At 26.8% G+C, this 54,210-nt stretch overlaps 1 protein-coding gene and 2 pseudogenes across 3 annotated transcripts; 2 read left to right on the top strand and 1 right to left on the bottom strand.

Moving 5' to 3' along the window:
* The first annotated feature begins 23,685 nt into the window (after positions 1-23,685).
* On the top strand, positions 23,686-27,522 carry LOC111277443 (putative folate-biopterin transporter 7). The gene is made up of 2 exons (XM_022863890.2): positions 23,686-24,283; positions 25,732-27,522. Exons 1-2 carry the CDS (start codon positions 24,115-24,117, stop codon positions 26,769-26,771), a joined length of 1,209 nt encoding a protein of 402 aa, XP_022719625.2. The 5' UTR covers positions 23,686-24,114; the 3' UTR covers positions 26,772-27,522.
* Positions 27,083-27,920, bottom strand: LOC111276933 (uncharacterized; annotated as a pseudogene). Its single transcript, XR_016343588.1, has 2 exons — positions 27,559-27,920; positions 27,083-27,469 (listed from the first exon to the last, which is right to left on the bottom strand). The product of XR_016343588.1 is annotated as an uncharacterized LOC111276933 (transcript).
* Positions 27,921-28,823: 903 nt separating this feature from the next.
* LOC111277756 (cytochrome P450 89A2 pseudogene) lies at positions 28,824-30,567 on the top strand (annotated as a pseudogene). Its single transcript, XR_016343809.1, has one exon. The product of XR_016343809.1 is annotated as a cytochrome P450 89A2 pseudogene (transcript).
* The last annotated feature ends 23,643 nt before the right edge of the window (positions 30,568-54,210 follow it).

Genomic DNA, 54,210 nt, shown 5'->3' with positions numbered 1-54,210 from the left:
TTGAGGATGGATTAGATAGCTAGTTAGGTAGTTCGGGTTCTTTCTTTTGTCACGAGTTCTGTTAAAGATCTTGCCTAAGATCATTTTCTTAGTATATAAAACAACAAGGTAGTTCTTATGAATTTGTAATATGATAATTGTATTTGCATTTTCTTGCATTGTCCTTACAAGTGGGCAACAATTAATTTCTAATTCTTAACTCATCCGCCTCTAAAGTATTACTTCTATTCACTGGCTCCATGTATGCATGGTGTGCACTTGTTATACAGTCCTTTAGCTATCCTCATTTCTGGGGTTACTTCTGCTCAAGTTTTATTTATTTTCAGGGCCGATCCATAGCTTAAATTAGGGTGTTCATAAACATCCTAAAATTGGAAAATAAAAAATTTTGAAGAAATATTTTTTCTGGACATTTCTAAATTTTTTCTCTAGACACATTTTTTATCGACAAAATTGGTAAATCCATTGGAATAAAATTTTTTATTCTTAGTTGAAAGATTGTTTAATTATACATATATTGAGAAAGATGTTTTTGATAGAATTAATAATGATACAATTATATTTTTTTAAAATATAAGAATTTCTTGTGGACAATTGTAATAATATAACAATATATCAATTTTTTGTTTAAAATTTTTTATATATTATAAAATAGACATCCTGAAAAAAAAAATCCGTCACTATTTTTTTGTATGTTTTTGTTTTTCAAACAGTTTCATGTTAGACGTTATTAACTCAGTTTTTATTGAAGTTGATAGAGGTAAATCGAACTTGTTAAGTAACAAAGTTTTTCTCATGCTATTCAAGTTTAGTTATTTTTAAGATTGATTTCTATATGATTCTTTTGAATTTGAAATTGCCCAAGTAGGGTAAGTGGTCAAGTAAACTGCTTTGTTAGCTTGAAAAAACTAGCATATTGGCTATGCAAAAGCCAAAGGTCCAACAGTTCCATTTGCACTTTAGAAGGTGCTTGCATTTGATCATGAAAAGCCAACACTAACTTGTTCTCCTCTTAAACACAGATAAAGAAAGACATCTATTTATCTTCTAACATCCCATTTTGTTGCTTTCCTCATAGCTAGCATATAAATCCTTCAAATAGACCAAACTCTTACGTATAGTGAACTCTAAATCAGAGTAGACAAATCTTCTAATTTGAACTTTCCTTATGGTTATTGGTTATATATTATACTGGAAGACACTTCCAGAGGGAAATCATCAGCAGCAGTTTTATTTTTATTTTTTTATTTTGGATATTCTCGATTTTTATCCAATGACTACAATTAAGTGTTTTATTTAGAATGGGATATTGCTTAGGATCCCAATCAAGGTTGACTTCATACATTTTATCCCAACTCCACCTTCAATGATCCTTCAACACCTAAACATGTATCACTTCAGCATACATAAAGCACAGTGATAAACGATCCCTTTCCATTTTTGAGGGAATCATATGTTTCTAACACTTGTTCGTAGTAGGAACATTCCTCATATGGATGAGGCAATTCTTTAAATTCTTCACTATCCATGTTGAATACTACGGTAGAGTTTCTGCAAGGTATAGAATAAAGTTTAGCCATCCAATAAAGAGATATATCAAAACTTAACGAGGGCCATGGACATGTTTTATAGCCAAAAGTGCCAACTCCAAGATTTAGACCTAGACTGAGTATAAAGAATTTGTTGTGGTTGTTTGATATGACTCGATGATAGAGCAACATGTAAGATTTCCTCAAGGTTAATACTTCTTGCACGATCTGGTTGCAAATGAAGAACTTTGAACTTCGAACATGATCAGAAGCTCTAAAAAGAATCAATCCCTCTCAATCACAGGATAATAACTCAAAATTTTGTGCATAAACCTAGTGCAAACTCTCTTCCTCATCATGTTCTTCTTCTTAAGCTTTTTGTCAAGAAAATAGAATTCCAACTTCTTTTTGTTTTCAAATTGGAATGAAAGATACTTTGCAGAAATAAGATCGGACAGGCATGTTTGACATGTTTTTCAGTAAATTGACGACTTAAGTTCAATGTTTGCCACTTCCTACAAGCCCTTTGACATTTCAGTATCTCATCTGCAGAGATTCTGCTTAAAATTTCAACAATTAGATCATCAGGGAGAGATCCCATATCTCCATGCTTTCGAATCCAATGTAGGCAGACTAATGATGGACACCTAAAACTTGGAACCATGTCAATCAATGGAATTGCATCATGTTTAAAGTAATCAAACAACCAATCAAATGAACTATAAATTTCCGATTAAAATTGTTTTGCACAGAAAATTTGATGGAATTTTGATAAATTATAAGTGGTCTATATGTCCATACGCACAAATAAACAAGTATATATATGCATCTATACATCCACATATATATGATGCAAATTTAGTAACATAGTAATAAAAGATAATTGATCTGAAAATAAAAAGTTGAAAACTTGTAGAGGCAAAGACAATAAGTCCATAAATCTAAAACTTAGTTAAATTGGTTCATTTAACAACTTTTAAGAGGTACATCTAGCAAATTTGAGATATAAATGTCAACACACGCAACACTTTTTCATATTCTTGGGCCTAATTAGTCTATGACCTTTTTTTTTTTATTTTTTATTTTAACAAAGTTAGAAGATAGGTGGTTTTTAGTGAACATGAAACAATCATATGTTAATACAATAGAAGATGAAAATATTTTTAATAGCCTTACGACAAAAACCAAAGGCGGAAGATCTTTTCATGTAAAAAACTAATCGGAGAAAAGACATAACTAGCTAGGTTCATATCAAGAATATAAAAAGAAGTGGATATTTGTGGAGAGTTTTGTTTTAAGCATATAAAGCAACCGAACTACATTATCTCTTATACCGCAGAGAGTAAAGGCCAAAGAGCGTTTATAGCGATTGTCTTTCCAAACTCTTAAGGGTCATTTTACTCACTGAATTTTAGATTTTATGAAGAAAAGTTAAATTACTTAATCCTGTGTTTTTATTATAATGTTGTTAACTATATAACAAACACAAAATTTTGTCAAAATAAAAATCGATAATTAATGCGTTTCTAGGAAATGCAGTATTTGAGTGGCTAATTATGAAAATAAAATCAATTACTACATGGGAGAAATGCAAAAAATTATTGATAATTACTGCATTTTAAAGTCTCAAAATAGAATATCCGAATAGGATATAACAAAATTTTTAGAATCAATTATTGGGTTTTTATTCAAAAGAACATAGTAAATATGACAATTATTGTGTTTCAAAGCCTCAAAACATAATATTAGATTGCTCATTTTTTAAAAAATTGACAATGAACAATTACTACATTTAATTTCAAACGAACATAGTAATGTTATCTCCATAATAAATGCTATTAAATCAAAAGCTATTTAAAAATAAAATGAAAAAAAAAATTAAATGCCAAATATTACATTTTGTCAAAAAAAGACAATAATGGTCGTACCTATAATAAATGCTCATTAAATCAAAAGCCAATAAATCAAATAGATGAAAAAAAATTAAATGTCAAATATTGCATTTATGTTAAAAAAAATGCAGTAATTGTCATACCTATAGTACATACTTATTAAATAAAAAACTATTAAGTCAAATAAATGAATAAAATTTAAATATCAAATACTGCGTTTTTGTTAAAAGAAACATGGTAATTGCTATAACCATAATAAATGCTTATTAAATCAACAACCACCAAGTCAAATAGAAAAAAAAAAGTTGTCAAATACTGCATTTCTGTTAAAAAAAACATAATAAATAATCATAATTATTACATTTTAAAGCCTACAAAAAGTAGTATTCTAGTGAAAAAAATATTAAAAAATAAAAGAGAATTTGATTAAAAAAATTCTAGAACAAAAGCAATTCATAATTACTTGATTTTTATCCGTTGATTTTCATGAAAGTAACATAAACAAATTATTTTTATTCAAGTCAAATATAGGATAAAAATAATTTTTCTTCTAAAATTTGAAAAAATTACATAAAAATGTGAGTTTCTGATTATGACACTTTTAGGTATTATTGGAAATCTAAAATTATTTATCGTAATTATATATTCATAAATTAAACATGAAAATCACATTCTCATAAGTAAGATTTCAGAGAAAAATATCATATTTCTCTCGAACCAAACATCTCTTAAAGATATTTTCTATCCTAACATACCTTAAAGATATTTTCTGTCCTTGTGCAATAAGAGATCTAGTAAACAAAGAAGACCAAATTCTTATGGATGTTTTCTTAATCCTTATAGATGAAGAGATCTAGTAAGCAAAGAAAACTATTCACCGATTAAGATTCAATTTTCGAAATCACACACGCGCGCGCACACACACATATATATATATATATATATATATAAAGTTTAAAAATAGTCGGCATAAATAATCCTAGTTAAGAGAACCTTCTGTTTGCATAAAGGTGAAATGCTAATGATTTTGGATGTAATATGTTATTACTCTGGCAACAAGATTAGAGAGTGACTTTGAAAAAAAAAAAAAAAGGATTTTCATATTTTGAGCAATATACATTGACAAAATTCATATGTATTTTTGGTTTCTTCTGCTTTGCTTTGAATCTTTTTAATTTTTTCCAAAAAGAAACATTGAAGCTTGATATGCAAATGGGAGCTAATTCTCCCGACAAATTACAAGACTTGAAATCGGTTCTACTCTTTAGATAACAATTCTTTATCGGGCAACAAAGAGGTGCTATGAAGGCCTAGTAAAACCATAGCAGCATGCCCTAAACCAAATAGGTTGAGTAAATTTACCTAGTTATCACTAACAGATCCATGTCGAAAAAGAAAAAGTTAAACATAAAAGAGATTAATTATCGGGAAAAAAAGATGTCCATGAAAATACCGAATTTATTGTCATTTCTAAACTCCAGTGTTTTTCGTGAACATTCATCTTAATCTAATTCACGTATGTTGCTTCTTATTATTGTCTAATGTTAATAATTTAAAAAAAAAAAGTCATTATTGCCGTTTTATTAAAGATTTTTATCTTGTGACTTGTCCTAATGCAATTTCTCTTAATTTGTACTAGCAACTTAATTATGTTATTTTAGCTTATTTCTATACATGCCAACAAAGGAAAATTTTAAGTTTTAGTTGTTGGAAATTAATGTTATTTGCCTTTAGCCAGAACCAACTAATAATGTGTATCATTTTCTTCAAAGGGCTTGGATTTGGGGTACACATATATTTTTAAATATATATTAAGCTGTATGTGTCATTTTGTTAACTTTTCTTATAAAATTAAAAAATTTCATTTACAATACATTTGATAATTTTTTTAAAAAATTCATGGTACATATATATATATAACATATTATTAAAATAATGTCATAAAAAATATAAAGCTTCCCTGTTATTTGGAACAGCTCGGGCAAAAATATTAAACTCCTAAAAATCCCCACCATATGGGTGAAAAAGAAAAGAAAAGAAAATTGTTTTAACAGAAAGAAGAAAAGGAGTTACGTGATGACTGATGAGTGGGTAATTTTTTTAAAAGAAGTTATGTGAGTATATATTTTTCTCTAAAGACATGTTACGCTATTGTGTATTTTATTTATTTCTTTATTTTTTATAATTTTTTTACTAAGTTGATATTACTTAACTCTTATCAATAAATTCATTCATAAACATTTTTATTTAAATATTTTTATGAAGTTATGAGTAAAAATTATATTTATAATCAAATATTATATAATCATCAAATAAATAAATCAATCGACAAACTAAAATATAATTAGACAAATCCAATTTAAAATTTTGAATTTAAGACCTTAAAAATATTAAGATTTCTTTAGATATATATATATTATTTGTTATATAAGCCTCTTTATATATTTGTCCCTTCTGTTTCATTAACTGAAAGTGTGGAATTATACGTTACTTCTTATAGTAAAAAACCACGTTTTACATGATCTGATTTAACTTAGTTACATATATGTTTAAATGATGAGTCTCGTAAGCAATTATATATATATATATATATATAATTGCTTACGAGACTCATCATTTAAACTATTTTAGGACAAGATCAGGTGAATATATACATACTTTAAGAAATATTTGTTTAGTAGGATGAACAAAATTTGGGTATTCAATTCCAAGGTTTTTTTTTTTTTTTTAATGCAAGGCAAAATAAATAAAGAATATACCTTTCTCCATACTTGTTTAGAAAATGAGTTGAAATATGAAAATAAAAAAAAATTATTTTCAATTATAAAATTAAAGAATATACATAAATTTTTTTCTTGTATTTTGTATGCTACGTATTTAAATATTTTTTAATGTCATTAATTAATAAATATTTTTATATTTATAATTAAAGGCTATTAATAGCAATATCATTGAATATTTTATTTATTTCATTTTTTTTATTTTTAGAAAATAATTTTTATTTTCATTTATTTTATATTTTTTAGAAATAAAAAATAAAAAATAAAAACTATTTTCTAAAAAATTAAAATAAAAATAAAGACAGAAAATATTTTCTCAAACCAAATAAAGCCTTATATTAGAAAAATAGAAGAAAAATGAAAAAAAAATTAATAATAAGTATTACACATTTTTTATCATTGAATTAAAATTAAATTCTCGATTAATTTAAATTAAAATAATAATTTTAATCTTAATAATTTTAAACCAAAACTCTTCCTCTTGTAAAGCTTTTTTAATTTTTTTTTCCTCTTGTAAAGTCTTTGGTTTTAGAATCAAAGGTCTTTTTATTGTTGAATTAAAATTAAATTTTTGACTAATTTAAATTAAAATTAAATCATCTTGTACTTTTAACAGAAGAAACGTTTCTTTTCCACTTTGCTTGTTCTATTTTGTTTTGTTTCCCTTGAACTGATTTCATGTCCAAATCCAAGCTCAAAACCAAAAGTAGGTCCAATGCAGTTCAAAGTATGGGCTAAATTTTTAAATCAGTGGCTCATGGCTCAATAAAATCCCTTCTACATGGGCCAATGTTTCCATCTGTCCGAATAAGGCCTAGTCTTCACCCAATGGACTTATATTCATGTTACATCATTTATAAATAAATTTAATTTTAAATTTATTAGTTAAATTTTCTCTGAACTGCGATTTAGTTGATTTTATTAATTAATCGATTATATTTCTAAAAATATATTTTTATTATATTTATTATAGTCATTTTAATTTTAGTTAGTTGTAAAATTTTTCTTTTTTTAAATTTCCATAAAAAGTAAAAGTAATGTAATAAAATTACTCTTTTAAGCACTTAAAAATAGAAAGAGAACTTTTAAATAACTAAAAATGAAAAAAAAGGATAAAACTTGAGAATAAAAAAAACATTTTTAATGTAATAAAAATATTTCTAACATAACAAATATTGTAAAATTATAAACATTTCTCATAGTAATAATCACAGAAGAATTTAAATGTATTTATGTATTTTGTATATATTATATATATCATATATATGTATTTGTGTATACATTTATATACAAATAAATTTAAAATATGATAAAATATAATACAATACTTAGGTGAGGATTCAAAATGCAAACAAAATCCCAAGATTATATAAAATCAAGTTCTTGTAATGGTGAATGTAACAGCTTTTAATTATTAATATAATACTGGTTTTTAATTGAACGAGTAGCTTTCGGAAACCTGTTATTAGTAGGTGAATATGTTTATATTAAATAAATTTAAATTGTCTTTTTCAAACCAAAGTTGTTAAGTATTTAATTAATTAATTTATTTTTAAATTTAATTTTATATATTATCATTCAAGAAAAAGTTAAAATCACATAATTATTTATTTATTTATTTTATTCATCAATCATTAATCGTGAACCTTTAAAATTAATAAATTTATCACAATTATAGACCTAAAGAAAATATAAATTGGCCATCCTATCTTTTCCAACAAGACGCCACGTCTTCATCACTATCAAACAACTGTTTTTAGTCTTCAACCTGTCTCATCAAGTTAAAATTGATGATAAGATTTGTCTCTTAAAATATATATTATATTTAAATTTCTGGTCATGGATGGGTAATTTTACAACTTGCGTATTATTAAAATCCTAAGATTTATCTTTCCTACTTTTTGTTGTACTGCTTTATTAATTAACTTTTCTTAACCACTTATGAAAAATTTTTTTTATACAGTTTGGACACTTTTGCTTGTTATCTTGTAATTTTCTTTTATAGATTAGTATCGTTATAATTTTGAGATAGTTAGACGTAAAAAAATTTAAAAATAAAAAAATAAGAAAATTATTATCAATTTTTATTATGGTATAATTGATCATCTAAAAATTTATCATTTTAATAAAATTATAAAAATAAATTTAAAATTTATCAAAAAAGATAAATTTGAGTCTATAAAAATCAAATTAGGCTCAGAAGTTGATTACGTGTGAGAAATAATTAACACCCTCACAACGCCCATAAATTGATACCACTTAATTATGCGCTATTTTCAATATTAGATAGAAATAGTTTCAATTTAAAATTTAACACTAATTCCCTTCATTTGAAAAAATAAAATTTTGTTAAAGCACTTTATTTAGGAATATTGAGAAAATCTTAAAGTTAAATAATTATTTTAAAATTTTTCAACATCTAAGCAGAATTTAAAATAATTCTTTTCGCTTAAGATTTAACACGATAATCTTTAAGATAAAATAATAATATTTATAGAAGATAATTGTTAGTGACTCTTCAGCATCTAGGCAGAGTACCAAGAATTTTTTCCTTCGGAATGTTATTTTTATTTTATTTTTATAATATCACAATTTTTTTAAAAAATGTATTATTCTTTTTTATTATAAAAATATTTTATCATCAAACAGTAAATTAAAGAGAAAATAATGCAGACAATTATCAATGATAATAAGCTAACGTATGTATGTCAATGAATGTCATGTAAAATGAAATGCAATTTAAAAGTTAGGTTCTTAAGTATAATGAAATCACCCCGACTCTCTAACATTTAGGTAGAGCTTATGTGCAACTGTTTATATTTAAGATCTCAATTTACTATTATACTTTTTATTTAATAATCTTATTATTAATACGAATTAAGAATTTACGTGAAAAAACTTAAACAAGTAAAGTTTCCTAAACATCTAGGCGACATTCGGAAATAAATTACTTCAAATAAGATTTTCACACGTATTTTTAAGATTTTCAGAATGTTTTAAGTAAGGGCTTAAGTAGAGGTTTTAAAGGTTAGGGTTTCAAGATTTTGAAGATTCGGGTTTTAGGGTTTTGGTTTGAGTTTTGAGGGTTTTAGGGTTTGGTTTTAGGGAGTTTTGAATTTTAAGGGGTTTGGAATTGAGGGATTTTGGATTTTATGGGTTTTAGAATCCTAGGGTTTTGAAATTTAAGATTTAATATTTAAGGCTTCGTTTTTAAGAAAATGAGAATATCTCTAAAAATCTCCAACATCTAGGTGAATTTTCGGAGCAAGTTCGATTTTAGCGATTTTTTAAAAATTAATTAAAAATTTCTCATATACTCTTTTTTTGTAAAAATTTATTAATAATAATTCTCCAACATTTAGGCGAAATTATTTTTAAGAATATGTTTTATTCCTTCCAACATCTAGGCAGGAAAAATAATAAAAATTATTTTATTATTATTATTTTTATTTTAGATTATAATTATTATTTTCTTAAGCATTTTTAATATATATTTTAATTATTATCTTACTTGTTTTCAGTTTTATTATTATTAAACCAATTAAAAATTTATCTTAACAAATTTAAAAATTTATCATGTATAAATATAAAAAAAACTCAAAATAACAAAAATAATAATAATAAAAAAAATTTTTTTACCTGAACTGGACTAGTCAACGACGGTTCGGTTGAACCGAAAAAGGGTTTGGTTTAGCATTTGGTTCGATTGAGCCGGTTGAGGAGCAGTTCAGGCAGGTCTAAGGAGCGGTTCGATCCGGTCTAGTCAAACCGATTCAGAGCTGCTGAGGAGTCGGGTTGGCGGGTCGGTTACGCGGACCCCGGGTTGGGTCCGGGTCCACGCATGAATCTTCCTTTACTAAAAAGGCGTCGTTTTGGCCTTTAGGCCTCTATATATAACCAAAATTTTTTTTTGTTCATTCTTTCTCTGTTTCAGTAAAAGAAAAGGAGGGTTAGAGCTCTAGGAGAGAGATCCAGAGCTCTCGTCATCTGGTCGTCAGATCGCAGCATCGATCGTTGTTTGAGTCACCACCGACAGTTGCTATCGGTGGTTTTCGATCGTCGAAAAATGTCAAAATTCTTCTGGAAGCTCTCTTCAATGTCCTCTTTCTATATCTGACTTTCTTTTTACCAGAAATAGCTCTAATCGTTGTAGATTGAGGCTCAAAGTTTTTTTGAGTTTTTTGTTTTCCTCTCTTTTTTTTTTTGAAAAAAAATGCACTAACAATCTCTTTTCTTTATTACAAGAAAACTTAGCACTGAGGTTCCTTCCTATGATGAGGACTATGTTATTTTTTGATTTCTCTATTTGGGTGTTGCGGGGTTGTTTACGATTTTTCTACCGAGAGAGTTTGGTGGGAGTATGAAAAAGATCTTAGGTTTTTGGGTGTTTTGTGTTTTTTTAGCTTTTGTTTAAGAGGGTTTTTGACGAGAGAGCTGGGTTTTTTATAGGGGGTTTTTATAGTGGGTCGGGTGGTGATGAAAGGTAAAGCAGATGGTGGCTGTAAATGGGTGGCTATAGGAATGGTTGTAGAGGTGATCGTAGAGGTGGCTGTTTAGTCTGGTGGCTGTCTGGTTTGGTCATAAGGGTCGATGGTCTAATGGGGCTGGGTAGGGTGGCTGAGTTAGATAGGGTCAAGCAGGGTTAGACTAGGGCAGCGGTGGTGCCATACCAACCCTCTGTTTTCTGTCTTTCTTTTTTTAAAATTTTTTTAAAATTTTAATAATTTTGATTTTTAATTTTTAATATTATTATTAATATTATTATCAAAATTACTATTAATATTAAATTAAAAAAATAGTAGACCCAAATAAAATCGGTGTCTACAGCTGTCCCTCTTTACATATTACTAAGAATCAAGAATATGGCAAAGATAAAGATAACGATTTTGTTCGAAAGCAAATCGTGGATTTCTCAAAAATTTTTCTCTTTTTTTTTGCTTTGTTGTTTTTCTTTTGTTTTTTTGTGTTTTTTAACCATAGGTCAAGTGATAAAGAAAATGACCGAGACGACATCGTGAGTTGAAAAATAAAGAATCGATTAAGGTAACACTGAAAGTCGAATAATAAAGAAAGTGATCGGGACGACACCGCGAGTCAAGGAATAACAAGATCAAGATTTAACTTGGATTGAATCACAAGTCAAAAATGAAGAGATCGAAATTAAATCGTGAGTCGAAACATAAAGAGACTGGGATTAAACCGTAAGTCAAAGAATAACAACGATTGAGATTAAACTGCGATTTTGAATTAAAGAGATTGAGATTAAACTACAAGTCAAAATATCAAGAGACCGGGATTAAATCGCAAGTCAAAGAATAACAACAATCAAGATTAAACTGTAATTTTGAATTAAAGAGATCAGGATTAAATCACGGGTCAAAGAATAACAACAATCGAGATTAAACTGTAATTTTGAATTAAAGAGATTGTGATTAAATTGCAAGTCAGAACATCAAGAGATCGGGATTAAATCGCAAGTCAAAGAATGACAACATTGAGATTAAACTACAATTTTGAATTAAAGAGATTGAGATTAAATCGCGTGTCAAAACATAAAGAGATCGGGATTAAACCGTAAGTCAAAGAATAACAATGATTAAGATTAAACTGTGATTTTTAATTAAAGAGATTGGGATTAAACCGCGAGTCAAAACACCAAGAGATCGTGATTAAACCACAAGTTAAAGAATAACAACAATCGAGATTAAACTGTGATTTTGAATTAAAAAGATTGGGATTAAACTATAAGTCAAAACATCAAGAGATCGGGATTAAACCGTAAGTCAAAAAATAATAACAATTGAGATTAAACTACAATTTTGAATTAAAGAAATTGGGATTAAACCGCAGGTCAAAGAATAACAACAATCGAGATTAAACTGCAATTTTGAATTAAAGAGATCGGGATTAAATCGCGAGTCGGAATAACATCAACTTGGATTGAATCACAAGTTAGAAAATAAGAAGACCAGGATTAAACCACGAGTCAGAGGGTAACAACAATCGAGATTAAATTGTAATTTTAAATTAAAAAGATCGAGATTAAACCGCGAGTCAGAATAATATCAACTTGGATTGAATCACAAGTCAAAAAATAAAAAGACTGAGATTAAACCACGAGTCAGAGGGTAACAACAATCGAGATTAAATTATGATTATAAATTAAAGAGATCGAGATTGAACCACAAGTCGGGGAACTATATAAGATTGAACTGTGAGTTGAAGGGATTAGGTATCCTATAGATCGATAGTTTTGACTTTAAGGATCGTCTTGGAGGTAACCTATCGACTTCAAAGCCATCATATTTATTTTGAAAAAAGAAAAATGCTGACTTTTCCTGATATCCCATAAAAAAATCTTCTATGCAACTTATCAAGAGATTTGTGATGTATGCAAAGATCATGATGAATGAAAAGACAAAGATGCAAGCAATGAATTATATCATGCGTTTTCATCTAAGTTAATTCACTTCTTGGTTCAATTCTTTCAAACTTTAAAAACCACTTTCAATAATCTCATCTTTCTAAATCTTTCGATTTTCGATTGAAAATCTTCATCTTATGATGGACCCACTTAGCTCTTAGTCGCTCTAAAATCTTTTTTTCTTTTGAATTTTTTCTTTATCCCCTTTCTCTTCTTTGTTTTCAACTTCATTTCATTCTTTTTACCCCTATATTACTATTTTTGTCATTCTTATATTGCATTCTCTTTTTGAGCAGTGCATTGGTCTATTATGAACTTTATCAATCTCTATCTTAATTTTAAATGACAAATGCAATGATTTCAAGTTCAAAATTAGGTGTGAAACACAGTTAGTAATGAGGAATTTTGGGTTTAGGAAGATAAAGATAAGCCTTCGGGACACAAAAAATAATTAACTCAAAAGTATTTCAAGAACCAAATTATCAATTCTCTAGATAATGAATATTTGAACGACTTCGGCCTACTCAAACCAGGTCTTTTTCAAAAACTCGTTACATCTATAATCTTGGCACTTGTGATTTCATATAACCAATCATTGCCTCACATTTGTGACAATGAGAATTTGCTCCTTAAAAGTCATTTTTTTTCTTTAATTCTAGTGACAATTTATCCATTTGGTGCCACTATTTTGTTCTTTGAAAGACTTTCTCTGAGCTTTACTTTCATTTAAGTCGTCTTTTCAGGTTTTCAGCTCAAATGGCCCCTTTTGATTTAAACCGCCCTTTTCGAGTTTTCAATCTGAATCACTTTTTTTCTTTTTTAACCATTTTTTCTCTTTTTTGATATTATTAATTTTTTTCTTTTTCTCTTTTTTTAAGTAAAATATTTCTTGACAGTGTCGAATTTATAGGATTGGGCAATTCATCATCGTCCATTTCTACAAGGTTTTAAGAGTGCTATAAGTAACTAAACTTCATTAAAGAAAAGAGGCTAGTAGTACTCTTATCAATTTCAAAAAATAGAGTTAATGTTGAAAAGAATTCTTTCAAATCAACATAATAAAAGAGAAAAGTGAACCCCGAATTAGAAAAGTCCATATGTGGTAAAAAAGGCTTTTTTTGATGGAGCATTAATCTTAATGGAATGGATGGAGATGATCTTTTAATCTTATAAATTTTAATATTGTGAAGAAGTACTTTGCCTAAAAAAATGAAAGTTCAAATCAAAAACTCGAAAGGGCGATTTGAACCAATAAGGGGTTTATTCAAGTTAAAAAATCATAAAGACGACTTGGATAAGGAGAGTACAACATTATTTGGGAGGTTCACCAACATGAAAACTGGTATATTTTAAAGAGCTTTGAAGTGCTAAGTGTACTATATGGTTGAGATTTTGAAAAAAATCTAAAATATATTGTCATGATTATTTGATTATTTATCTTGGGGTATTGTTATCCCAAATGGCCAGCTTTGTATACTTTTACCTTGTCTAGCTACAAACATTTGTTCCAAATAGCCATCAATTATAAGTTGGCTTTTGTTTTCAAATAAAAGATATTCATTTCATCCTATTATCTGCATCTTTTTTTAAATCCTTGCCTTTTCTTTTTTATTTAAATGCTTTGTAATGAATAAAAGAAATGTATGATTTGCATCTTATATATCTTGAACTTAGGATAATGATTGATAATTAAATAATGTCATGAGAGATTGTATATTGCTTTGGGAAAGTTGAAAAAGACAAAGGCAAAAGATGAAACCTTTAAAGCTTGGTAAAGACATTGATTCTAAAAAGAAAAGAAAAAAAATTCCCTTAAAAAGAAAGGCAAGTGCCATTTTGAATAATGCAAAATGGAGTTGATTTTGTTCCCATTGCTAGAAACTTAAAGAGTTTGAAATTCAAAAAGAAAGAGTCTTGAGAACTATATTACCACAATTGGAATTTCATGGCATTGATTTAGTGACATCTACCTTACATTTTATGTGTTTGCATTGGCATAATTTGGCAAATATTTAAATTCCTGCATTTGCATCTTAAGTGGGGCATGTTTTTGCACCCTATAGTAAATATTTGAATAATCTGCATTATTGTTTAAAACATGTATTTGCATCATTTAGTGAAAATATGAATATGTTACATTTGTGTCATTTAGAAGGCATACGTATTATCATCTACCACATACAAAATTTTGATTTTGGTGAAAAATTTTAAACTTGTGATATCTTGGATGAGGAGAACATTTTTTGAATTGTGAAGCCTCTATTTTAAAGGAGATTTTTTTCAAATATCCCTAGGTACGATCTATAAAACCTCCAAATATGATTTGTAAAAATTATGGTTGTTATTTTCAAGATAATTTGATCTCATGTTTTCAATCTCGGCTTAGTTTAGGTCATTTATTTTTTTGATTTGTGGTTTAATCCCAATCACTTATTTTCAACATTAACTCTGTCTAGGTTATTTATTTTTTTGACTTGCAGTTCAATCCTGGTTACTTATTTTTGACATTGGCTCAGTCCAAGTCATTTATTTTTTTGACTTACGGTTCAATCCCAATCACTTATTTTTTATTTTAGTTCTGTCTAGGTCATTTATTTTTTTAACTTACGATTCAATCCCGATCACTTACTTGCCGCCTCGATTCAAATATTTTTTTGACTGGTAGTTTAATCTCCATCACTTATTTTTTTGCCTTAGTTCAATGTAGGTCATTTATTTTTTTAATTCAGGTAAGACCAAGTTATTTTATGTTGACCCTAACCAAATCATTTAACTTTGAACTTTGACTCGAACCAAATAATTTTCAAATTCAGATGTAATGGCTATCTATCTGTTTGCATCATTTCTGTTTTATAAGAATGTGTAAAAAAGGGCCACTGTAGACCCTTCAATTCGTCCGGAACTTGTAATTGAATTTTAGTTTGGGTTTTATCTAGATTATTGGGCTTTAAAAGTGCCTATCGGATTTTCAAATTGGTTTTGAATAATTGGGCTTTAAATTGATTTTAAAAAAGGAAAGAAAATTAGAAAGTTCTTTGGGGAATTCAATGTAGAAATTAGAGTTGATTAAAATGGGAAACTAAATTAGAGGGTTATTTACCATAATCAAATAGGAATTAAAGTACCAAGAATCAAGCTACAATTTGGATTAAATTTGGCAAATTCAATCTTTGTTAATCAATTGAATCCTTAAAATTTCTAAAAAAATGCTATATAAATCATGCTCAAATCCACAAAAAAGACAAATAGAGAGAATAGGAGAAAATATATAAAGATTATAGAGAAGTTATTATAAGTGAATTAGAGTTTTTTTTTTTTTTTTGGAACTTTTAGGAATTTGAGTTTGGGTTTGATTTTTTTTTTGGGGAATTCTAGAATTGGGATTCAATTTCGGGTTTGATTTGATTCTTTACTAGGTTTTCTAGGATTTTTAAGGATTTTTTTATTTTGGATTTAGGGTTTTGAAAATTTCTTTGAATTTTTCAGTGAGAATTTGAAGTTCTTAATGATCAGTAGTTGGTATCTCGCCATTTTTTGGATTGTTTTTGCCACTTTCTGGGTTCTTTTTTAACTCCCCAATTAAAGCTATACAGAAAGGTTGGAAAATTTGGTTTTATAAAGAAAGGAATATAGGTTATTCTGAAGAAAATAGAAAAAATTGTGGCTTTTATATAAGGAAAGAATGATGCCATTTTGGAATCCCATAACCCATTTAGGACTTGCGTGAACTAGCCAATGACCTATGCACAACCTGTCCATTTAACTCGATCCGATCACAAGTATTTGCTTTCTTTTTTTCATTTTATTTTCGATTTTGATTTTTTTTACTTATTATTATTATTATTATTATTATTATTATTGATTGGATAGCTTATTTTGCAAGATGCCTTCATGAATTTTATTTTATTTATTTTAAAAAAAGTTTTCAAAACAAATTTATAAATCCTACCAAACTATTGAATGATTTTTTATGATTTAAATTTTTTAATTGGAGAATTTCATAACTCAATTTTTATAGGAAAATAAAATAAAATATTTTGTTTTAATCATACTAAACTATTGAAGGATATGAGTTTTAAATTAAATCTTATCACACTATTAGAAGGTTCAATGAATTTTTAAAAAATAAATTTACAATAAATTTTCACAAAACTATTAGGAGATTACATCAAAATAAATCTTATCAAATTATTGGAAGATTTTATAGATTATTTTTTTAAATAAAATATGTTAATTTATCCAACAACGGAGCCTTTTCAGAGTGAAACATTAGTTTTTATGAATACTCATGAAGTAAGAAAATTATCTTAAATTACTACCAAACTATTAAAAAATTTTATGATCAATTTTCAATAATTAAATTATTGGGTAAAATTATAAAAATATCTTAAGGCTTGGATAATTTGAAATCAAACTGGTACCATCCTTTAGATGGACGTTGTGAGAGTGTTATAACCTTTCTCACACGTAATTGCAATCCTGAACTTAAAATCTGGTTTCATAAACTAAAATTTATTATTTAAAAATATCTAAATCAATTTTGAAACTTTTGTGGCCAATCGTATATAATAAAAAAGATTGGTAGTGATTCCTAAAATCTATATCTAATGGTAGGTTTATAGATCTATACGTTATGACAAACATCACAACTAGTTCTCAAAATTCTCAAAATATTTTTTTAGCATTTATTGTGCAAATCCTATACTTTTCATAATTTTTTTTTAATATCTATCAACAAAGCCCCTTAATTTTTCAACCTGTGCAGGTTGAACTCAAAACAATCAATTTCATTTTATAAATCCTAGTAGCAACATATAATCTATCCATACCCTTTCAAACAATATAAAAAGAACAACACAAAAGCACCAAATACCATATCATTAAAATAATTATTGGTGCCACATTTCCACACTTCTTACTATTTCTAAACCAATTAAAGAATATGCTAGTAACCAAATTAAACATCACAACTAGTTTTCAAAATCTTTAAAATATATTTTAACATTCTCTATGCAAATTTTATATTTTCACCAAATTTTTTAGGGTAAATTATATAAAACTACTTTGTGATTTGAGACGAATTTAAAATGACTTCTAATATTTAAAATGTAACACTTGATTATCTTATGATTTATTTTATTACTTTTTTTGCTCAAAACCGTTACTTTTTCTGTTATTTCTATCTTTTTTTTTGTTTTTTTTTCTTTCTTCTTCTCCAACTGTTATTCACTCTTTGTTGAATGGATTCCAAACAATGTGAAGTCCATCGTTTGCGACATCCCTCTTAATGGCTTGAAGATAGTATCCACATTTATTGGGAACTCTACTTCAAACCAAGAGATGTTCAGGAGGGTGAATGAGCAATTCATTGCTATGTTCCGCAAAAAGGCTTTCTTGCATTGGTACACCTGAGAGGGGATGGATGAGATGGATTTCACAGAAGCTAAGAGCAATAAGAATGATTGGCTTTCAGAGTACCAGCAATACTAGGATGCAACTGCAGATGACGAGGAGTACGAGGAAAAGGAGGAATATGGGGAAAAGGTTTGAAACTGATGGAATATGCTTACCCCATTGTCCTTGTAGCTTGTAGGATATTTGAATGCTTTTGTTGTGCAGTCTGTTGGTGCAATCTCACATTGCCTGTTTCTGGTGTTTGGATCACTGTATTGTTAATTTTCTCTAGACTTTTTACTGTCTCCACAATTTACATACCACATGTATTGTTCTTTTCTTTTTATCAGTAATTTCAACAGTATGTTTCTATGGCATATTCAGCTCGAAAACATTGAAGGCAAATAATTTTAAATTAGAATTACATGATGTCATCAGTCTATTTCAAGAATCATTTTAATACCAATAAGTTAAAAAAAAAAAAAGCTACAGCCACATAAATCAGTACCCAAGTAACCTGACCCTTGCCACCACACCCAAAGATTAAAGAAATACAAAGCAAAAGGTGAATCTAGGGAGGGAGAGAGCAGTGCTGAATTAAGCTTCAAATTTGGGAACTTTAGCAGTAGACATTTGAGACAAGAAATGCTTTGTTGCAATCCTTCACTGGATTTTGCCAATCGCGGTTTTTGGCAAGGAATCAGTGATGAAAACCTTCTTGGGGACCTTAAAAATTGCAAGATTCTTCTGGCAATATTGCAAAATTTCTGCCTCATCCAACCTTACTCCTTGCCTTGGAATCACCGCAGAATTTATCTACATTTGAAAGAAAAAGAGAGGTGGCGTGATCAATTAGTTGTTGAAATTGAACATGTGTTAAATCGAATTTACCAGAAATTTATAGAGCTCTGCAAAGGAAAAGAGAGTGAATTGCTGGAGAAGAAGGAAAAAAAATTAAAAAATTAAAAATAACAAAAAATGTGATAATTTTAGGTAAAAAAATAATAAAATAAATAATTAAATGTCACATTTTAAACATCAAGAGTCACTTTAAATCTATATCAAACCAGGATGGTTTTATGTAATTTATCCTTTTTTTTTTTTTTTATATCTATCAACAAACCCTTTAACCTTTCAACCTGTACAAGTTGAAGCAATTCATTCATCACTAGAAACAATCAATTTCATTCTATAAACCCTAACAACGCCATGTAATCTACCAAATCCCTTCCAAACAATATAAAAGAACAATACAAACTCACCAAATACCATATCATCAAAATAATTATTGGTGCCACATATCCACACTTTTTACTATTTTTAAAGCAATTAAAGAACACAACCAGTTCTCTAAAATCCTCAAATAGTTTTTAGAGTACTCTATGCAAATCCCATCTTTTTCATAAATTTTCTTATATCTATCAACAGATCCCCTTAATCTTTCAACCTATGCAAGTTGAAACAAATCATTCATCACTTAAAACAATCAATTTCATTAGTCAAATTCTGCTAACAGTCTCTTTACTCTATCGAAATTTAAAATTTAATCATTTTATTGTAATTCATATAAATGTAGTTATCATACTATTTAGATTTAATAATCTTAGCTCAATCACAAATTTTGTCAAATTTTTGCATTTAAAAATACTAGTTTGATTATTAACTTCGTTAATATAGCATTGACTTTATTGATGTGGTAACTTAGATGGATAAAATCAATTGTCATGATCTAAATACTCACATGAAACTTAAAATTTGATCCCTCTAGTATAATTCATAAAAATTCCATCCTCATACAAGTTAAATTTAATAATATTGGTCTAATTACTAATGATATTAATCATTCCCTGTTAACTTTGCTGATGTGACTGTTAATTTTGTTGACATTTATAAACATTTAAAAAGTTTATTTTCAATATATGTTCAATTAAAAAGCTTATAAATATTAAAAAAAAAAGAACTAGTTACTCATAAAAAATTATGTTATCAAGGTCTTCGAGTTTATCTAAAACACTATCTATTTGTTTTTTATATTTGATAATCCAAATCTAAAAAAAGTTATTTTTATTTAAATAAAAAAATAAATTATAGAGAAGACACTATCTTTACAAATTTAGTTTGTTTTAGTATATTTAAGGTGGGAGAATATAAAAATTTGATGTAAAAGAGAGCAATGGCAAAGCACGAAGAGCTTCTAATTCCTATTTATTATTCACTTGAATTGGTATACGAGGAAAGATCTCAGTTAGAAGAAGCCTAAATTTGATTTGATGAATGAAAGTCCAAGTTTCTCAAATTCTTTGGTCACTCTGTCAATGTCTTCGCTTGATCTCTTGGATTGATTTTTTTTTCCCATTGACTCACTTAAAAATAAGCGAGAAAGTTTTTATTGAATTGACATTATCAATCGGCATGTTAGCAAGAAAAATAAAGAAAGATAGAAAATAAAAAATTCTTTTTAAAATTTCAAAAAAATTAAAAATTAAAAATATTCAAAATTTTATAAAAATTCAAAACATTCAAAAACAAGAAAGTAAATGTTTTGATTAAATAAATAATGTTAAAATTTTAAAAAATAAAAAATTAAAACATGATTTTTTAAATAATGAAAGCAAATTCAATTTAATATTTCAAAATATGTATAAAATTTCTAAAAGAATTCAAAATATTGAAATTTTTAAGAAAAGAAAAGTGTAATTTTATTCAAAATTTTTAAAAAATGATTTTTAAAAAAAATTAAAATATTAGAAGAAATTAAATTTAATATTATAAAAATATAAAAAATTCAAAAAATTAATTTTTTAAAAATTAAAAATTGATTTTCTAAAAAATCAAGGAATTTTTTAAAATTTGTTGGGATTTTAAAATTTTAGAATTTTTTTTATAATTTTTTAAAAAATTTCATATGTTTTTCTAAAAGATCAAAAATTATGTAAGATAACAAAAAATAACTGATTGTATTAGAAATTGGATTAATATTATCAAATTCAACTTGTAGGAGAACGGACATTTTTAAAAATTATAATAGAGGAACTAAAGTTCCAATTTTATGTCAAAACAAGGACTAGTTGCATAATTTGCAAACTTATTTTATTTATCTAAGTTGCCATTCATCAAGTTGACGCCATATCAATAAAGTCAACACACACATAATTAAATCAACAATCATGTTAACATTTTTAATAATAAACTTTGATAGAATTAGTAAATGAATTAAAATTATCAAATTAAAATGATATGAGAATTACATTTGTATGAATTTTAGTAAAGAGATTAAATTTTAAATTTTTATAAAATACAGAAACTACCGGTGTAAATTAACTTTTCGTTATATTAAATTAAGATTACGAATTAGGCCCTTTAAATCTTCAATAATGAATGAACAAAGTCTAACCGCAATAATTTTTAAAATATCATTTTCTCAAAATTTTATTATTAACTCATCCAAATAAACATAAACAATCATTTTTTATAAATTATATCATTCAACTAAGAAAATTTTAATAAAAAAAAAATGAATATTTTCTAATGTTAACATTCTAGTTATAATAAAATAAAAATTAGAAACCTTAATTTCATTTAATAAAAAATTAAAGACTTATTTTCGTTTTTGAGTAAAATTCCAAGGTTATTAAGATATTGTTCTTTAAAAAATTGAATGGTAAGTGAATTAATTTTTTTAATAAGATTAAGAAGTTCTGAGCTTTGCTTGAGCTTAATCTTCTTCTTGAGTAATGTTAGAGACCTAATCTCTCACATATGTGTGGTGCATTTAAAATGTTATTATTTCCATTATACTTCCCACGACTATCAAACTTTGGTCGACAAAATAAAAAGATTAAGTAGTGTTTAATTTTAGAAAATATAATTATTTTTTATTTTTATTTTTTGAAAATTAAAAAATATGAGTAAAAAGGTATTTGGTACTTGAAAATAAAAATAAAATTTTAGAAATTAAAAATAAAAATGAATCGAAATACGAAAACAAAAAAAAAAGATATTTTTAATTGTGAAAATAAGAAATATGCATATTATTTTTTTCCTTGTATTTTATAAGTTATCATATTTAAATATTTTTTAATATCATTAATTAATAAATATATATTATATTTATAATTAAATAACATTAATAATAATATCATTGAATATTTTATTTATTTCATTATTTTTATATTTTTTAAAAAAAATTATTTTCGTTTACCAAATAAATCTTTTTTAAAATATAAAATAAAAACTATTTTCTAAAAAATAAAAATTAAAAAAAAAAAACATTTTCTCATAAACCTAACTTAACTCATATGGGTTAAGTAGTGAATTAATTGTCGTCATTGTAGATTTTTTTTAATAAAGAGAAATCAAATGGTAGCGAAAACAATATATTCGATTTCGAATGGTAATGAAAACAATATATTTAAGTAATGACTCAATCGTTATCTTTTTTTTCTTTATAAATTTTCTTTTTAATCCTTTTAAGAAGAATAAAATGGATAGTTCAAAATTTTTAAAAAAATAAAATAAATCCTAGAATTTTTATAGCATATAATTAAAGTTATAAATTGTTATTTCTATTGTAATTATATGTATCCACTAAATCTAAAAATGGGTAAATAAAATTCAAATTTTAGAATTATTAAAATAACATTTTCTCAAATATATGTCACCCAACATATTTAAATAAATTCTAGTTAATATTTTAAAAATTACATTAACCAATCAATAAATTTTATCAAAATATAAAATATTCCTTAATATATCAAGGTTCATGTTATGATAAATTAAATTTCATTGAACTAATTTTATGCAATCTAAAATTAAGAATTTATTTTCAAATTTTAATGAATTTTTTGACTCGAAAATCATTGTTTAAAATTTGGCTTAAGTTAAATTGAGTTTTAATTTTTAAATTTTAATTAAAAATCGAATTACTTGAATTTATTTAACTAAGCTTATTTATTGAATAAAAAATAAATTTAATTTTTACATTTAACTTCAAGTTCAATCATTTATATTTGAACTCAAACTTGAATAAATATATATATAATGGTAAAATAATAAATTTTAATTAAAATAATAAAAAATATATATTAAAATATAAAAATTTAATGAGGTTTATAAGTTACTCAAATCGATAATAAAATATACGAATTTAACTCACTTTATAAGTTGAGTTATTTAAATTAAAACTCAACACAATAATAATAGAGTTAAGTTTTAATTTTGTTTTAATCAAATTCAAATACGTGACACTACTATATAAGCAAACTTCTAGTTTTAACTAAATAAAAAATCATAAATGAAATTAAGATACCATAAAAAAATATATCGATAATTGACCAAAAATAAATTGAAAAATGAATTTACTCTCTCTGACCTTTTTTTTTGAGATATCTCAAAATTATATTGTTTTAATATTTAAAACTTTTATTTTTTATATTTTAAAATTATATTTTATTATTTTTTTAACATTAAAAATTATGTAACTTTAATTTTATAAAAAATATTTTAATTTTAATATTAAATATATTAAAATTTAAAATTTTTTTAAAACTCCTTAAAAATTAATATTGCTCAAATAATTTGAGAGGAAGGCAATAATAAAAATAATTTATTTAAATTAAAAAATAAAAGACAAAAAGCCAAAGAAGAAAAAGTCGGTCAGTCCAAATCCAGAGGAAGGGAAGAAAAATAAAGATATTGTAGTTTATCATTATCTAAGGTTTGTTCTAGACAAAACCACAGCCTATTGTAAACTACATTCTAGTACACCAACTTCCATGCACATTCAACATAGTACAACAAAAACAAATCGATTTAACCATCGTCACAGCTACCGCCACCCCTACCGCTGCCACTGTCTTCGTCTCTGCCACCAAAGAACCCTTTCCAAAAACGAAACCAGAACCTGAAGGAAAAGAAAAGAAAAGAAAGAAGAAAGTTCACAAACAAATAAACCTGTTTTTCTAAATTATTATTATTATTATGGTGTCCGCTACGGAAGATGGAAATGGAAGGCGACCCGAAAAGGGAAGGCCAATTGGATCCGAAGTCTTCTCGGAGTCGGGTATTGGATCCAAGGATTCAGGTGTTTTCCATGGATGGCTGTTAACTTTTTCCTGAAAGATAGTGTTAAAGTGGACCCTTCATCTCTTCAAATTCTTCAGAATTCTGCTAATCTCCCTATGGTTGGGAAGCCCCTCCACGGTGTCGTCTCCGATGCCGTTTATATTTCTGGCCAGCATCGTGTTCCTTATATCGCCATCGGTGGTAAAAGTTTTTCATTTCTTTTCTCGTCTTTTTCTCATTGTTGTTGTTTTCTGTTTTATTACAATAATGCCACTGTTTGATTCTCGAAAATGGGAAATCTTGTTTTTATGATTATAGGCATACTGGCTTTATGGAGGAATTTTAAGTTGTTAATTTATATTATTGGCATTGGAGCAAAATGTGATTAATTTTTTATTATGCATAATTTTCTAAGGTCTGACTTTAGTATATTAAGACTAGTTCTGGAAAATGTGATTGCAGAGGAAAAACAAATGAAAGGTCTGAACTTTACTCTGTGGTTCTCCTTTATCTCTTTTTTCTTTGAATAAATTTAGAAATGTGGGAAGTTATTCTTTTTCTTTATGAAAAGGATTTGCTTCACCCCTTTTTTTTTTTTTTTTGGCCTTTTTGTTGAGATTAAATATGCTTTGAAAAAGTAGAGACGTTTCAACTGACAAACGTAGTTGTGTGTGTGTTATTGTGCTTCTAGTTGCTTTTAGCGTCATTTTCGAGCATTTCATTTGGAATGAAGATTGTCCACGGCAACAATATTGGCTATGAAGAATAGAATAATTTTAGCTGAAGCAAACCTTGTGGTCCTGATTTGAAAGTTGAAATTGAATACGTATGTTTGTATGGCGATAACATTCCTTAAAATTAGACATCATTGAAAATGTTATAGGCAAGATGTAATTGTGAGTCTCAGATGAAACTATAGTAACTGCTGACCGGCATTAATTACTAGCTGAAGAATGTAAATATGATAAATATTGAGCTTCAAACCAGATAGTCTTGGAATTAAATAAGAATTTGCAAATTAGGTTCTGTACTTTACTACTTTTCCCCTCTCTCTCTCTCTCTCTCTCTCAATTAAGTATCAGTGAGGTCTTCTGCTTTATCTCAGTCATTCGAATATAAGATCAATGATTTCAGGCTATATATTAACTAGGTTTTATCTAGGCAAGGAAAAATATCTTTATAAACTTTGTTTACAGTGAACCGAATATGAATTCTTAGATTTGATTAGCTGCTAAACATTGGAACCCAAAGTTAGAGAATGTCAAACTTGTTAATTAATCTGAATACCTTAATTTTGTGGAAATATAATCTCTTATTTAGACTGAATATGGCTTGCTGATTATTCAGTCTGTTATGATTAGATGATATCTATTTGGTCTGTCTAGATGACAATAATCTTTAATCAAAGGTTGCTAAGAGGGGGCAATGGTGTGCCAGAGTTTACTCTTTATTCTATTATATCATTCTGGCTGCAGCTGTTTTGAGCCATTATTTTCTTTGTTAATAACAAGGTTCAATACCAGTAGAAGTGGATTATAAATTAGAAGTCATGTCATGTTTTGCTTAGCATTGCTGTATTATTTTATTTTATTTCTTCAATTGGATTTCTAGTTTGTTGTCCATAATTAAGTCTTTCCTTTTTTTTGCAGCTTTCTTACAAGCAGTGTCATGGCTAGCGATAGCAATCCTTTCACAGTTCAACCTTTCAATCTTCACAATGAGCCTATATCTTCTCCTCAGTAACCTTGGCGCTTCAATAGCTGAGGTTGCTAATGATGCCATTGTTGCTGAGATGGCAAAATCCAAAAAGGCTCAATCAGCTTCCTCAGGTGAGCTCCAGTCATTTGTTTGGACGGCTTCCTCTGTTGGTGGAGTCCTTGGGAACCTGTTAGGTGGCATTGCCATTGACAGATTTTCGCCCCAATCAATGTTCCTTTTCTTTGGACTTCTGCTTGTGCTTCAGTTTTTTTTAACTATCTCAGTTCCTGAACGCTCCCTTAACCTTCCAAAAAATCCATCACATGCTGGGATTAGGAAACAGCTTTCAGAACTTTTAGCTGCACTGGAAAAACCTGAGATAGCTTACTCAATAGCCTGGTTTGCTGCATCATATGCCATAATTCCAGTCCTGACAGGAACGATGTTCTTTTACCAAACACAGTATTTGAAGATTGACGCCTCTGTATTGGGAATTTCTAAGGTGTTTGGTCAGGCTGTAATGCTGTTATGGGGTGTCATCTACAATCGTAGCTTAAAGTCAGTCCGACCAAGGAAACTGATTGAAGCAATTCAGGTAACAATGGCAGTATTCATGATTTCAGATGTATTGTTTGCGAAAGGGATTTATCGACAGATTGGGTTGCCAGACTCTCTCTATGTTGTAGTGTTCTCTGGTGTCTTAGAAGTTCTATTCTTCTTCAAGATTCTGCCATTTAGCATTCTGATAGCACAACTCTGTCCTCCTGGATGTGAAGGGTCTCTAATGGCATTCGTCATGTCAGCTGTAGCTCTTGCATTCATAGTAAGTGGATACCTTGGTGTTGCATTGGCATCCTATGTGGGCGTCACAGGAAACGATTTTTCTGGATTTCCTCTTGGCCTACTAGTTCAGGCAGTTTGTACCCTCCTGCCGCTATTCTGGTCGTCATGGATACCTGATGATGTGAAATCCAAAACCAGGACAGAATAAATAATGTTGGCGCTTTCAAAAACGGTATGAAATGCATAGCTGGGAGGAGGATTATTAGCCCTGTTTTATCGTGCTGTATCTTCATTTCTACTTCCTTTTTATCCTTTAATTAGGATTTGAATTGGGATTTCACTCACATATATGCAAGAAGTTGGATATCAGAGTTTAGTTTTCACCAAATAAAGCAAATGCATTAGCTCAAATTTTATAACTTCAATATTTGGTATTGCTGAACAAGTACTCTAGAACCCGATAAAATACCAGCCAGATTAGCCAGCAAAATCGTGGAGTACTAATTCAAGATGTGTAGATTCAAAAGCCAAGCAACCAAGATCAAATTCCCATTCACCAAATATCAGAGCTTGGAACAGCCAAGTAACCCGTACTATAACAGGCAAAAACATCTGCATTAAGACCAACGGAATTTCCAGGTCCATGACAACATTTAGAGACAGCCAACAAGAAGCACAGCCAGAAGCTGTACACTGATTTCACCTAAATCAACTAAACACGACCATCAAATAAACATTCTAAGTTCACTTTCCCACCTTTCAAAAGATTTTCAATTCCTTGAGGAGGGTTTAGACCCAACTTTTGAGCTCTTTACCAACAAGCCAGCCGCGTCATCCCAAGGCATGGTCCATATGTCATGTTCATATCAAATTGCCTGAACACTTGCTCTTCCTCATCAAAATCATCTGTTTCCCAAAAGAAATACAATAACATTCAGTTTCTAGAAACATCCATTTTGAAAAAAAAGAAAAAAGGAAAGGGAAAAGAGAGTGACCTTTGAGATAGAGGGAACCGCCATGAGAAATCAGGGCGGGGCCGTGGGTGATATCGGAACCGAAAGCAGCGGCGTGTTTGGGAGATGGGCTTTTGGTTGACTTTGAGGATTTTGATTTGGTGATGCCTTCAGTTGTGTTGTTCTTCTTCTGCCTGTAAAAACCCTTCATATTCTTCGATTTTGTTTCCATTTTAAATTCAAATTTCGATTTTGTTTTCAGGATTGCTTCTGGAGTTATGGTATTTATATGTGGGTAACAAGCACTATCAAGTTCTGTATTATACATCACAGTATTTATTTCCTATGCTGCGCTGGGCCTTGCCTTCTGATTGTTTTGTATGAGCCTAATGGAATTGTCAAGTTCTCGTTTAAAATATTTATATTTTTTTATTTAAATATGGACTTGTCAAAGTGTGGGATAAAAAGATTCGATTTTATGCTATTTTTTGTCAAATCTATTTTTTTCATTTAGTTTTACAAATTTTAAGTGCAATTTTTAAATATATTATGTTTCGGATTATTTTGTCATTTAAAATCTTAACTTATGAATTTATTTTAATTTGTATTATAAATTAATTAATCAATATACTCTTGCAAACAATTGTATGTACATATTTTTTAAGAAAATAATATGTAAAAGTGAGTTTGGAGTACTTAATTTTAATTATTAAGTGATTTTAAAAAATTTTAATTATTAAAAATAAAAATTAAATAATATCTAATAAATTATGATAAAACATATTTATTTATAAAATATACTTTTATCATTCAATTTACATATTGATATTTTTAAATAATAAAAAAAAAAAACTTAGTTGCAAAAGAAAACAAGTTTATATTTAAAGCATTATTAGTATATTAATTTTATATATTATCAATGCTATCCATTATTCTATTGTTACATATTATCCAATAAATCAAAATATTTTGAAAATTTTTAAAAGTAGATATACAATAGATTGAAAAAAGAATTTATTGGAAGCATTAAAAGTAATGCTAGGAGGTGAATTATTTTGGGAAACAATCATTAGTAACCCAAAATGAATGCATTGAGTGCTTTTGTCTTTGGATTCAATTAATTTTTTTTTCGTTAAAGCAGACAAAATATTTAAAGAATCATTTAAGGAGCAGCTCTAACACCACAAAAAGTTAGCCATTTTTCACCAATTATCGTGATCAACCAGGTTTCGTATCTCTCTCCTCCTCTTTACACTTATTCAAGCTTTTGCCAACAAACTGAAGGACTTTCTGCCTCCCATACCCCTTTTTATCAGCCACACAACTCTCTCACTTTCCCTCCACTTTCAAACCCAAAGGCCAAAGCAAACATGGAAGCCTGGCTCATCATCCTCATCACCATATTCATTTCTCTTCTCCTTAGAGCTATCCTCAACCGCCGCTCATTCGCCTGCAAAGAACCTTCCCCAACTCTCCCTCCAGGCCCAGTTAACATTCCCATTATCTCCAACATCCTATTGCTCAGGAGCACCTTTTCCGAGCTTGAACCAGCCCTCAGGAAACTCCACAAAAAGCATGGTCCAATGGTCACTCTCTACTTCCTTTCTCGCCCTTCTATTTTCATCTCCGATCGTTCCCTCACCCACCAGGCCTTAATCGAAAGTGGTGCTTTATTTGCTGATCGCCCTCAAGCTTCTACCGTAGGCAAGATTATAAGCTGCAACCAACATAACGTCAACTCTTCTACCTATGGTCCTACTTGGAGACTTTTGAGGCGTAACCTTACAGCTGAAATCCTCCATCCATCTCGTATAAAATCCTACACTCATGCTCGGAAATGGGTTCTCCAGATCCTGATAGAATCCTTAATTTCAAACTCAAAAACTGGAGAACCGGTTCGTGTGGTGGATCATTTTCAACATGCTATGTTCTGCTTATTAGTGCTTATGTGTTTTGGTGACAAGCTTAATCAAGAACAAATTAAAGAGATTGAGACTGTTCAGCGGCGTTTGCTGTTAGGCGTGGATGGAAGATTCAATATACTCAATTTCTGGCCTAACTTGACAAGGGTTTTGCTTCATAAACTTTGGAAGGAGTTCTTCCAGGTCTTTGAGGATCAACAGAACGTGTTGGTCCGTTTGATAAGAGCTCGGAAGAAAGTGAAAGAGGAGAGACTGAGCAAGAGTAAAGAGGACAAAGAGGAAGCTGATAACGAGTGTGTTTTGGCGTATGTTGATACTTTGCTCGATCTTCAACACCCAGAGGAAAACAGGAAACTTACAGAACAGGAAATTGTTGGTTTGATCTCTGAGTTTCTCGATGCTGGAACAGATACAACCTTCACCGCTTTGCAGTGGATTATGGCAAATATTGTGAAATACCCACATGTTCAAGAGAAGCTTTTCGTGGAGATTAAAGGGGTTATGGAAGATGGAGAGGAAGAAGTCAAAGAAGAGGATTTGCAGAAGATGCCTTATCTGAAGGCAGTGATCTTGGAAGGGCTAAGAAGGCACCCACCAGCCCACTTTCTTCTGCCTCATACTGTGAGAGAAGACACGGTCCTGGGAGGATTTTTGGTGCCCAAGAATGCTACCATTCATTTCCTGGTAGCAGGAATGGGGTGGGATCCAAAAGTATGGGATGATCCAATGGCATTCAAGCCTGAGAGGTTCCTAAGCAATGACAATAAGACTGGGGACGTGTTTGATATAACAGGAAGTAAAGAAATCAAGATGATGCCATTCGGTGTAGGAAGGAGGATTTGTCCTGGACTCAGCTTGGCCATGCTTCATCTAGAGTATTTTGTGGCAAATTTGGTTTGGAGCTTTGAATGGAAGGCCATTGATGGAGATGAGGTGAGCTTGGAGGAGAAACAGGAGTTCACAGTGATAATGAAATCTCCATTGCAGGCCCACCTTTATCCTAGGAAAAAATAAGATGCTGATATTTTATCAGGATATTAAAGAATACTAGTTTTCTATCACATGCTATGTTATGTGCACGTAATTGTTAACCAACTTATAATTTTAATATAATAAAATAATTTTAATATTTTAATAGTAATAAAATTAAAATAACTATCATTATCCTAAATTAAATTGAAAATATAAATTTAAGTTTGAAATAAATAAATATGACAAAAATTTTACATTAAAATTTTAATAAAAAATAAATATTTAATCTTTCTCTATTTTGACTTTTTTTAGAAGTTTTCTTTTAAGCCTTTTGGTTTTAAGTTATCATCTTCATTTATTTTTTATACATTTCTTCTTTTTTTTAAAAAAATTTTTTAGAGAATTATTTTTTATCATAATTAAATCAGATTTTGTACTTCCCTTTCTTTTCTATTTTATGCTTTTTCTCAAGTTTTTTCTTTTAACTTTTTTGGTAATGGATTTTCATTTTCAATTTTATAAATTTTTGAGGTAATCGATAATTGTTGAACTCATTTAAACTCTTGTTTTTTTATTTATTTGCCATTGAAATTTTAAATTCTTTATTTTAATTTGAAACCATATTGTTATAAAAGCTTTTGTTGCTTGAAATAAAATAAATATATAATGTTTTCTTTTTCATGATCACTTACATTTGCTTTTGATATGTACTTATTTATTTCATATAAATCATTTGTAGTTTAATTTTATAGTAAAAAAATGCATACTTACATGAATTTTACTAATTAAAAGATATTAATTTATAAACATATTCTAAAGAAAAAGATTTGAAGCAATCAAGAAATATTAATATCTCGATATAATTATCAACGATGGCTATTTATGTATTTACAAGGGGTATTAACTAAAACTACTTTTAATATCAAATATTGATTTCTTAAAAAGCCACTAAATATGCATAACTGATTAAAATATGTTATAATAAGAGTTTAAATAACACACTTTACTTAAAGGTATATCTTATCATAATCAAATAGTATTTTTATGTTGTTCTTTAAATATTGAAATACTTTTCTTAATTAACTTTGGTTCAATATTATTATTTTTTGTTAAATAATGAAATAAAAGAATTCTAAAATTAATAAGATATGACTTATTTTAGATAAATATAAGAAGATATTATCATATTTTGAAGGTAAACTATATTTTAAATCTTACACTTTAAAATTGATAATGAATATATTTTTAATATTTGAACTCTTTTTTAATTAAAGTGGAGTAATTTTTTTATTTGATGAACACTTAGTTATATATCTAATATAAGTTATACAAAAAATTCATCATTTAACCGATATTGTTATAAAATTACAATTTATAGAATTCATACTATTATTAGTATTATTTAATCATATATTTTAATTTAAAATATTATGTACTTGAGAAAATAACTTATAGGTGATTTTTCTATGGCGTTTTTTAATAAGTTTAGACTCATTATTTCTTTCTTTCATTTTAAAAATATCTTTAAAGGCAATAATTTTTTGTAGTTGCTATCATTGTTATAAGAATACCACATAACACAACAATTTATTTTTACTAAAGATATAGCATTAATCTAGTTACTATGAATTTATTATCAAGTAGACAATCAATGATACACACATTTAGATAAAGTCATTCCAAATTTTTACTTCAAAAATTGATTTTTTTAATAAAATTATGTTGTTATAATAATTGGTACATTAATATTGTTTTAATCATTTATATATGTGTACAATATCCACAAAATATTTGTAATTCAATACCTTAGTATTAAATGGCAATAAATATAATTTTTTAAATGAATCAAATATGTTACACATATTTAAAACAAATATAGCTCTATATCAATATTCAACCAAAACAAAAAAAATTACTAAATTAGCAATGATTTACTATTATATATTATCAATGATTTACTATTAAGTTATATCACTAATTTACTATTAAAGTATGAATAATTTATTATTAAGTTATTCATACTTTACTACTATGCTAAAATTAATTTATTATAAGTTATCATTAATTTATTATTATCACTGATTTATAACTAAATTATAACTGATTTATCATTACGTTATCAATAAATTATGATTAAATTAACATTGATTTATTATTATAACTAATTTATTACTAAGTTTTGACTTCACTCTTGCTAGTAACTAGAGTTTAGTCATTAAAAACTTCAAGTATAAAAGAATTTATCAACGATTGACAATTAAGTTATCACTAATTTATTATTATCAGTTATTTATTATTAAATTATCAAAGATTTACTATTAAGTTATGAATGATTTACTACTAAGTTATTGATAATTTATTATAAAGTTATAACTAATTTTCTTTGAAGTTAACAATAGTTTACTATAAAATTATCAATGATTAACTAATTTACTATTAAATTATCATTGATATATAACTAAATTATAAGTGATTTATTAGTATGTTATTACTGATTTACTATTAAATTCAATGATTTACTACTATATTATTATGCATTTACTAATTACTATTGATCTATTACTAACTTTTTAATAATTAGCTATTAAGTTATCAATTATTTACCATTATGTTATCAATTGAATTACTACTAAGTTATTTATGATTTACTATTAATTTATTAATAAATTACAATATCTGAGATAATTTTCTTTTTATATAATAACATCATTGTTTCAATCAAATTTAGAATTTTTTACTAATTTTTTTTAATGAATAGGTTCAAGGTAGGTTTATTCTAGTTCCTAATGATGAAACTTCTAGCTTTTCTCTTTCTAACCAATGTTCAATCACTGTTAACTTCAAGTATAAAAAAAATGTTATCACTAATTAATAAATAAGTTGTCAATTACATATTACTATCTTATTACTGATTTACTCCTAAATTATCATCAATTTATCACTAAGTTGTAGATGATTTATTACTAAATTATAATTTACTTACAACTAAATTATAGATAATTTACTATTAAGTTATAGATAATTTATTATAAAATTATTACTAATTTGCTATGAAGTTATTGATGATTTACCATGAAGTTGTTAATAATTAACTAATTTACAACTAAATTATCATTAATTTATAACTAAATTATCATTGATTTACAACTAAGTTATCGATGATTTAATATGACATTATTAGTGATTTACTACTAAATTATCAGTAATTTACTATTAAATTATTAATGATTTACTATATACTATTATGCATTTGTTACTATGTTATCATTGATTTACTTTTGAGTTTTAGTGATTAACTACTAAATTATCATTGATTTATTGTTAAGTTATTTATGATTTACTGTTAAGTTTATTATTTAATTACTATTAAACTCAAATAGATTTACTATTAAGTTATTTTGCATTTACTATTATATTATTATTGATTTATTACTAAGTTATCAATTATTTACTATTAAATTATTATTGATATACTATTAAGTTATCACTAATTTACTATACTAAATTATCACTGATTAACTATTAATTTATTAATGATTACTATTAAGTTATATTGATTTGCTTTTAATTTTCAATTATTGATTACTACTAAGTTCTAAATTATTTACTACTAAATTATCATTAATTTATTATTAAATTATTTATGATTTACTACTAAATTTATAAATTAATTACTACTCCATCTATTTGTGTTAGTTAAATTGTCACATTGACTTTTTTTTGTTAAAACTTTTTAATTTTAACATCTTTTATTTTAAATATTTCAATAAATGAAATTTTATAAAACATGTATTTAGGAACCACTTTATTTAAAATTTTTAAAATATGTTTTTTCATATTTTTATTAATAATAAATATAAAATAATAAGTGATTAAAGTTAAAAAAAAATTACCAACAAAAAATAAGTGATAATTTTATTGGGATGGAGGAAGTATTAAACTGAATATTATTTATCATTAAATTATTATTAATTTACTATTAAGTTATCATTTATTTTTATTAAGTTATCCTTAATTTACTATATATTATTATGTGTTTACAATTATGTATAAATAATTTACTATTAAGTTATTTATTATTTACTACAATATTATTATGTATTTATTATTATGTTATCACTAGCATACAATTATCTAATCAATTATTTACTATTGAATTATTATTTATTTACTGTTAAGTTATCTATAATTTAATATACAGTTATCATTGATTTAATATAAAATTATTACTGATGTTTTAAATTATTACTAATTTACAATAAAATTATCAATAATTTGCAACTATATTACTCTTTCCATCTTTATTTGTTTGTCTTCTATTAACTTTTACGGAGTTTAAGAAAAAAGTTTTGACTTTAATGTATTTAATATTAAAATTAATTTTTTTTTTATAAAATTAAAGTTTTATGATTTTTAATGTTAAAGAGTAAAAAAAATCATAAAAAATAATTTAAAATAAAAAAGTAAGAGTTTTTTATGTTTAAAATAAAAAAATAAGACATAATTTTGGGACATTCCAAAAATAAAAGATGGACAAAAAAAGAAAAAGAAAAAGGAATATTATACATTTTCTACTATGTTATAATTTATTTACCACTAAATCCTCTATAATTAATTTAATTGTGTAAAATATATTAATAGGTGAAATGTGTTACAAACAGTAAAATATTCATATATAGAAAAACTGTTTTAAGTCTTCCAGTCGTATTACTTAAATTAAGTGGGACATGAATGACTTAACTAAGAAAAACTATTTTAATAAAAATAAATAAAAATTAGACAATATTTTAATTTGCTAAAAAAATATTTAATAAAAATAAGTAGAGATAATTTAATAAATTATCACATTTTATACATAATATAGATATGTATTAAATAACTTCGTAATTATAAAATCTCTTATTTAAAGTAGGTTATAAAATCTAAAGTATGCAAACATTTGTCTGTATTCTAAATTTTTAGCTAAAATTTAAATAACTATTTATATTAAAGTTGGCTAAATTCCAAATCGAGCACTTTCTACACATTAATTGAAAAAAAAATCGGAGCTCACATTATTATCTATAATCTAATACTTTTTTTTATCATGTTCATATATATTATGATAAATTAACTCATTGAGTAATAAAAAGATTAATATAGTAATCTTAGGATCTATATGAAACATTTATTGATTCATTTATCTTATTTTTGTATATATATAATTTAATTTTATCAATTGAGTTAGTTTTTTATCTTAATTTTAAGGTTATATAAATAAATATATTTTATTTTACATCCTCATACTTCAAATTTTTTATCATGCGACTAATGAATTCAATTATAAGTCTTTCTTTCTTTATGAATTAAAGAATTTGTTAAACATATATGATTGGCATGTAGTGTATTATTAATAAGAGTCAACCAAATTAAAAAAATTACTTTTAATATTGTTTGGAATTCACATTTTTTTATGTACATATCATAGATGATATATGTATTTATGTATAATAAACACACTCATTATAGTCCAAATAATTATTAAATAGATACTTTCATGATAAGAATACAAATCAATAATCATATACTTTAAGTATATAAACAAATAAAATGAAATGAACTATAACATTATTGTTTCAAAGAATAAAATAATTGGTTAGAGAACTAATAAAATTTTGATCATTCAACAAAACATGCACAATTAATCAATATTTTTTACTATCAAAACACAAATATGTTAGAGTATTCTTAATTGAAAAAAATTAATTTATATTTTTCAAGAAAAAATCACAAAATATATTGATAATATAGTTTTTAAATTATACAAATGACATATACTCTTTAGGCTTTAGAGTATATTAAAAAAAACTAATTGAAAAAAAGTGCATGATGTATTAATTTTTTAACTCGCTTGTGAAAAAAAAAAAAAACTCAACTAACAATATATCAAATAATTTTTTTTCTTTAAGATTAATGTTTCCTAGCAATATTGATTTTCGTTTCATAAAAATATCTTAAGTACTAAATATTTGAAATTAAATATAAAAAAAAAGATAAACCGAAATTAACTTGGGTGTATTATAAAATCAATCTATAAAAGATAAAAAAAAAAAACTAAGCTTAGTACCAATTCAAGGGTACATGAGATTATGTTAATAAAGTAAAGATTCATTTAGGCATTGTAATATTAAGACGTGATTGCATAGAGTGATTAGAAATATTATAATCAACCATTGCAATAATTAAACATATAAATGTATATTTATCATAAAAAAATCAAACATACAAACTTACCATAATATGTGTATTAATATTTTTGAATAATTTTTTGATAATGTAATTTATAATTTTGTATGCACTTTCATTTTAATTAATCTAAATTAAATAAATAAAAAATATAAATATATTTAACAACTCATGATATGTATCATTAAAGAAAATAAAGAGTAAATTATATTGTATCTTAAAAAAGAAAAATTATATGCTTTACTTAAGATAAAATTAAATATTTTGGGGGCATACACATTATGATATAATAATTTAGACTAAAACAATTAGTAATTGAGAAGCAAGAAAAATATTTTGTCTATATTTTATTCAATATCACATGCTCATAGTATGCCATAGCCTATAAGATCAGAATGTGTTTTATATGAATTTCATTGAATTATTACTTGTGAAATTTAACAAAAAAGAATTCTAAAAATAAAGATGAGAGTAAATTTGAGTTAATTTTGGATAACAGATCCATCATATCCCATAAATAAATTTTGATTGTAGTTTAATTTGATATAAATTTTATTTGTAAATTTTGAATTGATTTAAATTTAAATAAATAACTAATAAAAAATTATATATTTAATGACAAATAATCTTTATTAAATAAATAAATAATGCTAAAATTTGAAATATAAATATGTTATTTTTTAAAATTTATAAGGATATTTATGTTATTTATTTTTAACACTTTTAGTTTTAAATTTAAATAACTAACTAATAAAAACTATATATTTAATGACAAATAATCTTTATAAAATAAATAAAAAAAGCTAAAAATTTAAAGGTAAATTTATTATTTCTTAAAATTCATAAGGATATTTATATCGTTCACTTTTAATACTTTTAGAGTTGAAAATGAAAAATTATATACTTTACTTAAGATAAACTTAAATGTTTTAGGGCATATACATTATGATATAATAATTTAGACTAAAACAATTAGTAATTGAGAAACAGAGAAAACATAGGATGATAATGTGTTTTATATGAATTTGATTGAATTATTATTTATTAAATTTAACAAAAAAGAATTTTAAAAATAAAGATGAAAGTAAATTTGAGTTAATTTTGGACAACAAATCCACTATATCCCACAAATAAATTTTGAATGCTGTTTAATTTGATATAAATTTTATTTGTAAATTTTTAATTTATTTAAATTTAAATAACTAACAAATAAAAATTATATATTTAATGACAAATAATCTTTATTAAATAAATAAAAAATGCTGGAAATTGAAATATAAATTTGTTATTTTTTAAAAATTTATAAGAGTATTTATGTTATTGATTTTTAACACTTTTATATTTAAATTTAAATAACTAACTAATAAAAACTATATATTTAATGATAAATAATCTTTATTCAATAAATAAAAAATACTAAAATTTTAAAGGTAAATTTGTTATTTTTTAAAATTCATAAAGTTATTTATCTCATTCACTTTTAATATTTTTAGAGTTCACACTTTTATATACAAATGATATTAGTAAAGGTCAATTTAGCTTTTAATATCTGTACACAACTATACAATTAATCCTTGTAATGCAGGGCATTTTAGACCTGAAATAAGCTTCTATAAAACCAGAATGATACAACTGACAAGCAGGGCAATCAGCTGGATTGTAACGTCTTCCAGAATTGCAGCAATAACCTTCATTAATTTCACATATCTAAGTGGGCCCTGAAATTCATGTGGCTGTGTGCATGGATTCAGGAATGGAAAAGCTGATGTTACGTTCACTTGCCTGGTGAAATTTTTCTTCATTTTCCATTGGCCACTAAAATTACTCAAAGTTTATATATCATGAATAAGTTCCATGTATTGCCTATTCAGGAAGTTTGCAGTGATTCAACGTTCAAATTTATATCTCCTTTTTTTTTTAATCATTGTGCGCCTACTAAAGCCTGCTGAGAGTGTATATATATTTTTCCTTTGTTCTTTAATTAACAGTAAATGATTTTGTTAGAATCTAAAATGTGAATAAATGACAGATTCAAGATTTTTTTTCAAGGATGTTCACTAATAATATATAAATAAATTATAAATAAAAAATTGAAATAATATATTATTACGTTATTTTAATTGTTCAGGACAAGTTCTCATATCTTGAAAAAATATTTATAATTGTATTATTGCTAATAATATCAAATATTGTATTATTGCTAATAATATCAAATACATTCTTCTCACTATACTAACTAAACAATTATTCAACTAAAAACTGTAGACAAATTTATCAATTCTATTAATAGAAAGGTTGTCAAGGAAAATTTTTCATTCAAATTTTCTTGTTTTTAATTTTTTGGATGTCCATAAACACCTTACATTGAAGCATGGATCTATCCCTTAAGTGAATAATTGATGATTAAGGTTTTATTTGGTAGGAAGGATAGAAATAGATGAGGATATAAATTTGTTAATCTAATGGTTAAAATTCATAACTAGTTTTGTACTTTATAACTTAATTATTAGATTAAAAAGTTTTTCATCCTTATTTATTTCCATTCTTTTTATCCAACAATGCCTTAATAAAAGAAATTTAACACCTTTGAGCCATTTTTGTTCAGCCAAAGGCACCCTTAATCTTCAAAACCAATTGGCAGCGTATGGGAGTCACTTGCACTGTTCCACAATTGTATAATTGAATTTTAAAATTCAATCATAAAACGATCTCTCAAAAAGAAACTCTCAGTAAATCAAGAAGAACAGTCTTTGGAATTTATAGAGAAATACAAGTCTCCAGTCTCGAAAATGCCGACAAGCACACATGTGAAGATTTTTTCAATCCAGACATTACAAATGATCTAAATTCTCAGTTGTGCAACTACAAAACTGTTCTGACTAAAAGGGAAAGAAAAACCTACTCAAGATTTGTCGTGAATCCATGCAATTATGATGAGAAGTGAGAACTCTTTAATTTTCTTTCCTGGTAACTCTAATCTCACCCGAACCCTTGTAGTATTTCCACTTCTCCACATTAATCTAACTAATTAAGCGTTGTGGGATTTAAATTGAATTAGATATGTTGAAAACCCTATCAATCCGTTTTCTTTGTAAATTATCTGTCCAATCTTCGCCATTAATTCATCTCGTGAACCATTTATTTTCAACCTCAACAAATGTCAAAAAATAAATATATGATATGAATTTTTGAATTCAATAATATGTGCATCCATCATGGGATCTTTGAGTAGGGCTTGAATCTTCTTTTCCGAACAAATATGAAAAAAAAAAAAGGTTATAAAATGTTAATGGTGGGCATATTGCAATTAATAAAATTACATATATAAAATCTTTGAAAAAAAATGTAAATTTGAATATTTTTGCGTAAAATTTCATTAATATCACAACAATATAGATTTTTTGCTGAAGTTTTTACCTTTCATTTTTTTTTTCAATATAAAATAAATACATGCAAAGTTCGAATTTTCAAAGTTTATGCCTTACATATGGAAGGTGTCTTGTCTATTCATATTTTTTTGACTTTTAACTATTAAGTGATGTTTTCTCAGACGGTAACAAAGTTTTAAAATTTTTATATATGCTTTAAACTTACAGCGTGCGGTTCAGCCAATTTGCATTCAAGCGGTGAGACTGACGCTTATTCAGCAAAGAAAAGGGAAGTCCTATTTTGTAGTGAACGTAATACGCTCTCGTTCTTAAGCCGAGGCCTGCGGTCTGGTGATACTCAAACTGCTCCATTAGCTAAAACTTGCTCCTCCCTCGTACCTGGGCATCGTTCCTTTTCCACTGGAACACTCTTATCTGTCAATAGCCCCTCCAGGTCGCTTGTAAGCGCCCGATTTCCTTTTAAGGTTGACCCACAAACGCCTGGGAACTGCTTCATCTGAGTTAGAAACCACGTATGCATCCCTCGGTCTTAGTTACATTATTTCAATTGATTTTTGATACTTAACAACAGCAAGTAAAGCTCCACTATTAGACAAACTACTTTATTTGCATTTTATTCCAGCAACAGCAATGCTGCTTTCATTGATCTGTGTATATGGAAATAACTCAATAAATGTAGATAATTTCTTTTTTTGGTATATGGCAGGTTCTAACTTGAAAATACAGGAAGGGATTATAGGTTTTAGAATTCGAACTCCAAACCTATTACATATTACTTTTTAAAAATGCGGCATAAATCAAGTGAGCTAACTTTGGTTTCTTGGTAATTCCTTTTCTAGTAGATAATGCTACTAGCAATGAAAGGACTAATTAACTTATGAACCATAAATTTCAAATTAGGTTGAGAATTATTGGTCTTTCATTGATCTACTCTTAAAGGTTGCACATTTATCTCATGTAAAGAATGACTTTCCTGGATTGACCAACCTGTTTTAATTTGTACTTGTGTTAAAAAATATGAACTAGGAAATTCTTTTGATCATCAATCCTATGTTAAAACAAAGCCTTCTTATGGGATGACTGAATTTATTAGAATTTGAACACTTTTAGTGAATATGGGAAGAACATGGAAGATGAAGCAAGGTTTCAATAACCAGTTTGTCACTTCTCTTTGCTATAGTCATGAATTGTTAGATAACCAATAGACCTAAAAGAAAATCGGTAAGAAAAGAGGGTTCCAAGAGCCAGGGTTTACCCTTTTGTGCTTTCGTGAAAAGTAGTGTTGGATAGCTAGCATACCTAAAAGTTTTAAGTTTAACGGCCCATATCTTATAATTATTAATTAACTCAATCGTACATGTGATGCAAACCTTCTCTTTGCTATAGTCATGAATTGTTAGATAACCAATAGACCTAAAAGAAAATTGGTAAGAAAACAGGGTTCTAAGGGCCAGGGTTTACCCTTTTGTGCTTTCGTGAAAAGTAGTGTTGGATAGTTAGTAGACCTAACAGTTTTAAGTTTAACGGCCCATTTATCTTATAATTATTAACGGCCCATTTATCTTATAATTATTAATTAACTCAATCGTACATGTGATGCAAACCTTCTCTTTGCTATAGTCATGAATTGTTAGATAACCAATAGACCTAAAAGAAAATTGGTAAGAAAAGAGGGTTCCAAGAGCCAGGGTTTACCCTTTGGTGCTATCGTGAAAAGTAGTGTTGAATAGCTAGTAGACCTTCTCTGTGCTATAGTCATGAATTGTTAGATAGCCAATAGACCTAAAAGAAAATTGGTAAGAAAAAAGGGCCAGTTTTGTGCTTTCGCGAAAAGTAGTGCTGGATAGCTAGTAGACCTAAAAGTTTTAAGTTTAACGGCCCATATCTTATAATTATTAATTAACTCAATCATTCATGTGATGCAAACCTTCTCTTTGCTACAGTCATGAATTGTTAGATAACCAATAGACCTAAAAGAAATTTGGTAAGAAAAGAGGGTTCTAAGAGCCAGGGTTTACCCTTTTGTGATATCGGGAAAAGTAGTGTTGGATAGCTAGTAGACCTTCTCTTTGCTATAGTCATGAATTGTTAGATAGCCAATAGACCTAAAAGAAAATTGGTAAGAAAAGAGGGTTCTAAGAGCTATAGTCATGAATTGTTCGATAGCCAATAGACCTAAAAGAAAATTGGTAACAAAAGAGGGTTCTAAGAGCCAGGGTTTACCCTTTTGTGCTATCGTGAAAAGTAGTTTTGGATAGCTAGTAGACCTTCTCTTTGCTATAGTCATGAATTGTTAGATAGCCAATAGACCTAAAAGAAAATTGGTAAGAAAAGAGGGTTCTAAGAGCCAGGGTTTACCCTTTTGTGCTTTCGCGAAAAGTAGTGTTGGATAGCTAGTAGACCTAAAGGTTTTAAGTTTAACGGCCTATATCTTATAATTATTAATTAACTCAATCATTCATGTGATGCAAATCTTCTCTTTGCTATAATCATGAATTGTTAGATAACCAATAGACCTAAAAGAATATTGGTAAGAAAAGAGGGTTCTAAGAGCCAGGCTTTACCCTTTTGTGCTTTCGTGAAAAGTGGCGTTGGATGGCTAGTAGACCTAAAAGTTTTAAGTTTAACGGCCCATTTATCTTATAATTATTAATTAACTCAATCATACATGAGATGCGAATACAGACTTGGCATGCACGTTTGAAATACATTTTTTTTTTTTTGGTCATTTGGAGGGGGAAATTGAATCTTGAACCATCAGAACTACTAAAAGTTGATTCTGTATTAAAGTAAAAGTTTATTAAGATCAAACTAATACGCAAAGGCCTATCTATAAACTTGCCATAGATTAATAGAGTTGCTTGAAAGAAGTTTATACATTAGACAAGCTAACCTGTTAATGGGTTTGTCCCAACTCGGCTTGGGTCTTTGACAGAGAATTTTTTATCCTCTTTGTCTTTAAATATTATGCAAATTACTTTAATCATGGCCATAAAACAACATTTGCATTACACTTATTCAAACGTTACTAAGGTGGAGTTAGTATTACCATATACCATCCCATCTTGAGCCAAAAACCTTTTTTATGATAATGATTTTTCATTAGAGAGGACTCGATCGCTTGATTTGGTGAGAATTTTCAGAGTTGCCATTAATCTTTTTTGTAAGGTGTGATTGGCTACTTAGAATATCATCTTTTAGTAAAAATCTTAAAATTAATTAAGATTTACTAAAAGAAATTTAGGTATGTGAATTCAAGGTTAGGTATGAGAGTCTAGTTACGAGTGAGAAAAGTATTAGCACCCTCACATCACCCGTTCAAAGAAAGGTATCAATTAAACATGTGTAATCCTATAATTTTAATAATGTGATCTTTTTTTATATTTAAATTTAATTTCCTAAAATTTATTTTAAAAATATTTCTTTGCTGCAAAATTAACATTATTATTATTATTTCATATTCTTTAAATTCTCTAATGCTTTGGCGAAATTTATAGCATTGGAGAATTTATAGAAAATCATTATTTAGAAAATATTTTCAAAAAATTGATCATTCACAAAATTCTCAAAATCTTGTCATAAGATATTTTTATTTATTTATTAAAACAATTTTAGGAACAACACAACTCTTTAGTGAGTTTTCAAAATTTATCAAATAAAATTTAAAATTATTCCAATTTTTCGGCAAAATCTTAAAAATTTTAAACAAGTTTTAGGATCGTCTCAATTTTCCAACGAGATCCTAAATAAAAATTTCTTTTTGTGATAATTAAAGGATTTAATTAATTAATAAATTTTTATTGTGATTATTATTTTTTTATTATTGTTTATTATTTTTATTTTTTATTATATTATTTAAAAATTTTAGATTATCCTGAGTCATCTGCGAAATCTAAAAATATTAATCTTTTGCTTGTATTAAAAAAATTGAACTCTTTCAATTTTTTACTTTTTTTAAAAATATTTATTCAAAATATTAATTATTATTATTATTATTATTATTATTATTATTATTTCATTTTTTTTATTTACATTGTTTAAATAAACCTTTGTTCTAGTAAAAATAATTTTGAATTATTCCAACTCTATGATAAAATCTGAAAAATTATTTTTACTTGCAATAATGAAAGAAAACCAAACTCTTTTAGCTTTCTCTAAAAATTACATTTAAAAGATTCATTTAAACAATTTATCCTTTTTTTATTTTATTTAACTTTTTTTTTATAATTTTATTATTATTATTATTTTTAGCAAAAATTATATTTTAAATTTTCTCAACATTTTGGTGAAATTTAAATAACCTTTTTGCTTGCAGTAAAATTTTATTTTACTTAAATAGTTATTATTATTAATTTTTTTTGTATATTATATTTCTTAAGTCCATATTTTATTTTAGTTCTATTTTTCATTTTATTTATTTATTTTTAAAATAATAATAATAATAATAATAATAATAATAATAATAATAATAATATCAACAAAATAAATAAACAAACAACAAAAAAAAGTAACATAAAATAACATAAAATAAATTAAAAACAAAATAAAAAATAAAGAAAAAGAGAGAACTTGACAAACGAGTCAAGTTGGCGTACGGGTTGATGCGCGGATCCTGCGTGGGTCAAGCACGGGTCAGATGCCTAAAACAACATCGTTTTGAAGGGCTTATAAAAAGACTATTTTTATTTTTTAGTTTATCTTTCTTCTCTTTCTATCACAGAGCCTCTCTCTCTAAAAACCTAGCTCTTCTTGCTGGCCGCTGTGGTAACCTAGATTTTGGTCAGTTGTCATCGTGCATCGGGGGCTAGAATCTTTAATTGACGCTAGAAAGTTTAAAGTTTCCTAGATTCCAGTGATGAACCTAAATTTCGATTGCTAGAAACTTCAAAAATTGCTAGAAAATTCAAAGTTTTCCAGAATCTAGTGACCTAAAAAAATTTCAAAAATTCTTAAAAAATCCCAAACTAATCATTTTTGTTTTGCAAACACTTTTTGAAACCCAGATTTTTCAAAAATAATCTCAAATCTCCTAGATCAAGAGTTTCATTCTTGAGGGGTCTCTTTTTTTGTTTATAATTTTTTTTTTGTATTTGCTGTTAGTTCTTCCTTAAAATGACTATGATTGTTTTTGTTTTTATTTTGCAGAACCTCTAGATGTCCTTATTTTTCCTCTTTATTCTCCGTTTTATAGAAATTAGCTCTATTTGTAAAGCTTTTGGTATTCAAATCCTAGGATCTCTTGAAATTTTTTTATGAAAAATTTAGAGGTTTGTCCAGTGACTTTTGATCATCGGATTTCAAGCTGCCAAGTTAGGTAGTGTCAGGGAGAAAAAAGATTACTCTAGTAGCTTGATTTCAGTTGCCAAAGTTGAAACCAAAAGAATTTTTTTTACTTTTCTTCTTTTTTCTAAAGATTAATAATAATAATAATAATAATAATAATAATAATAATAATAATAATAATAATATAAACAAAATTATATTTAAAACAAAATTGGTGCTTCAAGCTGCCCCTCTTTATTTATTTTTTAGAATCAGGCATAAAGTAAAGACAAAAAGACACCAATTTTGTCAGGCAAACATTTACAAAAGACAAAACATTAAACATAAAGTTTTTTTTTTAAAAAAAATTGAAAGGCTCCTCTGAATAGAAGCTTGACAACTTTTGAAAATTTAAAAAAGGCTCATTTGATTATAGGCAATGAAACTTTAAATTCAAAAAGGTTTTTTTAACCAAAGGTAACAAAACTTTAAATTCAAATGGCTCTTTTAACGAAAGGCAATGAAACTTTAAATTCAAAAGACTCTTTTAACCAAAAGTAACGAAACTTTAAATTCAAAAGGCTCCTCTTACCATAAGTAACAAACCTTAAATTCAAAAGGCTCCTCTCATCAAAGGCAACGAACTTTAAATTCAAAATGCTCCTTTAACTAAAGGCAACAAACTTTAAATGTTAAAAGGCTTTTTTAACTAAAGGGAACAAACTTTAAATGTTAAAAGGCTCCTCTGACTAGAGATAATGAACTTTCAATGGCTCTTTTAACCAAATGCAACAAATTTTAAATGTTAAAAGGCTCCTCTGATTAGAGGCAACGAATTTTAAATGGCTCATTTAACCAAAGGCAAAAAACTTTAAATATTAAAAAGCTCATCTAACTAGAAGTAACAAACTTTAAATGGCTCTTTTAACTAAATGCAACAAACTTTAAATGTTAAAAAGCTCCTCTGATCAGAGGTAACGAACTTTAAATTCAAAAGGTTGAGAGGCAATGGTATTTGAAAGATTTATCTAAACAGAGGATTCACATCTTTCCTACTTTTGACTTTTTTTTATTGGTCTTGGATTGTGCTAGACCCAGATATCTATTGTATTACATGCATGTGTGAATGACATTTTCATATTTTTGCAATGCCATGCAATGAATGATGATCATGATGCAAATACACTTATTATACAAATGAAGAGACCATCTTTTTTTTATCAATTTTTTTAATCTTTAAAATTTTTCAAGGTTTATTTTTTTTCTTCTTCTCTTGAATCCCATGTATTCTAGTAGTTGATTAAGTTCAGATAAAAATAGATTTCTCTTTATATTTCCCATATTCATTGTCAACCATTTTTATGACTTATAGGCCACCCTTTTCATTGACCTTTATTCTTTACTATTTTGCTTACCATTTTAAATCTCAAAATAATACGTGTGTTTTTTATGGTCATTGTTATTCCTTCATCTTTTGAATTTCATGATAATTATAACATATTACACATTTTTCTTTTTAATGAGAGGGATAAAGGAAGGATAAACAAAGAGGTATTTATTTTTGATAAAAGGAAGAAATGTTTCTCATGTTATCCAAAAGGATATAACAAGGAAAACAAATAATCACATAATGAATATTTGGATCATCATAAGCTAATTCAATTTGGATTCTTTTTTAAAAACTTTTGATTGGTGCCCTTGACTTTCTGAAAATGCAGTAGACCAAACTAGCCCAAAACCAATGAGATCTTTTAGTACATATTGAGAATTTGCCTACTCCATTCACTATGTTTTTTCTTTTTTAATCCAAGTTGTCATTTCAGGCTTTCAACTCAAATATCTTTTTAGTTTATTTTACTTTTTAGTTTTTTTTAAGCATAATAATTTTTTACTGTATCAACATTGACTGGATTTGGCAAATCATCCCTACCCATTCTTGCCAAGATCAGTGCCTTACCAAAAAAAAATACTTTTTTTCATCACATATAAGCCTTCTCTATTAAGAGTTTATTTTTCTTAAGGATCTTGTTGGTTAGAAAATATCTTTTTCAATACTAATTTTTCCTGTCAAAATTATCATGGGTGAACTTTTTTGTAATAAGCTTGCATCATTCTTCTTTGATACAGTTAACCATAGTAAAGTGCAGCTAGTTATTTTTCTTCAATAAGATTCAACTGTTCATAACGAGTACAAACCCACTCATTTTCTTCCAACTCAACTTTCATGAGAGCACATAAGGAAAGAATTTCAATTTTAACGGGTAACATCACCTCCATCCTATATACCAATGAAAATGGTGTAGCTTCTATAGATATACGAATCGAAGTTCAATAAGCATGAAATGCAAATGATAGTTTTTCATGTCAATCTTTATACACATTTATCATCTTTTTAATAATTTTTTTATGTTCTTATTGGCTGCTTCAGCCCCATTCATCTTTGAACGATAAGGTGCTAATTTGTGGTGTTTGATTTTGAATTAAGTCTAGATCTCAGTCATCATGTTATTATTCAAATTAAGAGTATTATCCGAAATGATTCTTTTTGGAAGGCTATATTGATATATGATTTCTATCTTGATAAACTTGCAAACTACCATTTTTGTCACATTAGCATATGAAGCTGCCTTTACCTTCTTTGTGAATTAGTCAATTACCATTAGAATGAATCGATCTCTATTTGAAGCTTTTAGTGTAATGAGTCTTATCACATCCATTCTTCACATAGAAAAAGGTCAAGATGTTGACATAACATGTAAGGATGTTGAAAGAACTTGAATCTTGTTTATATAAATTTGACATTTATGACATTTTCTAGCATATTCGATGCAATCTTTTTTCATTGTCAATCAATAGTATCCTACTCTCATAATTTACTTAGTCATCATGTGGCCATTTGCATGAGGTTCAGAAATATTTTTAGGGATTTCTTCTAGTAACTTTTTGGCTTCAACAGCATTCACACATCTTAATAGTGTTTGGTTTTAATTTCTCTTATATAAAATTTCTCCATCTAGAAAAAAACTCATTGCCAATTTTTTTAAAGTTTTTTTTTTCATTCTCTGATATGTGCTCTAGGTATTCCTGATGCTTAACATATTGTAATATGTCAAAATACTATCATTTTTCATTAACTTCTTCCTTAACATTTGAACAGTAAGCTGGTTTCTCTTGCAAGCTCAATTTAATGGATTAGATTTTGGTATTTTTATTTAACTTGAACATTGCTATCAATATAGCCAAAGCATCAGCCATCTGATTCTCTTCTTTGGGTAAATGATGAAACCAAATATTCTCAAATTTTTTTATTAGTTTTGATATGTACTTTTGGTATAAAGCCAACTTTGACTATCTGGTTTTTCATTCTCCTTGCAATTAGTACATGACTAAGGCAGAGTCTCCATAAACTTTCAATATATAGGCCTTTCTTTCAATAGCAACTTGAAGACCCAAAACACATGCTTTATATTTTGTCACATTATTGGTGCAAACAAAACTTAGTTTTATAGTGATTGGGTAGTAATCTCCTTCTAGAGATATCAAAACTATTTTTATACCATGCTCTAAAGCATTTGATATACTATCAAAATACATCTTCATATATCTTCATTATGCTTTTCTTTATCTATGTGCAGTACAGACATTAAGTCTTCATATGAGAAATCGAATGTTACAGGCACATAATCTTTATAAGGACATTTTATAAGAAATTTAGTAATAACACTTCCTTTGATTGCCTTTTGGGACACATATACAATGTTATATTCAAAAAGTAACACTTACCATCTTGCTATTCTTTTCGACAATGAAGACTTTTTAAAGATGTACTTGATTGGATCTAGTTTTACAACAAGCTAAGTGGTATGATACAACATGTATTGTCTGAGCCAACGAGCCATCCAAGCTAGTGCACAACACATCTATTCCAATGGTGAATACTTGAACTTATAATCAGTAAACTTTTTACTTAAGTAGTAAATGGCTTGTTCTTTCCTTCCTGTTTCATCATGTTGCCCCAAAATACATCCCATTGATTTTTCATGCATTATCAAATACAAGATAAGAGGTCTTTCAGAGGCAAGTGGCATTAATATTGTTGTTTTTGATAAATATTCTTTAACTTTTTCAAATTCTATTTGACAATCTTTATCATCTTCTTCTGACCTATATTTTCGAATAATCTTGAATAGAGGTCACATTAGGCTATAAGTTAGAAAATGAAATGAGCGATATAATTTAATCTCCCTAAAAATCCATTTACTTCTTTTTGTATGCATGAAGGTGGTAGCTTTTGGATGGTACGTATCTTATCTGGATCCACCTCTATTCTTTTTTTTACTAATAATAAATCCAATAATTTTCTTAAGGTTACACCAAAAGTGCATTTAGCTATATTGAGTTTAAGCTTAAACTTTCTTAATCTCTTAAATAACTTTCTGAGATTAGTCACATGATTTTCTTATTCACAGAATTTGGTAATCATGTCATCCATTCCATAGACACCTTAAGAAGTAAAGTAATATGACTATATTTTTCCTCGAAAGCCATCTTTCTAAGAGTTGTCACACAAGGCCAAATCTCAACCAACTCAAAGATGTCATTTTGTTGAAGTCCCAATTTGATTTCTTCAGGTAAAATCTCTTGTTCATATTCTTTTAGATAGTTTTCCATTCTACTTTGGGCTTCTAATGATAGAGTTATCACTACATTGGTCTTTTCACTTACAGTGAACTTCGAAGCTGAGAATATCATGATGGTGTTTCAATGTAAGACTAAAACTCTTTTGACTGATATTAGTATATTGACAAACACATCCCGTATGCAAGTATTAATGATGATGCATGATCATGAAACAAAAATAGAGCAAAACAAAATAAGGTTAGTAATCATATTATAATAAATATTCCCATATGTGTCCTAATTTTGGGTACAATATACAAAATATGGTATGGCCCTATCTAAGGTTGGTTTCTTAAGTTTCACTATATGCATAGTTTAATAATTAACATAAGCTAAAAAAGTTTCCAAATTGATCCTCATTATCATCCACTCTGGACTAGTCAGGCCTTCGATCTTCACTCATAATGAACTATAGATGGAAAGGGTTTAACTTGAGTGAAAGTATTTCGCTAGCCTAAGCAGAGGCATTATAACCTTATGAAAAGATAAGTACTCTATTCTTTTCTAAAAAGGGATAGATTTAGGAGCCCAAGCATAGAGCTCATGCATGAATGCAAATGTACGTATGTGTGAAGGAATGTAACAATTATTAATTAAAGTAACATCAATAATATAATTAACAACAATATACAAATAAAATAACATAATAAAACTAGATGAATCCATCAAATTTTCACTTTTGTTTCTTATTTTTATTCTAAGATGAGATAAGAAATTAAAATTAAATATCGAAAAGACCATAAAATCAAAATTTGGATGTCACATGGTTAATTTTTTGCTTGACTTTCAAGTGTTTCCAGTGGAGTCGTCAAGCTGTTATAATGATTTTTTGTCTAGGAGGACTCAATCGCTTAACTTGGTGAAAATTTTTAGAGTCACCATCAATCTTTTTACAGGGTGTGATTAGCCACCCAAATATCATCATTTAGTAAAAATCTTAAAATTAATTAAGATTTACTACAAGAAGTTTAGGTCTGCAAAATCAATGTGAGGTCCAGAAGTACAATTATGAGTGAGGAAGGTATTAGCACTTTCATGTTGCTCGTTTGAGAAACGATATGAATTGAACATATGTAATCCTATAATTTTGATAATGCGATCTTTTTTATATTTAAATTTAATTTCCTAAAATTTATTTAAAAAATATTTATTTGCTATAAAATTAATATTATAATTATTATTTCATATTTTATAAATTCTTCAACGTTTTGTCAAAATTTATAAAAAATCATTATTTTAAAAATATTTTGAAAAAATTGACCATTCACAAAGTTTTCGTAATCATCATAAGATATTTTATTTATTTATTAAAATAATTTTAGGAACATCCCAACTTTTTGATGAGTTTCCAAAATTTATTAAATAAAATTTAAGATTATCCTGATTCTTCAATGAAATCTTAAAAATTTTAAACAAGTTTTAAGATCATCTCAACTTTCTGATGAGATCTTAAATAAAAATTATTTTTTGTGATAATTAAGGGATTTAATTAATTAATTTTTATTATGATTATTATTTTTTTATTATTGTTTATTTTTTATTTTTTAATTATATTATTTAAAAATTTTAAATTATCCTAACTCATCGACGAAATTTAAAAATATTAATCTTTTACTTGCATTAAAAAAATCAAACTCTTTCAATTTTTTACATTTTTTAAAAATATTTATTCAAAATATCAATTATTATTATTTCATTTTTATTTTTATTATTATTTTACATTGTTTAAATAAACCTTTGTTCTAGTAAAAATAATTTTAGATTATTCCAACTTTATGGTGAAATCTGAAAATTTATTTTTACTTGCAATAATTAAAGAAAACTAAACTCTTTTAGCTTTCTCTAAAAATTACATTTAAAAGATTCACTTAAACAATTTTTCATTTTTTATTTTATTTATTGTTTTATAATTTATTATTATTATTAGCAAAAATTATATTTTAAACTATCCCAACACTTTGGTGAAATTTAAATAATATTTTTGCTTGCAATAAAATTTTATTTTCCTTAAATAGTTATTATTATTAATAATTTTTTTTGTATATTATATATTTCTTAAGTCCATATTTTATTTTAGTTCTGTTTTTCATTTTATTTATTTATTTCTATAATAATAATAATAATAACAACAACAACAATAATATCAACAAACTAAATAAAAAACATAAACAAATAAATAAACAAATAACCTAAAATAACCTAAAAATAAAATAAAAATCAAAAACAAAAAATAAAAAAAAAGGAAAATATGCCAAACAGGTCAAGTTAGTGCAGGGTTGATGGATGGATCCTGCACTAGTTGGGAGCATGTTAGACGACTAAAACGATGTCATTTTGAAGTGCTTATAAAAGGCTTGTTTCCATTTGTTTTTTATTTTTTCTTTTTCCTCTCTCTCTTTACCTCGAAGTCTCTATCTAAAACCCCAGTCCTTCTCATCGGCCACTATAGTAACCCAGATTTTGGCTGATCATTGCTATGCACCAGTGACCAAAATCTTCAACTGACATCGGAAAGTTCAAAGTTTCCCAAATTCTAGCGATGAATCTAGATTTCGGTTGCAAAAATCCTCAAAGGTCGCTAGAAAATTCAAAGTTTTCCAGAATTCAACGACCTAAAAAAATTTCAAAATTTCTTAAAAAATCCCAAACTGATCCCTTTTGTTTTCTAAACACTCTTTGAAACCCAAATTTTTCAAAAAAAAATCTCAAATCTCCTAGATCGAGAATTTCATTCTCGGGGGTCCCTTTTTTGTTTTTGAATTTTTTTTGTATTTGTTGTTAGTTCCTCCTCAAAAGGACTGTGATTGTTTTTGTTTTTTTTTTTTGCAGAACCCCTAGACTTCCTTTTTTTTTTTCCTCTCTATTCTCTATTTTGTAGAAATTAGCTCTACTTATAGAGTTTTTAGGATTCAAATCCCAGATCTCTTAGGATTTTTTTGTGAAAAATTTAGAGGTTTATCCAGTGACTTTTGGTCACCGAATTTTAAACTGTCAAGTTAGGCAATGTTAGGGAGAAAAAAGATTACTCTGGTAGCTTAATTTTAACTGCCAAGTTGAAACAAAAGATTTTTTTTTTACTTTCTTCTTTTTTTTAAAAAGAATAATAATAGTAATAATAATATAAACAAATTTATATTTAAGATAAAATTGGTGCTTAAATTTTCAATATATAAAAAAAATACTAGTAATTATGGTTTCTCTCATTCTGATTTTGACAAGCAAAAGAGATGGAAAAAGATAATGGTTTTCGATTGAAATAAAAAAAAAAAAAGATACATTATCCACCTAAAGAACAAAGGAAAAATTATTGAAGGAAAATATTGTTCCTTTTTATTAAATGAAAGAGCATTAAAGATAAAGTGAAAATTCCTGTATGCTGGAGTCCAAAAAAATGTTTTATACCTATATATATTGAATTTTACGCGGTCTGTACCAGTCGTTGAAATGAGGTAGTCTCTCCGTGTAAAATTTTGGATATAAAAAAAAGAATTTTAAGCTTATAAAGGAGAAAGGTTCCCCTGTTCCATGCTTCGCGGTACATTATCCTTTTGCATTTATTGAGCAATATATATATATATATATATATATATAATTTCCTCAATGATTGAAACCCAAAATCAAATGATAACTGATAAGTCTATACCCTAACCCTAAACTCATTAAAAGCAATCCAACATTAAGAATCCCCCCTTATTAACCCCACCATCTTCCCAGATTTATTTATTTTTTGATTTGAAGATGATGATAACTCAACTCTTTGAGCTTAACTAAAACATGCACCTATGACTAAAGTAAATGCGAAGTTACGCAAATTTAATTATAAATATAAGCAAGCTACAAATGTATACTAAGATGAGTTTAAATTCGAATACAACAATTTTAGAACCACAAATATTATTAATGTTTATTTGCTTTTCTTATCTTATGGTTCCTTATATTTCTATTTTCTTCTCCCACATTCAATGTCATTTTTCATTATTATTTATCTTCTCTAATTTTAGTATGTATGTTATATATAGAGTAAAGAGATCTACCTTACACAAGTCTAAAACTAATTAGACTATGTGAGTGTTTCGCTTAGCTTATAAAAAAGTTTAGGTTAAAAGATAAAAAATACTATTGAATTATAATTTAATAATCACTTAAATTCTTAACATTTATTATAATAAATTATACTCTTAATTTTTTAGTTCAAATCAATTGAACCCTTAAATGAACTTAAGTTAGTTATGTGATAAAATTTA

Source organism: Durio zibethinus, chromosome 7 (assembly GCF_047325235.1).
Source record: "Durio zibethinus cultivar Kanyao isolate XHJ-2024 chromosome 7, ASM4732523v1, whole genome shotgun sequence".
NCBI classification, from domain to species: domain Eukaryota; kingdom Viridiplantae; phylum Streptophyta; class Magnoliopsida; order Malvales; family Malvaceae; genus Durio; species Durio zibethinus.
The sequence above is the reverse complement of the archived record's forward strand: the minus strand, read 5'-3'. Positions and strand labels throughout refer to the sequence as shown.

What these genes read in the sequence shown, in the direction of transcription:
- LOC111277443 (XM_022863890.2), top strand. Translation starts at nt 24,115, where the DNA reads ATGGCTGTTAACTTTTTCCTGAAAGATAGTGTTAAAGTGGACCCTTCA. An exon ending in TCCTTATATCGCCATCGGTG is followed by an intron (nt 24,284 to 25,731) that starts GTAAAAGTTTTT and finishes TTTTTTTTGCAG; the next exon opens with CTTTCTTACAAGCAGTGTCA.